The sequence below is a fragment of the Lactuca sativa genome, chromosome 3 (assembly GCF_002870075.4).
Source record: "Lactuca sativa cultivar Salinas chromosome 3, Lsat_Salinas_v11, whole genome shotgun sequence".
In the NCBI taxonomy this organism is placed as follows: domain Eukaryota; kingdom Viridiplantae; phylum Streptophyta; class Magnoliopsida; order Asterales; family Asteraceae; genus Lactuca; species Lactuca sativa.
In genome coordinates this window covers 13,407,348-13,479,436 of record NC_056625.2, presented here as the reverse complement: position 1 = coordinate 13,479,436, position 72,089 = coordinate 13,407,348, and the positions used below count along the sequence as shown (strand labels likewise).

Sequence of the window (72,089 nt, the reverse complement as noted above, 5' to 3'; positions counted from 1 at the left end):
AAATATTGATATTAAATTTTTATTTTTAATAAACTCGTGTATTACACAGGTCTTACACCTAATATACAATATACCTATGTTTTTGTGCCTCATCAATAACAACATAACTCCACCGAATTTGGAAAAGAAAGTCCTCATCAATTAATGTTATATCATATGTTGTGAGGAGAACATCAAAATGTAATGTATGTACCTGCAATATTATCACTCAACACATCAGCATACACATGAGTCTGTTTGAAGTAATTTAGCTCAACTTCTATAAATTATAAAAATCTTCTTGAAAATTTATACAACCATCCTTCATTTGTATAAACAGAAAAAGTATTTAAACTTTGCTAAATGCTAATATCGTCGGTTACAAAATCCAAAAAAAAATGTATGTTTGTTGTTGATCGAATCCTGTTTTATTGGGGGTAAAAATTAAAGTTGGAATCCCTAATTGAATGTCAAAGCGTAGTGTTTTTTTGTAGCGGTGACATGTACAAATAGTGGTGGTGGTGAGGAGTGGATAATGAATGCAAGAAAATTAGAGAACACGAAAAACCATACTCTTTGGATTTATGATGAAATACGATTAAAAAAAGGTTTATAATACAAATACACATATGTGAAAACGGGATCTGGACAAGCAAACACATAAATAAAACTTGAAATTAGACATACAAGCAAGTGATGATGGAATTGTCGGCAACAAACGACGGGGACAAAGCAGGTGTAGAAAACAGAGAGAGAAAAGAAGCCTTGTCATTCTCCTCAAATTGAACATAGATGTGTTGCCATTAGCCTAAATTGAAATTTGAAATATGAGCTGAAATTAGAAATCGGTCAATTAGACATAACTTTATGCATAAATTGAGGAGATATTTAGGAAAACCGTTTAAAGAAATCAATCAATTTATGATCATTTATATCGATTTCAATTATCAAATATCAATGCAAACAGATAAAATGAGCGGGAAAGAAAGAGAAAGAAGCTCCAAAAAAAGACACGTGGCATAACCTCTAGAAAATCGACACATGGCATAAACAACTACTCTTTTATTAGCAACTAGACTAGATGCGCGCTGCGCAGAAACACCTATATAGTTGAAGTATTTATAAATATTTGTTTTTTTTAAAATATAAGAATAATGTTGTTAAATTTGATATAATAATTCGTATACTAAATTGATATAATATATTGATTATTTTGAATTATATGATAATGTATACATCTATTATAATTGCATAATCTCAATCGTTCGAATGACTTCCACTCGTGTGTTACACATGAATAAAATTAAATATAATATATAGTTTAATGTTATTTATAGTTGTTGTTATTGTTAATTAATTTTTTAAAATTTATTTGCTTAATGTTTAATTTCTATCATTATAATTATTTAAAACATCAAACATTGTTTTTTGATTTTAAAGGTAACAATATAATCATTTATATAGAATTATTTTTAACTATTGTTATTGTAAGTTATTTTAAGCTACTTATTTCAAAACTTTTAACGATTATAAAAATATCTTTATGAAATATTTATCACTACAATTTATCACTTTTAACTATTTACAAAATATTCTTTGGTTTTTAAGTGGAACTGAAATTTATATTTAAGTTGACATTATAATGTTATATTTAAATTAACAATTTAAGTATTTTGTCCAGACTGTTCAAAAGTTGTAGCTTTAAACTGATAATGGTTTACATACAAGAACATATTAAATCTAATAAATTAAGTATAATATGTTAAAAGTTTAAAAAAAACATAACTTTATAAGTAGAAGTAAAGATATTATTTTAAAATTGAAATTTAATATATTTATGATTACACTTTAGGTTTGATATTTATTTAACCTTATTAACCAATTTATAATCATTATTATAAAGACACCACATTTAATCACTTTTAACTATTTATAAAATATTCTTTAGGTTTTTAAGTTAAACTAAAATTTATATTTAAGTTGACCCTATAATGTTATTTTCAAATTAATAATTTAAATTTTATACAAATTGTTCCAAAATTGTATCTTTAAAATGATAATGGTTTACATCCAATAATATATTAAAACTAATGAATTAAGTATAATATGTTAAAAGTTAAAAAAACATAACTTTATAAGTAGAAGTAAAGAGATTATTTTAATACTAAAATTTAGTTTATATATGATTACACTTTAAGTTTGATATTTATTTGACCTTATTAACCAACTTATAATTATTATCAGAAAGAAATTGAAAAGTCATGAGAGTTTCAAATGAATGTGGTGAAAGGAAAAATGCATGAAAGTTTAAAATGAATGTGGTTAAAGGAAAAATGATTTCTTTATAATATAGTATGATATGATATGATTTGATTTGATATGCAGGTAGAGGTGTGTGTATATATATATATATATATATATATATATATATATATATATATATATATATATATATATATATATACATACTAGGTTACAACCAACGCGTGGAAACCATGGGTTACAAATTAAACTAACATATATAATATAAAAATAGTAATTATTAATCATAGATTTGCAAATATTATATTTTTTAACAAAGTTTGATCTTGTAACCTTGTATCATTGTTATTTAATTATTTAATTGTTAGTAAATGGAATTCAAATAATTTGGTCTAACTTTTTGGGATAAAATAAATCATAATGGCATTCATATATCTCTAATATATTGAATTATCCCTAAATTAAAGGGATTCTACCGAAAATTCAACTAACAGAAGGGTAATTATGTAAATTTGATGGAATCCGAAATGGACAAATTATGTAATTCACTAATTTTTTAAAAGATAAAACGGTAAAAATGAAATTTTAGTAGCAAATCAATTAGGCTGGAAAATAATCTTCAGATGCTTTTAAAAGTGCACACATGGCTTAGATTTATTATTTTATTAGAAGAGAGAAATGATACTCAAAAAATTATATAATATTGTTTTGCATTGGGTTTTTTATATGTGATTTTTATGAATAGTGTGTTGTAAGGATTTTGTTCGGTTTTTGATCATCTTATTCTAGATAATTTTTGCTACTCGATATTAAACTTACATAAAATTCTTTATATTTTTTCTCGGTAGGACAAATGTAATTTACTACTAAATTACTTATAATTTCACATATGTCCGTTCAATCCCGGGCCTCAAGAAGGAATTGTTTGAGTTTACATAATTTTCTTTATGTAACTTAAAAACCCCACAAATGTACAATGATTTTTCGAATGTAATCATAACCATTATAATAAAAAAAATCGTCATTTAACAAATAAACAAGTGTTAATAAACAATATTAGTAAAATGTATTCTCGAGATGTTTATGTTTATACCTGTGGCTCTAACGACTTCATCTTCTTTGTATGCGCTAACACCAAAATATTAAAAATTACAGGGAACATAAAGTAGAAGTAATTTCACACGCATAAGCCAGGACTAATAAATTTTTGATAGACCTGGAAAAATAATAATTTAGAACACTTAATCACATACATTAATGAGTGAAATTCCATAATTCAGTAAATGACATAAAAATTATAAACAAAGTCGAAAGTTGGCGGCTAACAATACAATTTTCATCCAATAAAAATATTTAAAAAATTAGTTAGGGCGTCCATATTGCAATATAGGGTGTCTTTTTAGCCAACCCCTAACAAAAGTCATAATTTCTTTTTTCATAGTCAAATTAAAACTCAAGCCTAAAATTGTTTTTTTGCATCATCCTTTTCCCATAAACAAATTATAAAACTTCATTTGTGTTTTCGTTTCAGGGACAAAGATTACTAGTACCATTGTTAACCAGTAACATAATACGCCGATCCAAAAAATAACAACATGATGGTTTAAACTAAATAAAAAATTAAGTGCATTGCCTATACAGATAAAAAAAAAGTATTTTGTTATTTATTGGAAAATGGATATACATAATGCAATAAAACATGGGTAAATGTTAAAAAATCAATGAAAAACTGTAAATACAAATACATTTTTATGAATTATCCAGGTTTTAGGATTATTTGATCTTATTTATCCCGATAATCAATTTCTAGTAGCAACATATACTTGCATACATTATAACGATTGCAATATGTAACCCTACATAAGAAAAAAGGCTTAAAAAAATATAATACAGAAGTACAATGGTATAATAAGGACAATATATAAAATACATTGTTATTGCTTCCATTTATCCCTTTTGAAAAAGCAATTAAACTTACTTGTGGATATGCTTATATTTCAAGTACAAAGGGCAAAATTAGGAAGATATGCCTTCTCAACAGAAAGTGTTAGAAGAAAACTTAAAAGAATCTATTATATATTTTTTCCTTTCCCTTTCTCTATTTATGTCCCAAATCGAGGATTAAAATCTGACATGATTAACAAACTTTATTGTAAAGATAAACTTGAATAATAAAGATGGGTTTGAAGTTTCATTTTTTTCTTTCTTTACTGAACCTTCAGGTTTTTTTTTCTCTTTGATTCATATAATAGTCATTTGTCTTAGTCATTTGTCTTTGTAAATTCATGTCCTTTTCCCTTATTAGCTTACTGCAAACAGAAGTTACTTGAATCCTGATGCAATAATATATTTAGTTTAATTAAACAAAAATTCTTTCCCTATGGCTACATAAAGGGAATAAATACAATATTGGATCAGCTACCATACGTATATAAACCAGAGAATGAGTAAGATATATCATTTTTTCCAACAATAACAATAATCATAACTTGTAGGCTTTTAGCACCCACTTCATGAATTGAAAACTGATTGTTATAGGCTGGTAAAAGTTGTTCCAATCAACGGTAACCCATACACTCCAAAAAAAAGAATAAACAACCTAATTCTTAAATAAATAAAAACTGAAAAAATAAATTATAAAGTGATTCACTCGAAGTGATTTTACCGATTTTGTATCCGGTATAATTGAGCGCTCGAGATCATGAAAAAGAAAAGCATCAATTGAAAGAAACAAAAATTTATGGCGGACAATGTGGGTTCTGAAAAAGTATAATTGTGAAATCATATGAGAAATCAAAACCAAACATCGTGAAATCGTGAAATCACAACATAGAATTCAAGTAAAAATTAAAATCTTACCGATAATAACTGATGATGGAGTGAAGGTGAAGGATTAAAGTTTTTTGATGTCTTTAGGGCTTTGTTTCATAGCTTCCTTCACTGTATTTGTGCCAAAATTATTGTTTTTGTATAAAAAATGAAGCCCTAATCTATCAAATTCAAATTTGGATAAGATTTAGTTGTTGATTTAAGTCAATATCCCTGATTTCATGAGATCGTGATATCCCAAATTAAGAGGATTTTAAGAGGATAATGATACCAAATTACCAAGTTAAGTGATCCGATTTAATGCACCATAAGAGTAGTTGCAATTTAAATGAGTAAAAAGGTAAAATTGGTACTTCACTTTATAAGAATGGAGATGGAGAAGATGCCACGTGGCATAAAAAGGTTTCTTTTATTATATATATATATATATATATATATATATATATATATATATATATATATATATATATAGAGAGAGAGAGAGAGAGAGAGAGAGAGAGAGAGTTAGGTTCAAATGTTTTCACTATCTATTGTGTGCTATATGATTGATTATGGACCAATCATTTTAGTTATTTTAATAAACTAATTAATGCATATTAAATGTTGAAGATGTAATTAATACCCATTATATCTTCAACATGTAATATGCATTAATTACTTTCTTAAAATAACTAAAATAATTGGTCCAGAATCAATCATACATGCACACAATAGATAGTGAAAACAAAATAACCTAACCCTATATATATATATATATATATATATATATATATATATATATATATATATATATATATATATAGAGAGAGAGAGAGAGAGAGAGAGCTAGGTTCAAATGTGGATTGACATCTATTGTATGGACGTGTGGACAATGCTATTCTGTGAGAATGACAAAGAAAATATGTTGTTTGGTAATGTGAATACGTTCAATCTTACATAACTATTGTCATTATCACACATTCTCACTAATTAAATCGTCTATAAGGTTATTATAGAAAATCGTCTATAAGGTTATTATAATTTTTTTTATTATTCTCATTCTGTCAGAATTTTGTCAGAATGTATATTGAGTTGTATTCTGTAAGAATGAAAACGAGTAAAAAACGGTGCGTGAGAACAAAAGTGAATAAGAATTATTGAGAATATATGAAAATAACGATAGTTGTGTAAGGTTGAACGTATTCACATTAAAGAACAACTTATTCTCTTACTAATTCTAATAGAATAACATTGTAGACACGTCCAGACAATAGTTCTCCATCCACATTATAACCTAGCTCATATATATATATATATATATATATATATATATATATATATATATATATATATATATATATATATATATATATATATATATATAGGCTTAGGGTATTTTGTTTTTACTAATTATTGTGTGCTAGAATGCACAAATCTGGACCACCGGATGAATAGAATCAACAATCATGATATGAGGGTCTATGATATTACAATAGGGTAGCATGTATCATATAATCAAACAAATTTAAGCAAAATGGTATTTTGGTCAATTAACCTATTTTAAAAAAGGAAATTTTTGGATTTTAAGGGATCATTAATTCCCTTATTTTTAAAATATCCCAATTTTTTAAATTAATTCTAATTAAAATTTAATATTACTTTTAATAATAACCGATTTTACTCTGTCAGAATGACAAAAAGTCAACAATAAACTAGTAAATATATTTGTGGTTTTATTCTTGCAGAATATTGTTTCATTCAAGATACTTTTTATATTAAACATGCTTAAAGAATTATACAACATATTATTACGAATAATATTTTCTAAAGAATACGGATTTTATTGTTTAAGAATTACTATTTACATTCATCCTTAAAGAAAAAGACTATAAACAATTATTACAATCATATCGAAAAAAATTATGACTAACAATGGTTTAAGGATTACATTTATTCTTAAAGATTAAAACTAAAATGGTTAAAAAAACATCAAAATCTACAAAAACACTATTCTATTACGAAAGAATATTATTGTTAATAAACAATTTATAAATTCTGACAGAATACATTCTGTTAGAATACAATATTGTTCTCCATGTTTTCTTCACTTTCCACATTAATGGCAACCTCTTCAAAACCTAAATTTACATAGAAAATATAATCAACTTTCAAATTTTAAAAAATTTAGTGCATTTAATAGAATAAAACAATGAATTCTAATAGAATGTGATATACATTCAAATCGAATATAACTATAATTTCTACAAACCAACATTAACAATCATCCCTAAACTTGCAATGTCTATTATTCTGAAAGAATGTAATGTTTCATTATTTAGAATGTCATTCTATAAGAATCGAGACCAATAACAAGAATAGAAACCAATTTTATTCTAACAGAATTGGTTACGGTAATTCACTGCTTAAGTTGACAAGGAATTCAAGATTCTATTCTGAAAAAATTAGAACTCTATATTCCATTCAAGCAGAATGATTGACATTAAGATGCATTAAAAAAACCTAACACTCTAAATAAAAAAAAGGACGATGAAATTGAAATTGCAGGATACATAGAATGCATAAACATATATACTTATCTATTGGTTAAAAAATTGATGATTGTGTTCCAAAATCAGAATCAAAAAGCAATTAGATGTAAAATCTATTTTCAGGATTGAGGTAAATAATTTCTACAGTTAAGCACAAGTTACTACATCACATAAAAAATCTTTTGTTTTCCAGTTACAAATACCCAGATTTCAACTATGCATTTTATCGAACACGTGGTGTGCTTATTTAGTTTCTTCAAAAAAAAAATTAGTTAGAGTCTTACCAATTCAGTTTCTTGGTGGTCGGCAACTGGAGATACGGAATACGACTTCTACGACTTCGGGTCTTCAACAACAGAAAATGTTTGAGCCTCTAGAATTGATGGCTCCTCTTCAATCATCATGTCGCCATTGATCGCGTCATCCATGGAGTTGATAACTCCTTCTGTACATAATCGCTTGGTTCTGGAAAAAAAAAACAGTTTTCAATTCAATAACGACGAAAATCAAATAGCATTCAGCAAAGGAAGTTCGATGACAGAATGTGAATTAATAAGAGTTAGAATTATTAAATATTTTAACACGAAAGAAAGGAAAAAATAAAGCAGTTTGCGTACATGATAAACATATTCAAAACACCATTCCATACATGATTCATAATATAATAACAAAAACAAACATTGCAGAGGATAATGAAACCGGTTATGGATGATGAATGATGGAAGTAGGCAGCAACAAATATAAAGTGAGGTTGAAGAAACAATTTTTTTTCGTGATTGAGATATTGAAGAAACAATTTTTTTCGTGATTTGTATCATACCTAATATTATATAGGGTTAATAAGGATATATAGAATGGTAAACAATGATTTTATAAGATATCTATATCTATATATCATAACAAAATATGGAAAAGGGTATAATTGGAAAACATGAGTCCTGATATTATATTAAGTTAACATAGTTATAAAAAAATATATGATATACATCCATAATAAATAAGATATAATTAAATAGTCGGATTTGAAATTGATAATGGTACATGAATTTGAAAAGATTTAAAGATAATATTTCATTATTAAACAATTTAATCATAAATTTTTGGATTCTATGTATTGAAACGTGATAAATATACATATAATTATTTTTGAAAGTGTTTGTGATTGACGGTATAATTGGAATGATAATCTGCACAAATAAGAATATAAGATTCATGAAAGAAATTAAAATTTGTAGAGTATGTGCTCGTCTTGACAGTTATACCCCTGGGCATAAGGAAATTACCTTTAAACTTAAAACAAATTGACAATAATAGACTTGATCAACATAGTTTGTTATTTAAGTTTAAAACAAACTGACAATAATGGACTTGGTCAACATAGTTTGTTACGAACAATAAAAAAAATATTGTTATAAAATCTTGTTTGTGGAATAACAAACTCAGTGGCTTAAGCCAAAGATTAAGGAGATTACCTTTAAACTTAAAATAAATTGACAATAATAGACATGATCAACATAGTTTGTTATTTAAACTTAAAACAAATTGAAAATAATAAACGTGGTCAACATAGTTTGTTACAAACAATTAAAAAAAACTATTGTTATAAAATCTTGTTTGTGGAATAACAAACTCAGTGGCTTAAGCCAAAGATTAAGGGATGAAGAAGTAACTTTTTGGCTAAAGTCTAACAAGTAAAGTCAAATATTGGGATCCTATTTCAGATATGCAAAGTAGGATGATATAATGTGTATATACTTTTAAAAAAAGTTGAAATATAATTGTATCATGCTGCAAAACAGAACAAATAAATATGATTCCAAGTAAAAATTTTCTTTTAATTAGGGTAAAGATCCTAAATGTTGACGAATTATAAGAAACTTTGGTAGTAGAAATCAACATTAGTACGTCCAAATCAGTAAGATTGCAATGCTGGATGAATCCAAAAGTATAATCATAATATGCATAGGTGGTAACAATATCATCGATTGTGTTATGACTACTGCTATCTTCAAATTTGAAGACCACATTAGTGTTTTTTTGACTTAATACATATCGGACTTAATTAATTCAGAAAGAATGAGTACCAAATATGCAGCCAACAGACCATATGTCAATAGCTGTTGAATAATGAGTAGCACCCAAAAGGACTTCTGGAGCTCTATACCAAAGGGTCAATATCTGAAATGAAACAAGTTATTTAGCAATCTTCAAATTAATTTTTTTAAAGAATTTTAACCATTTTGTCAATCAAAATGGTACTTTTTTAGGAATTTTCACCCAAGAGGATTGTCTTCCTATCTTTGTTTACACTTTGCTTCACATCCAACAGCCTGTTTGATTTCGTTCATCACAGTCAAATCCAGAACGAATCAATACCATTTCGATTTGATTACTAAAAAACCATAGGTAGAAACATAAATTGGATACGCATAATATAAACCTAAAATCCAAATAAGTGTGATTCAAATCAAAATTCCCGTTAGAATAATCAAAAAAGAAACCAGTTGCAGATTCATAAAAATTCAAATACCTTGCGAAGAAGAAAAGTGCAATGGGAATACTCTTTAGTAGTGAATCTCAATTTCAAGTTGTTGGTGACAAACATGATGCAGGAGATGCATTGATGGAGAAGAACATGGATAAAAATTGGAGAGATCATTGGCTCTTGAGGAGAAAGAACATGTATAGAAATTGGAGAGATCATCGGCTCTTGATATTATCTTAATCGGAGAGAGAAATCCCTAATTTGGAGGAAAAATGGTTATAAACGATAACAAATGCGTATTTGTAGTTCCCTTTTGTTACGATGGCATCAACAAAATTGATCCAGTGGTTTAAAATAATCAATGAAAAACATTGAAGGGGTCAGTTGTTTTAGGTGATGTAATTAGGTTTCTGCTTTAATATATATATATATATATATATATATAGGGTTAGGTTATTTTGTTTTCACTATCTATTGTGTGCCCGTATGATTGATTCTGGACCAATCATTTTAGTTATTTTAAGAAAGTAATTAATGCATATTACATGTTGAAGATATAATAGGTATTAATTACATCTTCAGCATTTAATATGCATTAATTACTTTCTTAAAATAACTAAAATGATTGGTCCAGAATCAATCATACGGGCACACAATAGATTGTGAAAACATTTGAACCTAACTCTCTCTCTCTCTCTCTCTATATATATATATATATATATATATATATATATATATATATATATATATGTATATGGTTGGTTTCATGTGAGACAAGATGATTTTGTGAGACGATGGGACCAATTAATGACCATTGATTAAGAAAAAAAAGAGGGTGGAGATTAAAATAGAAAATTTGATGGAGGCAGTGGCAAAATTGAAATTATCTTGAAATCCATGTTTAATTGAAATACACAGAGGGGTAGAGTTGTACTTTTCACTCAATAGATTGGATCTGATCACTTTACCGTTCACTTCCTTCTTCTCCCCAATTTCTTTGAGTTCGTTAATATCCTTCTACCCTTAAAATTCTTCTCGATCAAAATCATTCATCAATCTTCATTCCATAGATTTTCAACAAAATCCCTTAATAATCACACTCATCATCAAGAAAACGAATGGATCAGTACTCAGAAAACCCCTAGCATCGACAAAACCATAGGATTGAAAAACTCTAGCCTCTTATTCGAGTTTTAGCTGCGAAAAACATTAGAAATCGCAGCTTCATCATAAATTATCGATGGTTCAACTAAATTATATTCAGATTGCGGGTATTTTAAAATATAATTTGATTTAGGTGTTATTTTGATTGATTAATTAGAGGATCTTGTGAAAAACCATAGCCTCTTATTCGAGTTTTAGCAATGAAAAACACTAGAAATCGCACCTTCATCATATATTATCGATGGTTCAACCTAGTCATAGTCAAAATGCATGTAGTTTTAATATAATTTGATTTTAGGTGTTATTTTGTTTGATTAATTTTGATGGTATGGTGAAAGTTAAGTAATTTTATGCTAGATAACTTGATATTATACATATTATGGTTAGATAAGTCAGATCTTGCTTCCCTTTTAGATTTTGGATGTTCATTTGTTAGAAACTACTTTCTTTAAACCTTTCACTATAAGATAATGTGAAATATTATGAAACTATGTGTCACATTACAGCTTTAAACATTAAAATTATGTTGGAAACAACTTTCTTGTATCATCTTTGTTAAAATGATGTGTAATATCTGATCTTATACATTCTTGTTTTATTGGAAACAACTTTGCTTTGAACCTTTTTGTGAAGTATTGTGATAGTACTTGGTTAATGATGAAGCAATTCCATATATTCTGAATTTATGTGTCATATTCTGATTTAAAATATGTAATATTCTAAGTATGTTGATTAGTTTTGAGTTTAAATGAAATTTTGTTGATTAATTAGATAACGCAGTACGCATACATTGAAATAAGATTTAATACATAAATATCTAGACATTCTGATTTAACACAATTTCTTATTCCTTCTCATTTGGATTTTCAACTTTATGATTATGATTCTGAAACCATATCAAATTTCGGGTCATCAACCATTCCTAAATAAAAGAAACTGAAGCTTATTATTCTAGCAAATGGCTTATTCTAAATAATTGGATTCAAAATTTGCATCTAGAGCTATCTCTTCACTATTTTATCTTAGCATGTGATTAATGTGTTATAATCGTCGAATTTATCTCTCTGCATGATTTTGAGTTAATGTATACACCTATGAAATATTCTATAAAACTATATGTTCTAATTATAGTATAGTTTTCAGTCAAAATAATGAAACAATGTCATATATTCTGAAATTATATGTCATATTCTGATTTAAAGTATGTAATATTCTAAGTATTATGATTAGTAAAACTTGAGTTCTAATGTTATTATGTTGATTAAATAGATAATGTAATATACACACATTAAAATAAGGTTTAATAAATAAATATTCTAGGCACTCTGATTTAACATAATTTCTTATTCCTTCTCATTTGGGTTTTCAACCTTGTGATTCTGATTCTGAAATCAGATCAAGTTTCAGATTTAAATTTTGCATCTAGAGTTATTATAGGTAACGTATAATACTATAATCTGTTTATGGTTTTATCTTAGCGTGTGATTTTGAGTTAATGTGTTGTAATCATCAAATTTATCTTTCTTTATGATTTTGCGTTAATGTATTCATGTATGAAATATTTTATAGAACTCTATATTCTAATTATACTATTGGTTTTAGCCAAAATCATTATGTATCTTCCACCATGTATTTTAAGTGAGATATTTTACTATAGAGTTATCTCTAAAAGTCATAATGTAATGGAATATAGTATTACACAACATGTCATTTAAACCTTGATTTATGTAGAATATGTGAAATCATCAACATATTTGCATCTAGATCTTAACTCTATAGGTAACCTAAAACTGTCATGATTATAGATTTTGAGTTATTATGAAAACTCAAAATCAACAAAAGTGTTCTAATATTCACACTTGTTGTTTATGATTTCATTAGACTTTTTAAGTTATTACTTTTATGCTAAAAAATTTAGAATAAAATTCTATTGTTAATTATTTTATAATGTTACAAATTTTTTATGTTTGGTATTAGTTGCATGTAGTTTGTATATTATGGATATTTTGTTCTGATAAATATTTGATTACATTGATTTTACTTTTCATGATGCAGGCAAACTAAATGCTAACCTGCATATGCACTAATTGAACAATCTATGGAGTTTGCAAAATATAATTGAGGAAAACATCTTAACATGGTGCAAGAAGGGATGCAAGGGAATGAGGATTGTTGATCGACTTGATAAAATATTTGCAAGAGTTTAATCGTTATTAGGAGTATTATTCTCTTTGAATGTTGGCTATATTTTCTATATTTTGAAAAATATGTATGGTTGAATGTTTGATAAACAATAGTTATGGTTTGAAGGTTTGAAGAAAAGTGAAAGTTTAATAAAACAAAATTTTGGTTGGACAATAGTTATATGTTAAAGAATAATACATGTAATGTAATGATAGTAATATCCTTCACATATTAGATGAGTTTAAAATTAAACGTTGTACGTAAAATATTCTATTAGAATAATAATTTATGTTTTCTGTTATAGTAAGTATATGTATAATACTCTAATAGAATAATGTTATGTGTTGTTTGTTATCATAAATTGATGTTTCTGTCTTGTTTACAATTTACGTCATAAGTCAATCTAAATTTTATAAGTAGAGAGTATGAAGTTTAAAATTATTAGAATGTTGCAGTTTATGATGTATGATGTTAATAAAATAATAAAATAATATTCTATGTTTTTTTGTTAAATAAATTAATTTATTTACATGAAAAAATTGTGTACATATAGAATATTCTTATATAATAATCTTATATGTTGTATGTTTTCGAATAATGTTGTAGGTTTTCGATTGAAAAATTGATTTGTTACATGAAAACGATATACACGTATAGAATATTCTAATAAAATAATGTTATATGTTGTATGGTTTCATAATCTATATGTAGTATATTTTATTATAATATAATAATGTTATACGTTGTATGTTTTCATAATCTATATGTAGAATATTTCAATAGAATAATGGTCTATTATTTTCTAAGTTATAAGTTGAATATTCTAATGCAATAATGCGTAATTAAATTTAGGTTTTTTTGAATACTCATTGGTATGATATTATTCTAGAAATTCTTATCATTCAATAATTAATATTGTGTTGTTAATATGTAATATTATGAAATTATGTTATAATATGTATAATTAACTTACAATATGTAAGATTCTAATATTATATGTAATATTATGATATCATTATGTAATATTTTGAATTTACAATTTATAATGTTACAAGAATATATACAATAATCTATAGGAAACCAAATAAGTTATATGAAAAATATTCTAATAGAGTATTGTTCTAGTTAAGTACATTGGCATATTTGAATTATATTCATTAGTAGTGATATATAACAATGTTATTTATTCTGAATATAGAATAATAGAATGATATTCTAACTTACAAATCTTGTCATTGATAAACATTAGTGTTACAAGGTATTTTACAAGTAAAAATAGCGTTTATAGAATACTTCTCTTAACATTAAAATTATAATATTACAAAAAACTTAGTGTCATAACAGTTGTTGATTATTTCAACAACAAAAAACAAACTTGAATAAAAATAATACATTTTTACAAAGTGATTAAAACTTAACATGGATTATGATTTATAAAGTATATCCATCACATTTCAGTTATAAAGAACTACCTGTACAAAACATGATTTTAGAATATTAAACATAACATAATAATATTAGACATGTAATATGACAAAGTTAGAAATGTAACAACACAATATATAATATATGTTGAATCAAACTAGTTGATTATTTCAACAACAAAAAATCAAACTAGAATATTCGGAATCCAAACAAAAGAATCATTAGTTGAAATGAATTCAATACTTGAATAAGATTCTTCAAAATTATAGTCAGATAACATAATACCAAAAAACTTAAAAAATCTATCACATGCTTGTAAGATGTATTAAATATTTATTCATCTGAGCACTTGTTAAAAACTTCTAAATTGAAATATTCAAGTAGGGATTCATTAACTAAAATTACCTGCAACAAAAAATGAAAGAATTATTAGAATAAAGTATGGTTTATACAAATATTTCAAATTGAAGTCAACACACTATAGTAATGTAATTAATGATACAACATAATAATGTAGTATGTAATGTAATTGATCATAAAACACATAATGCAAACATTTATAAGAAAAATACTTTGAATCTAATGATCGTTTCTTAAGTACAACCACTTACTACACATCAATAAGAGCAGTCAATATTGTTCAAAGAGACATCTCAAACCTTTTGTGTGCGAAGAAACTTTTTTTACACAATTATAGTAAGGATCATATTCAAGAAACAGATATAAGAGAATCCAATATTTTCTTTAGTATAACCCTTTTTCTGCAAGCTAACAAGAAGATATCCAAACCAAACTATGTTGAATAGACCTCCAACATTATGTGTTTGAATAAGTGAAAAAGTTACTTTTAACAAAACTATGCTGAATTTAATAAAGGTAATCAACATTGCATTATTTTTCACTAATTGTGACTCATATTTTGGAAATATACTCATATTCTTAAAGAAGAATCTAGTCATGAGAAGGGGTGATACATATGACTCTTTTTTCATTGAGGACTTTCATCAAACAGGTAGAATGCTTGTATAATTTAAGTGAATTTGTTGAATAACAATAATTACTTTGTAAATACCTTGTCAATTTTACAAAACACATTGCCTGAAAAGTGTTGAAAATCAAACATTAAAAATGCTCAAAGTCAAACTTTGACAAATTGTACAAAACATAAATCTGATAAATAGAAATCGAATATTGAAAGTGCTCAAAATAGATCTAAAACAGCTAAACAAATGTGATTTGATGAAGAATTGTTGAAATTGACGATCAACGAAGAAAAACTAACCCTTTTGTTGAAAATGGATGATTATGGTGCTAAAAATCGACCCCAATCAATTCGATTATCAATTGCAGATGTAGAAAAATGATTGTTGAAAATAACCTCTATCTGATGATCACCCCCAGATGGCGATAGATGGAAATCAACCCCAACAATTTGATTATCAATTGCAGATGTAGAAGAATGAAGAAGATGAACTCGAAAAATACAAAAATCATGAATTTAGAAGCTATGATTTAGATAGGATACAATCATTCTTCGATCAATCAATCTAAAAAATTAGAGGATGATATGGTTGAAATAAGTGATGATTTAAGGAGAATGAAGATTGATTACATGAGAAGATTAAGGAATATTGATCACATAAGAGCGATAATCTTTGTATAACAATCGGAGTAGATGAAGATGTTATTGAAGATGACGTGAATATGATGCTAATTGTGTATCAGATCTGGTAGTGATGTTATATTTAAATTAGTGACTAATCTGCCCCTAATTAACTAATCAGTTAGACTAATTAGTGTTAATCCCCATTTTTATAAGCCGCAAGATAAAATTTGATGAAAGGCTAAGATTTGGTCCCATATCTCACAAAATATAGGTGGTCTCAAATGAACCTCTTTCTCTCTCTCTCTCTCTCTCTCTCTCTATATATATATATATATATATATATATATATATATATATATATATATATATATATATATATATATATATATATAAAGGTTGAGAAAGCGAGAACAAAATATATTCATTTGTGATTTCATGTATTCATTTGTGGAGAAATGATAAATTTTCACGCCTTTAATTTCATTTTTCCACAAATGAATACATGGAATCACAAATAAATATACTTTGTTCTCGCGTTCTCAACCTTTTTGGTGTTCTTATTTGATCATACTCCTATATATATATATATATATATATATATATATATATATATATATATATATATATATATATATATATATATATAAGGCTAGGTTATTTTGTTTCTTACATTTATTGTGTGCTAAAATGCACCAATAAGAATTTAGTGAATTAAATAATTATTTAATTAAATAAATATAGATATTAAATGATTTCCATAATTATATGTATATTAAATGATATCCATAATTATAATTCTCTTTTTATGAAAAATAATTAAATCCGTCATTAATGTCAGCAATAACATTCTTTCAGAATGAATTCGCATCTAGCTTTTTATATATGAGTTCGTATTTTGTTTCAGGACTCACTCACTTAAAATACAATAAAGTTGCATTGAATATGAAGAACGATAGTGTATTCTACTAATACTGCTGGAATACACTCTCATTCTTCCAGATATGAATTGATTCTGAAAGAATATTATTGTTGACATTAATGACGAATTTAATTAGTTTCCATAAAAATATAAAAATGAGTTATAAGTATGGATAACATTTAATATACACGCAATTATCACTAAATTTCTATTGGTGCATTCTAGCACACAATAGATGTGAGAAACATTTGAACCTATATATATATATATATATATATATATATATATATATATATATATATATTACATGTAATATTAGTTTGTGAATGACCATTGGATTCTCCATTTCTTCCATAACTCCCCATCATTATTTAGCATTAGTAACAACCATTTCATTGTGTTTTATGAATGTAATAATACACCATCATAATGTGCATTCATATTATAGCTCATCTTTCATCTTATTTGGATAGTATAAATAGTGAGCCATATGTATTAGAAACTTGATGATTTCATCACAAATATTGGAATAAAAGTTCTCTATACTCATTTCGTTCTTTACTTTATAATTTATCTTGTTATTTGATCATATTTTATAATACGTTATCAGCATGAGGCTCTACCATAGAGTTCCAAATTCTTGTCGTTCTTGTCGTTGTCAGGTATATATATAATTTTTTTTTCAAAGTTCATATGTATAGTGCTCACAAGTTATATAATGCTCACAAGTAATTTCATGATACTTCTTAACTAACAATCCTCTAATATACAACTCTTTATTTTGATTAGTACTTTCACTATGGAAAACCTTAGCAAACTTGAGTTTGTGGCTCTTAACATTAGTGGAAAAAATTATTTATCATGGATCCTTGATGCTGAAATCCACCTTGATGCTATGGGTCTTGGAAACACCATAAAGGATGTAAATCCTTTAAATGAAGCATCAAGCCAAGATAAGGCTAAGGTGATGATTTTCCTTCGCCACCATCCCGATGAAGGATTAAAAGCTGAGTATCTCACTGTCAAAGATCCAGCTGATCTTTGGAATAATCTGAAAGAGAGGTATGATCATCAAAAAACGGTGATACTTCCTAGAGCTCGTTTTGATTGGTTACACCTTCGGCTACAAGATTTTAAATCTGTGAGTGAGTATAATTCAGCCATGTTCAAAATTACTTCCCAACTAAAACTATGTGGTGAGACTATAACTGATGAAGACATGCTAGAGAAAACCTTCTCTACTTTTCATGCCACTAATATGCTCCTGCAGCAGCAATATCGTGAGAAAGGTTTTAAAAAATATTGTGAATTAATCTCATGTCTTCTTGTGGCTGAACAAAATAATGAGCTCTTAATGAAAAATCACCAATCACGTCCGACCGGTTCTAGTCCATTCCCTGAAGTGAATGCGACATCATCTAATTATAACGGTCGTGGGTCTAACCGTGGTCGTGGCCGTGGTCGTGGTCAAGGTCGTGGACGTAGTGGAGGCCGTCATAATAATGGTCCCAACAATAATAATAGTAATATAAGTAACCACCATAAGTGGGAAAGTAACAAAAACCCACACCCTAATGATAAAAGTGGTCAAGGCTAAAAGAAAGTTGAAAATGTTTGTCACTGATGTGGAATGACCGGTCATTGGTTGCGTACATGTCGCACTCCAAAGCATTTTGTTGATCTTTATCAAGCTTCTCTAAAATATAAAGAAGGAAAAAAATGCGGAAACATATTTTGTTCAAAATTATTTTTCCGAAGATCAACTAGAAATGGGACATTTGGATGTCGCCGATTATCTTGCCTACACGGAAGGGACAAACGGTGTTATGGATGGTGATGAAAGTACCCAATTTTTCCCATAAAAGGAGATGGATATGCGATATCATGAAATTGTTGGTTTTCTAGTATCATTTTATTTTTGCATTATGTTTGTTTAGAGTCATTGTCATGGTCAAGAATAATATGTAGTTTTGTTTAATATCTTTTATGATTTTTATGTCATAGTCGTTTCATGAGAAGAGATCTCGATGATTCCTCTCAAAATAATAATATATGACTTTATTTCTCTAAGTTGAATATTTCTTATTTCTTATTATTTTTATTATATATTTTTATTTTGAAGAGATATATGGATATTCACAAAAGAAACGAGGAAGATATATATGTCTTGCAGACAGTGCAACAACACATAGCATTTTTAATAATGAAAAATATTTTGCTTGCTTATCAATTGGAGAAGCAAATGTTAATACAATAACGTGTAGTGCAAAAGTGATTGAAGGCTCCGGAAGAGCGAATATCATATTACCACAAGGGACAATAATTACAATTGGAGATGCATTATTTTCATCAAAATCACCAAGAAATTTATTAAGTTTTAAGGATATTCGGTCCAACGGATATCATGTTGAAACAACCAATGATGGTGATAAAAAGTATCTCAATATTACAAAAATGATATCGGGTAAGAAATGTCTTTTGGAAAAATTACATGTATTGTCCTCCGGATTGTATTATATAAATATTAGAATGATTGAATCTCATGCTATTGAAAATAAAATGTATGATAACATCTACAAAGTTTGGCATGACCGGTTGGGCCATCCCGGATCAATTATGATGCGCAAAATAATTGAAAGTTCAAGTGGTCATTCCTTGAAAAACCAGAAGATTTTTCAAGCTAATGAATTGTCTTGTGTTGCATGTTCTCAAGGAAAATTAATTTCCCGTCCATCATTGAATAAATGTGGGTATGAAAGTCCTAGTTTTTTTAGAAAGAATTCAAGGGGATATATGTGGACAAATTCATCCACCATGTGGACCATTTAGATATTTTATGGTCTTAATTGACACGTCAACTAGATGGTCACACGTGTGCTTATTATCTAGCCGTAATCTCGCTTTCGCAAGATTACTAGCACAAATAATCCGCCTAAGGGCACATTTTCCGGATTACCCAATTAAGAAAATTCGACTTGATAATGCTGGAGAATTTACATCACAAGCTTTTAATGACTATTGCATGTCGATTGGGATAACTATTGAACATCCTGTTGCGTATGTTCATACACAAAATGGTTTAGCTGAGTCGTCAATTAAATGCCTTCAATTAATTGCAAGACCATTACTAATGCATTCTAAACTTCCTACATCGACGCATGCAATTTTACATGCGGCATCACTTATACGAATCAGGCCAACTAGTTATCATAAGTTCTCCCTTATTCAATTGGTTTGCAGCCATGTACCAAATATTTCCCATCTAAGGACGTTTGAATGTGCAATTTATGTACCCATTTCTCCACCTCACCGCACAAAAGTGGGTCCTCAAAGAAGAATGAGAATTTATGTTGGATACGAATCTCCATCTATAGTAAAATATTTAGAACCATCAACTGGAGATTTATTTACAGCTAGATTTGACGATTGTCATTTTGATGAATCAGTTTTTCCAACATTAGGGGTAGAAATAAAGAAGCTGGAGAACAAAATCTCTTGGAATGAATTATCACTTTCAATTTTAGATCCTCGTTCAAGTCAATGTGAACTTGAAGTGAAAAAGATAATTCATTTACAAAATATAGCAAATCAATTGCCAGATGCATTTACTGACCCTAAGAGAGTAACAAAGTCTCATTTACCAGCTGTAAATGCTCCAGTTAGAATTGATATCCCAGAAGGAAAAAATACAACTACAAATGAATCAAAGTCACGCCTGAAGCGTGGAAGACCAACCGGTTCCAAAGATAAAAATCCTCGAAAACGAAAGGGAGCAAATATAATTGATGGTCCAAATGAGAACGGAATCTTTTGAAAAGATTAATGAAGCTCCAAAAGAGCCCAACGACATAACAAAAGAAACCAGGGTACCTGAAAATTATGAAAATGAAGAGATCTCAATAAATTATGTCATGATAGGAATAAGATGGAACCGAAATAAGATAGACGTAGACGATAATTTTTCATATCATGTTGCGTGCGATATTATGGAAGAAAATGAGGATCTTGAACCTAAATCTATAGATGAATGTTGAAATAGAAAAGATTGGCCAAAATGGAAAGATGCAATCAACAAAGAGCTTAATTCTCTTACTCAACGAAAAGTTTTTGGACCTGTAGTCCGTACACCAAACGGAGTAACATCAGTGGGACATAAATGGGTATTTGTGCGCAAAAGAAACGAGAAGAATGAAGTTATGAGATATAAAGCAAGACTTGTTGCACAAGGTTTTACCCAAAGGACCGAAATTGATTATGAAGAAACATACTCTCCTGTGGTTGATGCAATTACATTCCGTTATCTAATAAGTCTGGCAACGCATGAAAAATTGGAGATGAGTCTGATGGATGTACTTACCGCCTATTTATATGGTTCACTTGAGAATGATACTTATATGAAAATCCCAGAAGGGTTTAAGGTGCCAGAAGCACAAACTCCTAATTCTCGTGAAGTATATTCGGTAAAATTAAATAAATCATTGTACAAATTGAAACAATCTAGCCGTATGTGGTTCAATTGTTTAAGTACATTTCTTTTAAAAGAGGGCTATAAAAATGATCCATTAAGCCCATGTGTATTCATAAAAAGATCCAGATCAGAATTTGTGATAATTGCTGTTTATGTAGATGATTTAAACATAATTGGAACTCTTGGAGAATTGGAAAATGTCACTTCTTGTTTGAAAGAAAAATTTGAAATGAAAGATCTTGGTAAAACGAAATTTTGTTTGGGTCTTCAAATTGAGCACACCAAAAATGGAGTTTTTGTACATCAATCTAGTTATCTAGAAAAGGTGCTTAAAAGGTTTTATATGGATAACTCACATCCATTGAGTACCCCGATGGTAGTAAGGCATTTAAATGCCAAAAAGGACCAATTTCAACCTTGTGAAAAACATGAAAAACTTATTGGTCCTGAAGTACCATATCTTAGTGCTATTGGTGCACTAATGTATCTTGCTAATAATACGAGACTTGATATATCTTTTGTTGTAAACTTATTAGCAGGATATAGTTCTTGCCCAACAAGAAGACATTGGAATTGAGTCAAACACATTCTTCGATATCTTCGAGGTACAATGGACATGGGCTTATATTATTCAAATTCATCAAATATGGAGTTAATTGGTTATGCAGATGCTGGATATTTGTCTGTTCCACACAAAGCTCGATCCCAAATAGGTTATTTATTCACTTGTGGAGGTACCGTAATTTCTTGGCATTCTGTTAAACAAACTTTAGTTGCTTCTTCTTCTAACCATGCAGAGATTATAGCAATTCATGAGGCAAGTCGTGAATGTATTTGGTTAAGAAATTTAACTCATCACATTCGTGAGAGTTGTGGTCTAACTTCTAACAGGAACGTTCCAACCATAGTTTATGAAGATAATGCGGCTTGTATAGCCCAATTCAAGGAAGGGTTTATCAAAGGAGACAGAACCAAATATATATCACCAAAGTTTTTTTTTACTCATGATCTTCAAAAAGAGCGTGGCATCAACATCCAGAAAATTCAATTAAGTAACAACTTGGCAGATTTGTTCACTAAAGCGCTCCCTACATCCAAATTTGAAAACATGGTACGAAATATTGGAATGTGACGCTTTAAGGAAATCAAGTGATGTGATGATCAGGGGGAGTTGGAAACATATTGTACTCTTTTCCTTAGCTATGTTTTTCCCACTGGGTTTTCTTAGCAAGGTTTTTAACGAGGCAATTGTTCCAAATATCTATTATTAATCATGTACTCTTTTTCCTTAATAAATGGTTTTTCCCATGATTTACCTATTAAGGTTTTAACGAGGCATGATATAATCGTCATTCAAGGGGGAGTGTTATGAAATATTAGTTTGTGAATGACCATTGGATTCTCCATTTCTCCCATAACTCTCCATCATTATTTAGCATTAGTAACAACCATTTCAATGTGTTTTATGAATGTAATAATACACCATCATAATGTGCATTCATATTATAGCTCATCTTTCATCTTATTTGGATAGTATAAATAGTGAGCCATATGTATTAGAAACTTGATGATTTCATCACAAGCATTGGAATAAAAGTTCTCTATACTCTCATTTCTTTCTTTACTTTATAATTTATCTTGTTATTTGATCATATTATATATATATATATATATATATATATATATATATATATATATATATATATATCCCTATCTAATAAACAAAACCTAAAGTCCACATGTCCATAGAAAAGAGCTGAATTTTTCCAAAGTTAAATACCTATTATATCCCTTCTTTGTTTCAGCTACATATCAAAACAACACAACGCCCTGTTTTCTTTCAAATTACTCGGTCATAACAGTTGTGCGTATTAACTCCAAAATTCATTACATTCCCGCTTCATAGCATCTTATTATGGTATCTGATCTTTTATATAAGTTATGCTATCAATTGCATTCAATGGAAATCATATTCTGGTCAATATATATTTCAAACATATTATATCAATCGTTTCTTTAGTACATCAGGTTTCCAACGTTTTCAATCATCGCGCTCAAAAATCAACCACTCAATCACAGAAGAAAATCGTCCACTCAATCACAGAAAAGAGTTGTTCAGTAAGTTTATTAAAAGCCTACTTTCAGATTGTTTGTTTATTATTTGAATCTTTTTTTTTAATGTCTGTGTTGTTTTTTACACAGTAGTATCTGCTTCTCAATGTGTATGCGTGTGATAATCATAATCGAAAATTGTTTCTGCTTCTTAATGTGTATACGTGTGTTTTTTTAAGTATGTAATTAAGAATTGTGATTTAAACAACTTTAAGATTGAGATTGAGTTTATTCCATTTGACATCCATGATCATTGATCTGTCGTATAAACAGAAAAAAAAAATATCCTCAATGTTACCCCTGAAGTGAATAAAAAAAGAGTTTAGGAATGGAATTTTTTTTTATTTTTTGTATAATTTTCAAACCTCATAACAACTTTCGTATTTACTGTAACAAAGTAATTTAAGTGGTGGAGGGTAATCTTGGTATAACAAGAACAATAAGAAGAAGAAGAATAAAAAATTTTAATATGTTATTTGGTGAGATTTTGACCTCCAGGTCCACCACTTCTAGCAAGGCTCATTGTATAAATGAACTTGAAAAATGAAAAGTGCAATGCCTTAATTGTTAATTTTTTCGAATTTTATTGCATATATATATATATATATATATATATATATATATATATATATATATATATTGATTGATTGATTGCTAATCAAACTATAATGATGGCAAGGGCATTTTCATCCTTCATCAATCGTTGTTACGTCTGATTTTCAGGAATATCCATTCTATCCACTGGATCAACTGGTGGGGGGCATTTTGGTCCTTTATTTTCTCTTTGTAGTGTATATACATGTACGCTATTTAGTGTGTTTATTTTCGGTTTAATGTAAGATATTTAACTATCGCCATCAGTATGGTTTAAACACAAAAAAAGTGCAAATCCAAACTGAAAACAAAAACACAAAAAAACCACTAAAAAACAAAAAAAATGTCCCAGCAGAGAAAAAAACCACTAAAAAAAGGAACCAAACAGTATCAAACAGAAGGAAAATTGTACTTTTCAATTTGGCATTGGTTTTATTTAGAAACCAAAAAAAACCCAGCCTGATTTTTATTAATTCAATGTTTATTTTGTGTTAACCCATGTCATCTACAATTATACTATAAAATTTTTTAATTCTAAATTCCAAATCTGTTTTTGTGGTTATATATTAGCATTTATGTACAATCAATATCAGCATACTTTCATTTTCTGTGTTTGCTAAGTTTAAAGGCCAAATCTGTCCTGCTGTTGCTACTTATTTTTATATTGGTAAAATACCCTAAGTAAATAGTAGTAGGCCAATGCAAAAATGTAAATTTCGTATTTAGTAATATTAACAACTAAAAATGGTTCTGTTTAAGCGTACATCATATCTTATTTCCCTTTAATTAATATGTTTTTGGTGTAAACCGGTTCAAATCAATGACAATTATGTAATTATGTGAAACATGACAGAAATGCCCCTTAATTCAAAATAGGAACTACCAGTTAAGTAATACAAAATCCAATCAACTAATAATAAAGAAGAAAAAATATAACAAAAAACAGAAAGAAGTTATATTTATTCTCCAAAATCTGAGTTTTTTGAGTCTTTGTCATAATTTCTCAAAAAAATAATTTAGCAACTAAAGCTATGTTTTTTCTGTATTTCATCATGTAATAAAATAAAAAATTGCTTCAATTTTTTGATCGAACGGAATGGACTGTTACGATGGAATGTGATTCCTTCATATTTTTAGTTTTCACTCTTTATCTTAAGTTCTGGGTTTTTCTTCTCATAACGATGGAATAAAATGAAAAGATTGCAATACCCATCTTATTTATGTAATCTTTGATTACATTATTTGAAGTTGTCATAATTTTAGCTAAATGATTTTTTTTGTAGTAAATAACTAAAATACAACATTCGCCTAGATGCACATATGAATTCTCTACTAATGTTCCTGAAATTAAGATTGGTTTATGCTTAAACATTGTACTTTCAATAAATATGGTATCTTATGTATTTGGTGAAAGTAAATAACTTTTATTTTATGTTTTTTTATGGTGTTAGAAAGTGATGGTTTAGTTTGGATTCATTTTTATGGTTCGCGACATTACATATAAGTTATTTTCAATTATTTTATGATATAGCATCTTATGTGTTTGGATTCACTTTTAGGTTCTTTTATGGTCTGTAAAATTATTATATTTTCCTTTTCGTGATCTTCTTATCACCGGTTAATATGGAAGGCAATAGAGTAGTTCTTTAAGGAGTAACTTGGTGTTAGAAAAATGACACCCTTGCGTTGCTATGACATATTTTTTCTAGCAACTTACTTCCCTTTTATTATTAAAAAAAATAGCATCTAACTTTCATTTATTGTTAATTATAGCATCCAACTTTCATTTTAGTGTTAAGTATAGCATCCAAGTTTCATTTATTGTTTATTGAAGCATCTAACTTTTAAGTCCATAACTACAAATTGAAATCAACCTCTTTGGAGCTTCGTAGCAAATTTGAAAGCTTGTCCGTTTAGAAGATTGTTGCAGTTAAAGCAAATCAAACCACATGATTCGAAAAAACGAAAAAAGTTAACATCGATATTGGAATTCTAATATTTTTTTGGTTTGTGATCGGCAATTACTCTGTTATTTTTTGGACTAAATTTGCTTTTGTGAAACCTGGAAAGTCGGTTTTTGGTTCCTCCTTAACAGAACATGTAAGGTTTATTTTTGTGTTCAAACATTATTTATTTTGAAATATATATATATATATATATATATATATATATATATATATATATATATATATATATATATATATATACAAAAGCCAAAATAATACATTATTTTTTAATCAACTATGTTGTATGAGTTAAGATTATGTTGGAACAATCATATGGACCAAGAGTACACATAGTTTCTGAAAAACTATTTTAATCCCAGCCCTTTTAACATTTGCCGAAATTTTCCAATAATACATTTTTAGTAATTTATGAATATTTTCATATTACTTCAATCTATTTCTAAATATACATTATTTAAATTTGTAATTTATAGTGTTGTGTTTATTTATTTTTATTTTATATTTAATTTTTTGTATGTTAATATCATTTAATTGATTGTGTTTTTTTACGGTCTATTTAAATTGACATTTTTGTTCTATAAATCATGTTAAATGTCTGCACATCATGAATGTATTTGGATATTCAAATATATAAAAGTCTAAACAAAAAATTATATCTTATTAATTTAATAAAATTTTACAAATTTTTTACCGTGGTTTCATTGTTGTAATCTACTATATATATATATATATATATATATATATATATATATATATATATATATATATATATATATATATATATATATATATACATACTAGGTGTAAGACTCATGTATTACATGGCTTCATTTTAAAGAAATAAATATGAAATTTTAAACATTTGAGAAAATTAAATTTATAAGAAAAAAATAGAAAAATATTGAATTATTATAATTAAATTGTTTGTTTTTCTTTTAAATTAAACAAATAATTTAGATAAATAAACAAAAGAAACTAATCAAACTTTAATTTAAAAAATTTGAAATTAGAAGGAGTCAATTAATAAAAGTGATATGCATTTATTATTACATTTATTGCAATGATTATATTTAAATATTATGTGGAAATTAATAAAATGAAAAACTCACAAAATGTCATGTGGAAAAAAAGTAATTAAAAATGACAACAAAATGGCATGTGGCCAAATCAATTAGGATATGACATGTGACACAAAGTTCTTTATTTATTAAGGAATATATATATATATATATATATATATATATATATATATATATATATATATATATATATATATATATATAGGGAGAGGATCAAATGAGAACACCTAAAAGGTTGAGAACGCGAGAACAGTTCTGGACCAATCATTTTATAAGGGTATATTAGTAACTTTATATAAATATTAATTAATGATTTCCTAAAATCTAGGGATAAAAATTTTAATTACCTAACAAAATTAATATTTCCTTTTAGTTAATGAAATATATATAAATGTTTTTTTATGATTTTTCCCAAAAAATATTTATGACGGTTTCAAAAAAATTACCTAAAAAAATTAATATTTCCTTTTATTTTAAATCTGAAAAGAAAATCTTAAAAAAATATTATTTTCTACTATTTCACGTTTTTTTTTAAAAAAAATGAATAGAAATCCAATCCCAAATCAATACACTTCCGATCAAAAATGAAAATACATCAAATTACAAATAATTCAATGCATTTTTCATAAATTGAAAATAAAAAATAGTGTAAAAGTTATCATTTTTTCATAAAATGAATACCTCGAATCATAAATAAATACACTCATTCGTATGAGTACACTACTATTCATAAATAAATACAATCATTCACACACGAATACATTGCAATTCACAAATGAATACACTGTTATTTATAAATTAATACACATTCTATCATAAATGAATACACGTGCTATTCATAAATAAATACAACCATTCACACATAACTACAATGTTATTCATAAATGAATACACGTGCTATTCATAAATAAATACAACCATTCATGCACCCCCTTCAGGAAATTATTACCATAAATTCGAAAATTATAATTTTTTTTCTTTCTTTGCCTCTGTTCTTCAAAAAAATTTCCAGTTGGTCCTCCCATTGCAACCATTCTACCTCCTGAACACTCAAGCAAAGATTAATACAAAGAAATCCAATTATATATCATCCAGTAAACCAAATCACTAAATATACACACCAATTGGCTAACACAACCTTTTCATTTTTACTTTTTACAAGTATTTATAATTTATTTTCAAACATGTATCTATAGAAGCTACAAGAAATCAAGGGTAATTCTGTCATTTGTCATTATTTGTATTCTGCAGATTTACAAAGGAATTTCATTCGATTCCATTGTCATTTCTTCCAAAACTTAATGCAAAAGCCAATCAGATCTCAATTCGATTCTCATTTCTTCCAAAACTTAATATTTCAAATTTGGTTATCCACATCTTAAATATTAATGGTAGAGGGGTATAATCGTCATAAAAAATAAATATTAACAATTGTTTGTTACAGACACACGTGATGCTACCTGAGTACTTAATGCAAAAGCCTACAGTCGATGAAGCCATGGACACATTAAAGAAAGTCGGTGTCCCTGAAGACGAAATGGTCGCTTTAGAAAGACAGTTGGCATCTGCCGCCCCCAAAACCACCTCCACCACCATGGATTCCAACAACCGGAAGCTTGGATTTGTGAGTGGCGGTGTACAGTCGTCGGAAACCGCCTCCGGAGAGTGATGATGAAGATGATGAAAATGATGATGATGGGAAGGTTGAGATCTCACAGAAAGATGTTCCGGAAGCTGTTTTTGGAGGACTTGTGAGAAAAAAAGATGATGAAGAAGAAGATCAGGAGGCAGCGATTTGCAATGATGATTGAAGACCAGGTAGTAGCGATTGAAAGTGTCGATTGAAGCGGGCTTACCTTCTTGTTGAAGGCGAGACACAACTATCCTTCCTCGTCATTTTCATTTATCTTCCTTCGACAGAGGATGTCTAACAGCCGATATGCTATGTGGTAGGGATGGAAGCGTATTTCCATCTTCAATTGGTTAAAACCCTAATTTAATTAGAGAGACGGAGAAAGAATGATGCCATGACCGAATCAGTTAAGCTGATTTTATGGAACAATCAAAATGGAAATTCCATTACTACCCTTGAGACCCTTAATTGTAAATATAATAATTACAATTTGGTTCCACATTTCTTGTAATTTACATAAATGACACATTAATATGAACCTTTGATTTTAGGATTTAAATTGCTCAGATCTGTTCTCGCGTTCTCAGCCTTTTTAGTGTTTTCAATTGATCTTTTATATATATGTATATATATATATATATATATATATATATATATATATATATATATATATATATATATATATATATATATATACATAGGAATGAGTTCTATGGAAAACAAATAACTAGGGCAACATCTACCAGAACCAATAATCAAATGACACGTGTCCATTTCTTTCTTCACAAGTAATGTATTGTGGAAGTTATTGTGGAAGTGATGTGTTGTCATGTTTTCATTGGTTCAAATATGTGTTGCCCTAATCATTCATTTTCCAAAATCCAAATAACTGTTCTATATATATATATATATATATATATATATATATATATATATATATATATATATATATATATATATATATATATATATATATATATATATATATATATATATATATATATATATATATATATATATAAAGTTGGAGTTTGGAAAGTAACGGTCCAGTGGCGCTTTGCTTATCCAGAATAAACTGAAACCAATTGAAAGGAGGAAGGTGATCCACACACACCGTCGAGGTGGAACTGTGTGAGAATGCGAAGCATGACGACTCTCTGTTCATCAGAGAGCGTGTTGATGATGAGGAGGATGGCGTCCTTTTCGACTCAATCAACTTCTGCTAAACCTTTGGAATTCTTTAGATGTTTTCTCGATTCTAATGTTTCGTCTCTTCACACTTCTCAACTTCGCCTTTTCTCCTCGAGGTATGTTGATGTTTTTCAAGTGTTTTCGATATGAATTTCTTTTATCTAAGTTCATGAACCTGTATGTGATGATATTTTCATAATTATATTTTAAATTGATAATCGAGGTGACGCAATGCATAAATCAATTTCTGGATGGTGTCTGAATCCCACATTTCACCCTTACGGGTGTGTTTCACAAAAAATTAAAGTTAATACTGTCCAACAAATGATGGTTATATATTAGGCAATAGGTGAATTGGGAATTTCATCAGTTTTTGGTCCAAATTTAGAACTGTGGTTCTTTCCTCTCAATTCTCAGAGGAAACGTTGAATATTGATATAATTTTTTGATGAATCAAACGTGTGGCTGCAAAATAGACTAATCTTATGCAAGAGTGACTATATCTAGCTACCAATGAGTAACCAATTGCTGTTTTCATGGATTCCAAAATGAAACTCGTTTGCAACTTTAATGATGGGGTAACGTACAACTCAGAAGAATCTCATTTCTTGCAGGCAACATTGCATCAAACTACATGACAGGCGATTGAGGCAATGTCAGCACTCAAAATCCCAAATGAATGTTAGTAACTTCTTAAGCATGTGTTTGTATTCTAAATTTCTCTCAAACGTGTATTCTCTTATTTGTGTTTATTTAGCATGCTGACATGTAATTTTTGGGAATTTAAGGTACTTCATTCTGATGATGAAGATGCAACAAAACTAACCCACAATGTAGAGGATTGGGAATGCAGTACTTCAAACAAATCATATTCAAGATATAAGTTAACACCAAAAACATCACTTCCTTTCAAGGATTTCTCACTTGATAATACATCATGGAACAGCTGCCTAAAGTTCATGCTGTTTTGCGGGATTTTAAGTCTTCAAGATTCTCAAAACGCATTTGCTGTTGGTTCAGATGTTGCTAATCTAATGCAGTCTAATTCGTTTTTTGGAGACCTCAGTGATTTAAGCACAGGTTTTGCTTCAGTTAGTATAATCAATCTCCCTATTTCTGTTTTTTTTTCCCTTTAATTTGGTGCCTCCTTTATTTATGTCAATCCTGTTTACAAACAAATCTTGACATAATTCCTTTTTTTTTTTTCCAGGCATTCTTGCTGATATTCTTCTCTGAGTTGGGGGACAAAACCTTCTTCATTGCTGTAAACGAAATCTTACTAATTTTTCTCATATTTATATTATCAAAAAAAGCTTTAATTACAAATTTCCCCACATTACTCTTTTTAGGCACTTTTAGCAGCTCGGAACTCTGCTGCAGTTGTCTTCTTGGGGACATTTGGTGCACTTGGGTAAGTGATAGACATATATAGTAATCTGTATTTCAAATTATTCACGTGACAATATAATATATATTATGAATTATTATCAGGATAATGACTATCATATCCGTTGTTCTTGGGCGAACTTTTCACTATGTAGATGAAATCCTTCCCTTCAGGTTTCTTTTCTCTTTAATCGATGCTAATTAAATCCATTTGATTCTTTCATCTTAATTAATATATATTATCTTGAATGCCAGATTCGGTGACATGGACCTTCCTCTTGATGATATTGCTGCAGCATTGCTTCTGGTAATATATGTGAAATCAAAAATATAAATATATGTTCATGAGATTAATTTAATCGATTATATAGGTTTATTTTGGTGTTTCAACTTTGGTTGATGCTTCTTCTGGTGATGGGCTTAAAGCTGAAGAAGAACAGAAGGAGGTAAATTTTTAGTCTCATTCAAATAGTTTATTCAGCCTTGAAATTCAGTCACTTTACGCATTATTATTAAAATAATAATAATAATTTATAAAGTTATTAACATTATTACAGGCTGAGATAGCTGTATCTGAAGTTTTGGGAAATGGTGCTGGGATTCTGGCTGCAGCTAGCACAATCATTAGCACTTTTCTTTTAGTGTTTGTAGCTGAATGGGGTGATAAATCATTTTTCTCTACAATTGGTAAGTAATTGACCTTAAAGATTTTCTCTGAATTTACTACTTAAAAACATTTAAGAAAAAAAAAAAAGACATTTTTTGTTATCCTTGAATTATATTAAAAGTTAAAACATTGTGTTTGTTCAGCTCTTGCTGCTGCCTCCTCACCTCTTGGAGTCATTGGTGGGGCCCTAGCTGGTCATGGACTTGCAACTCTGGTAATTTATTAAGTTATATGAATCATTATTTTATTTTATTTTTTTATTGTTTATTAAACTGAAGAATATGAATTATTTGTGGTATATAATGAAACCAATTCTTGTAGCTGGCTGTTCTTGGAGGGTCATTACTGGGAAGTTTCTTATCTGAAAAGGTTACATCGATTATTGAAAATAATTCATCATATACTACATAATTATTAAAAACAGAATATTAATAATAATAATAATAAAAGTTGATATTATTTTTGTATAGGTGATTGCATACGTTGGAGGTGTTCTTTTCCTTGTGTTTGCAGCAGTGACAGTGGTTGAAATTGTGAGTTAGAATCAATCTGTTTGTTTGTTTTCTTCGATTCAATTATTGAACTTTTTCATAATATTTTAATTTTGTAAGGTGATTGCTTCATATGATTATTAGCAGATTTTTGGGGATTTAGATTCTACTCTTTTTTTTTGGGTAGTTGCTATTTAGAGGTTTAGAGGTTGATGTTTCTTCTAACTTTCCTATTTGGGCCGAAAGGTCGCTCCCTTTATAAGTAATACTTTTCTTTATTATGATATTTTATTATCAAATTACAAAGAAAAATTAAATATATATATATTATGTTAGATTGGTTGAATAACTAGTTAAATATAGTATATTTGTAGGTAGTTTATCAAAATATGTCGACATATAACTAAAAAAAAGTTTGAACACTGTAGAATGTGGTCAAGTGTTTGTTTTTAGGATTTAAATACATTAAAAATCATGATTTAGAGCTTTTTTAATTGTTATATATCATCAAAATTTAGTACTCGATTATGTCCCTCTCCCATGTCTATTCAACTTCCCTAACAGTCATGATCATTGACCAAGTTAGTTCAAAATATTAAACAAGTAATAAGATCACAACTAGTGTTTATAATTATAACACATATTTCAAACAAGATTATAGTTATATCCTCTAATTATTTTCTCTTCAATTTCTTTTGAAATCGAAAATATTGATAGATGATGTTGAATCCTTATAGCTTACAAGTATATGGATTTTTGCTAAGTGTCAATCATGAAGAATTCTAGAGAATTGTTTGGTCGGGTATAATATGTTTATTATTGCTAAATTACATGGTTATGGTTATGTTAAAAAAATCATTTTTTTTTGGGATGATTAGAAGGTTATGTCAAAAAAAACTCAATATTTTAATTTTGGGTTGTTTTAAAAACGTAACTCTTATTTATTTATTTTTATTTTTTCTTGAATGACAAGATGTTAGTAAAAGAAAGAACAGATACAGGAATTAATGGCCAACATTGGGCCTTCTAACAAAAAAAAATCCAATTGACTTTAAGCTTTTAATTTCTATGTACAAACCAAAAATACGATGAGAAACAATTTCATTAAACATCATGTCCTTATCCGACACTCAAAGAGCACACACTTCATGTAATATCACAACACATGTAAACCAATCAACATGATAAACATGATCTTTGCATATCTGATATCTTCACTTAATCCACCCAAGAGAGCCACACCACACTACAACAAAACAGGTCCATATGATATATGTAGTAATGTGCAATGGGGTACATAATTTATCTTACTTTCCAACTCTTTAATAACATTATAAAGGACTCTAAAAATAGACATTAAAATACCAAGACTACCAGAAAAGAGTCGATCTATCACCAATAGATATAGTATGACCTTCCAAGTTGATACAATAATAAGATTTCAACCTTCTATCTGCAACATATTTTTCCAACCGGTAACCCAAGATACCTAAATGGAAGGGACATGGCAAAAGACCTCGTAATTACATCCAAATAGTCAACTTCAACCGTAGAAACTCCCACCCTATAGATATTCAAGTTCTGCAAATTGATCTTAAAATTGGAAGCTAAATAAATTCAACAAAGTACGTATCAATGTCTCAAACCTTTTCTTGCGAATAATCACCAAGAAACTATATTTATAAAAAATGAGAAATCAATAAGTTATTATCGACAACCTTAAGTCTTAACACATGAATAAAGGTCATTCACAACAATATCTTCACTTCCTACATGCAAATCCTTCATAGCTAAAATGAAAAGAAAAAAAAAATTCACTTTGTCATAAATCCTTTCCAAATTGAAACTCATTTGTAGAACTTACGTTTATCAAAAATGAAGCTTGAGAAGACGATAAACAACCTTTTTTAAATAAATTTTTGAAACCAATTTGACTATGACCGAGATAATAAATATCTACATGTTGTATTCATGAAAATCTGCATAGGCACCCGCAAACATATATTTTCATCTTGGTCATCATCTACAATGATCACTCAAATAGCACTAAAAATAATCATTTAGCCTATAAATAATTTGATAACCATAAATTAAAGTACGATATTCAAACACCATAAACGAAATATTACGATTAAAGTCGTAATAATCAAGTAATCATTTAAAAAACATATCCACTTGCCCCTTGAAAACATTTTATATGTTTAATAATAATCATTAAAGATATCAAAATGACTTGGATACCATCAATAATCATAAATAAGACTATGTCATATTAAATATTATGTTTTCCCTTACAATTTTCCACATATAAACGGGTAGCTTTACCTTTACATAAGTGCCAAGAGAGGGACAAGTGACAACATAATATCATCATACATATACTAAACCGAATTATTCCTCGCATATGCTCTAATAACTAAATATATTTGGAACTCACCTTGTCCCCTACAAACTTTTTTTTATATTTTATAGATGCGTGAAAATAGATGGTCAGATAATACTCAATAGGTCTTCTTGGTACGAGTGACATTTTTTTGTCTTAATTTTTGTTTTTTATAAGCAATTAATGACTTAAAAACGATTAGTAAAATTATATCATTGCAATAAAAATTTAATCTTTAATAAAACATTTTAAAATAAGTACCCTTGTAATTTGTATTAACAAATGAATGAATTTAATGACAATAAATTATGCGAATTTATCTTTGAAAACAAAAAGATGTTTCAGGTTCTGACTTTCCTGTATTAGCATGGTTAAGTCAAAACTCAAAACCTTTAGTTAAGGGTATATCTCTTGACTCTTATATAGAAAAGGGATAGACGGTGAATAGACGGTATTTATCCATTGATGCTAGCCGAGGTGACTGTATTAACCAGAAAAATCGAATCAAAATAAAATTAATAAATATAACCGAACCATATATTAATAAAAACACGTGGTATGGTTTCTAATTTTGATTAACCAAATACATATTGTTCGGTTATGGTTTTCTTCTAAAATCGAACCACTATAAATCGAAACGAACCAATAATATTAATGAATGTTTTTTTAATATAATATAATATTAAATATAATTTTTTGAAACGACAAATTTAGGAGTGTGTATAGGGCGGTTTGGTACGATTATTGGTCAAAACCGAACCATAACCATTATGATTGATTAATGCATTTTGGCAACCATTGGGTATGGTTAATAATTTTTGTTGGTTAACGATTTTGGTTAATGGTTAATATTGGTTAACCATAATGTTCAACATAATATAAATGATGAAAGTATATTGGCATAAGAAATGATAAGAGAATACAAAAAGTCATCGGCATCAATGTTTGTAACCTAGCTTATAGTAATAGAATAAAATATGTATCTTTGATACTGAGATAACACATAGTCACATTCAGAATAAAAAACATTCAATAAAAATATAAGACATTAAACAAAATTGACATTAATAATTTCATATATTGATAATTGATATTAACATTAAAATAAATCCAAACATTCATACATGTTCAATATGATTAAATCAAAAACTATAAAATAAAATAGTCAAACTTTCATATTATGTGTTATCTGGATAAAAAAAAAATGTCATTCACTCATATACATTCAATGTGATTAAATCAAAAACAATAAATAAAAAATCCAAAAAAATTAAAAAAAAAATACATTCTTAATATAGCACAAAATCAAGAAGAATCAAAAACTTAACTTACCTAGAAGTCTTGATTATAAAGTGAAAAAATCTTTCGAACATGACTATAAAGTCAAAATAATCTTCAATTAGGATTAACGGTGTAAGAAGCCTCCGATTATGATTATGGGTGTGAAGATTAATGAAACATCTCAAAAATCATGACCAAAAATTTCATTTTTATTTATTAAAATAACCTAATCATTAAAATCCATCCATCCAAAAACATAAGTCATGGTATCAAATCAGAGTATCACATCAAAACTCATCTCAATATATCAGAGTAAAAACATCACAGGCTAAACAAAATGGTGTGTGCACTGTAGTCATCCCGAGCTCTTCCCCTTGCTACCGGAAGTACCCGAAACCAAAACTGAAAACTGTAAGCACGAAGCTTAGTGAGTGTCCCCAAACTACCACATACCAACACATAATCACATAATCACATAATATAATATCATGGGCCTTGCCCGCTTCATCGGGCCCCACCCAGCATCGAGCAAAGCTCGGTATACATATAAACATATCAGAAAATACACATAAATAATCACATAACATAAACATATAAACATTCATCGGGCCCCGCCCGGCATCGGACTGTGGTCCGGAAACAACACTAAACATACACATGCAAGAATCACAAAGACATCAAGCATACAAACATTCTGCGGGCCCCACCCGACATCGGATAGGTATCCGAGAACATATAAACCTACACTGGGCACTGCCCGGCATCGGACCTTGGTCCGGAACATACTAGCATACATATACGGGCCGACTTTGGTGTCTTCTACCTGTTCATCCAGGAGGAAACTCACTTCACTGTCGGATGATAGCTGAAACGTCTCTGCTCGGAATTAGCTCTACTCGATCCCTGAATCAAAACAACCCTTTAGATACCTTTCCATACTCATAACCCATAAGGGTCAACTCTGGTCAAGTCAAAGTCAACGCTCCGAGTTGACTCAACTCGTCGAGTTTGCCCTTCAACTCGTCAAGTTCTCATGAATCACAAAATCGTGAAATCATGAACTGACTTGTCGAGTTTTCCTCCAAATCACCGAGCTCCTTCTTCTCAACAGAAATGAGACTTTCCTAGTACAACTCGTCGAGTTCCTTCAACATAATCGGGAATGTTTGACCCAACTCATCGAGTTCCTCTATGAACTCGCCGAGTTTCTCACATTTCTAGTCTATTCAGCCCTTTCCTCAGATCCGATGCTCCAGAATATATATCTACATTATTTCCATGGTCTATTTCTGTAAAGTCGACAACTTGATGGCTCTGCATGCCTCAAATGGACCCAATCTCGAGATATAGCAACCTACTTCTATAGACATGGTCTTTTCTTAGACGAGAACGAGTTTAGGACCCTTTTTATGAATCTATGGACCAAATAACACTGAGAATGGGAGTTTGTAGCATCAGGACTATGAAGATTATCATGCTTCCAACAATGGGGTCAAAAAGACCCATAAAACAAGACTAAGAGAGATCTAAGCTATGAATCATCAAGTTAGGGACTTTTTACCTCGGAAAGTTGCCAAAGATGGACGAGATCCCAGATCTAGTGCTTCTCCTCAAGCTCAATGACCTTCTAGTTCTTCTAAGTCCTTCACCAAGCACAAAACACACAAAAATCCACTAAAAACCTCAAGTTTCTCACCAAGGAGCTCAAAATACGATTTAGGGTTTCAGGGAGGCTGATAAGGGCAGGTGGGAAGGGATTAAGTCCTTTAAATATGGTGCAAAACCCTAGAAATTAGGGTTTCATCCCAGCCAATCTACTCATCGAGTTGAGACCTCTCAACTCGTCGAGTAGGTTACTTAAATCACGCGGTTTTGACAATCTTTACTCGACAAGTTTAGGGCTTCCAACTTGTCGAGTTGCTCTGTAAATATGAGCAAATTATAAATTAAATGCATACCATGAACTAGGCGTTGCAATTAAACTAATTGTGAATAATGTTTACAAATTGTAGAATTAGCCAATTAGGAATTATAACATTAATCAATAATCTAACTCAATGCATCATGCATGATTGGAAGATTGTGTGTGTCTGCGTGATCAACCTTTGATGGTTTTTTGATTGCTCATTCGTCTTCTGATAAGTGAGGATAAATGCATTATATTTTGAAATTTTAATGCGTCTTAAATAAGGTTGACTATATTTATTTATATATAATCTATAGCTTTTGTATATTAAAATATAAAGTTAGCGGTTCGGTTAATAATGGTTTGGTTAACCTATATAACCATAATCGAACCGTTAGTTATCGATTAACAAAAATTGAAAACCGAACAAACAGTTTTTAAAATGGTTCGATTATTATGGTTCGGTTATATCGGTTAATTTGGTTTTGGTTCGTTTTTTCGGTTATTATGCTCACCCATAAGACAAATCTACAATACTCATAAGTCCACCTACTCCTAAACTAATCTATAATCTTCTTGTAACTTTTAGGTGTTATCCATGGAAGCATGCATGAAGCTCTTTGTTTAATCATTTAATAGATTTGAAAAAAAAGGGTTTCTTTAGTAACTGTTTTTATCTGAGAAAAAGGAAGTTGATGGAAAATTATGATGTGTGGGAGGAGGTTACTGATTTGTAAAACTGGATGAATGAATGGTAAAATTGGTGTGTATTATTGACTAGTTGCATTATAAACGAGACTTAGTAGATGGGGATTAGAATGGGAAAGAGTCGTTGGTGGGAGACAACGGTGGTGCTTGGTATAACAAAGGAAATGGAGAGAGAGATGTATGATGTATTCATTCACGTCTTTAAGATGAAGATAAAAAATTGGTAGGGTGAGATTATGGCCAAATTTTTATTAATAATAAAGCATTAAAACAAAAAGATAAAAATTCATGAAGGTTATATTAGTTATTTCAAAAAAAAACTTAACCCTTATTTTAAAGGTGTTAATTATAAGGAACCTTCATGCAATATTTTAAACTCTCAAGGACTATCCATGTTAAAAATTCCTCAAAAGGACTTGCGGTGGTATTTTATGCCAACTATAATGATCATGTATGTAATTTTGTCTTATTTATACACATTTATTAATGCTCCTAAGAATATATAAAAATCTCCCATTCAATTGCGGTGGTATTTTATGCCAACTATAATGATCATGTATGTAATTTTTGTCTTATTTATACACATTTATTAATGCTCCTAAGAATATATAAAAATCTCCCATTCAACCACGAATTCTAAATGTATATATAACCGTATAAGGGTTTTAATATATGTTCCCATAATATTGATACCTTTATACAATCTTGTCCACGAATAATAATAATAACAATATAAAATCAAAACGATCTTTGTTACGGTTTACATAATTACACTGATCAATGGTCACATACAATTGTATAAATAAACCACATAGATTAAATATGATATGTGATTTTAAAATTTAAATATATTTCCTACAAGTTGCTCTTTATCATGAAATATGATCAAACTTCAAAGTGCAACTAATAATGTAATAAATGGAATCTTTAATTATGTTTGAAAACATAATTATCTTTTAAACAAAACATAAAACACCAATTAAAACTCTCACTAAAAATATATCACACTCATGTGTGTAATATGTTCACGAAAAACATTAGGATGTAATCTATTCGTTGCAATAACCTTTTATGACACCTTTTTGTTATATTAACTTTAACTTATTAAAAAATATTTAATTTTTAAATATACCTAAAATAATATTTACATTTAAAATATAATTATGTGAATAAATTAATTAATATATATATATATATATATATATATATATATATATATATATATATATATATATATATATATATATTGACAACTTCTTCTTTTTTGTACATAATAAAACAACTAACTTGTTTTAACTGTTTAAATTACACCAATATTACCGGCTAATACTTGTTTTAACCGGTAACTCAAAGAGAAAATGACTTAGGAGGGTAACTACCTCTTATCCGTGTTCACATATTGGCAACTTCTTATTTTTTGTACATAAGAAAGCAACTAACTTGTTTTAACTGTGTAACATCTCAAAAATCATGACCCAAACTTTCATTTTTAATTTAATACTAAAACCATAATTGTCAAACCATTAATTTAATACTCCGGCATCAGGCCTCGCCTGGCATCGAGCCCCTCTCGGTATACAGATCTGTCTCTCTTAGGCCACGCCTGTCTCCGTGTCACAACTGTAAATTTTGAGCCATGTAATCTATACATTCAAGTTAATGTGAATCAAAAACTTCAATCAAATACAACATGCTAGAACTACAAATAGTCATCAAACAATTGGAGACCCTAGAAGTTCTTATTAAGTCTAATTTAGGCTAGAACTTCCTTATTGGATCCAAATGGGCCAATAAGCTTCCAATTAGACTATCATGGGCTTAGAACCCTAATTGGACTCTAATTGGACCCACACTTATTTATTTTAACATTTTAGGTCATATTGGGCCTAGAATTAAATAAATTAAAAGCCTTGATACATGAATAACCTAAAACTAGTTCAAGAAAAACATAAAAATCCTACTACATTCTCTTAAGCTTAAAACACACCCTAATTAACACTAATATTGGGCTTAGGAGCAAAAAGCCCAAAAATCTTTTTTTTTCCTTCCCATTCTCGGCCCAAGGCCCAAACCCAAGAAGGAGTTGACTTTCAAGTGACACCTCATCTTTACCCATAGGATATCCATGCATTATTCTCATTTCTCCATGCATTTCACTTCAAAGATCACTTCCATTCTTCCCTCTCCCTCCCCATTCTTGTTTTGGCCGAGAACATCACCACACACACACAAAACACTCACAAACTCTCTCTAAAATTCACTCAAGACTTCTTCCTCTTCCCTCTCCAAAATCTCGAGTTCTAGGAAGCTTTCAAGAGGAAATCTCTACAATATTCTTCATCTAAGGTAAGATTATGCATAGATCTATGGTTTAAATTCTTTTGTTATCAAAATCCTTCCCTAATCTATACAAAAATCGTGATCTTACACCCTAGAATCATCTCAAAACTCAAGATCTTCATCAAAGGGAGCCAAGGCCAAAAACACTTCATTTTTCTTCCATCTTTTCTTCCAAAAACCGAGTCAACACCCCAAGGTGAGATTCATACCCCTATTTTCTGTTTTTATGAGTTTTGTGGGGGGGGAATACAAGTGAAAGTGTAGATCTATATGTGTTTGTATGCCTTGTATGATTTCCATGCTTATATGTATGCTTATATGTGTTTTAATGTTGGATCTAGCCATTAAACCCCTCAAAACCGAGATATAACTTATGTTTTATGATTTTAGCTTCAAATATGTTTCTACATATAAAGTGATACAAGAAAAATAGTTAAGTGGTTAGCAACAATTTTCTTTAAGCTAAAAACACACATTTTGGGCCAAAAATGTGAAAAATACAAAATTAAGGGCCCAAATTGACATTTCACAGATTCTGATGGATGAAATGTGCCAAAACAGTTTCCATAAAACTATTTCTGGAATTATATTCAATTAGAGGATTAAAAACATAAATTTCAAGCTTATTGGGCTAAAAATGAAAATTTCGGCCCAAGGAGGCCCATTATGCGAATTTTTCTGTTTTGGAGGGCCAAAACTGTGAATTTCTGTAAAACAGTGGACTATAAGTGTCCCAAATCCTTTTCAAAGGTTTAAAATGCTTTTTAAATTTAAAAAGGACCAAAGTTGCAAAAATTTTCCAATTTGGGCCAAAATTGTCAAAATTGCGAAAAGAAGGGCTAAAACCGAGAAAAACTGCATTTTCAGGGACTTAAACTGTTTTCTATGAAAAATATGCTGGAAAATATTAATTTCAATACTTTTTGGTGTTAAAATGTCAAGAAAAACAATTTAAGGACCAAACCGGGAAATATTACATAAAAAGGGTTGAAAATGTAAATTTTACAAATAATGAGGGGCTGAAAACAGAAATATTTCAAGGCTGATTCATTATGTACAATTTGATCAAATAATGACACCGCGACTATCGACGAAATACAACTCATTACAATACCAAAAGTCGTTGCTAAACGAATTGGCTCGGTCTCGAGCCAATGGAAACCTACAACTACTAACTCTTCGATACTACGATCATACAAATAACGTTTGGTAATACATATACATACGAGTGTGCACAGACGTCTACGCACCATCTTCGGGCCCCAAAAGTGTAAAATCTTGCTTGTTGGGCCTAGCTAGCCCAATGACCTGATCTTAAGGCCCGAAGACACATATTTTCTACGGAGTGTCGAGTTTTACCGACTCGGCACAACGTAGAGTGACTTTCAATGGCTTGTACCACTGGTCCCCAAGGGTCCATGGTATTGCTAGAAGAGTCTGCATATTTTACGAGGTGGGTCGGGGACCCCTCGCACGCATATTTTTCCCCAACCGGTTAATGGAGTCATCGGGGTCTTCGTGACCTCTTTCTCTTCGGATGTGGGACTACACTTAGTCAGGGCGATTGGATAACGTGATTAGTACGGACGACGCCTTCGGGTTCGTTAGTATAACTATAAACTGGGCGTTTGTGTAATGCGGGTTTGTAGTAAATAATCATTGCTCGAGAACCTTCCAACGTCGCCTGGGACTGACACTGCTATTTTCGTAATGTTTTCAACGCAACTTAATGGATTCCAAAAGAACTAGGGGAACATCGGGTTTCCCTAGGGTTTTTATTACATACAGATTTGAAACGCATACATCTTCAATGAACATTTTTTTAAAAGTATAGAAACAAACAAGCATACCTATGGATCTTCACAAACGTTTTCGAAAGCTTTTCTTTTCAGAAAATATCGGATTTTCTGGTGGTTTTTCAAGCAATATAAACATTCGATTTCAAACACTACTTATGAACTCACCAACATTTCGTATGTTGACGTTTTTCAAAATACTTGTATTCTCAGGGAACCAGTGAATCAAGGAAAATCATACTCAGTGACGGTTGCAGTTTATTTTTGTATGAATTGAACAAATTAATTTTTGGGGAATGTAATGTTAAAACAATGTATGATATGTAAACACTACTGGTTGTAATATGAAATGAATGGTGACGAATGTTGTTATGTTTCGTATATATTCAATGTTATGGTATGCAATTGAGTCACGACAGCCCCCGGACGTTTCCGCCGTCTGGTTCGGGGGTGTGACAGGTTGGTATCAGAGCTTTGTTTATAGTGAACTAGCATGTCGAGCCATACATTGATATGCAACTATAAACCAAAAAGAAGGACTAACATAACTCTGAACAAAACAAATAAATAAAATACACTTGCCTGCATTAGGAGTAAGGACCTAACGCTGAATCAAACACAATAAAGCTGGTATCTCGGTTCATTCGAGACTGTTCTTAGTGATACCAAGGAGCGAATGTAGCCTAATCAACTACATTCTCTCCAAGGTAAAACTAACACACGTCTTGATGAGATCGGAATAGCCAGGGAACCTAAAACTATACCCTTATCACCCAAAAAGAGAATGTTTGCTTAGTCTGTACAATAGTCATAGTACCCTAGGAATAATGTAGCATAATTACGTACTCGCGCAGACAGCATGGCTGGTTTTCATCACCCTGGAGACCCCTACTTCCCTAATCAGGGAAACAACGGGTGGCTAGAGGAGGAGGAGCCTGAGGAAGAGCCTGAAGAAGAACCTGAGGAGGACCCCGAAGAGGAATCAGACGGGGAACCGGAGGCAGAAGTCAAGGGCGAGCCTGCCGAACCCGAGGAAGACGAAGAACCTTTCGGAGAAGAGCTTGATGACAGCGAAGGGGGTGATTCGGACGCAGAGTCCGAGGTCATCGATCCCCCTTACCCGATCAGGGTACCTGCTTATCGTGTGGGACCCACTGGACCTACCCCTCCTTGGGGCATGGATCTTTGGAGATGGAGCAGACATCAGGGACAGCGACCCCCGTTTGGCATGTCACGTGAGTTCTTTGACTTGAGGGACGGAGGACCGGCCGACCGAGCTCTACCGGTCATGGTGAGACGGTTACGGGACACCGGCGACCTTGCTCAGGACACTGCTGATCAAGTACGCCAGCTGTGGACTAGGGTCGAGCGTGCGGAACAGGAGACGCGTGACGTCCTCCGGGAGTTTCACATGAGGCAGGTAAGGTGGGAATCTCGACTCCAGGATGCAGAACGCTTGGTGGCTCGTCTTCAGGGAGCGTCCACATCTTCGGCACCACCTCCTGACGCAGCTCATCGCGGTTAGGGATAGACCTATCGTAGTAGGATATTAGTAACTATGGTATGTACTCCGGCTCTATGTTTAAGTGACTACACTACTCATGGAGCCGTTATGCTGTCGGATTAGTGTTACTTATGTATGCTCCTACGAGCAAATTTTCTTGTACTAAATGCGGATAATATTAATAAACCTTTGTGTGTTTTGCTATGATATTCTCAGTTGTTATGTGTTGAAGCGTTATGATTGTATGCTTGATGATAGTAATGTTTAGGTTCGTACCCTACACCTAGTTAGTAGGATCATAACCTTACCCAAAACCACGTACACTCAACATCTTTCCGTTTCATGACAGAAAGATGCCTCGCCCAGCTACTCGCGGAAATCCCGAACCAACCCCGCCGGAAGTTGACTCTACTGCTTTCCAGGCAGCCGTGTCTGCTGCGGTCACGGCAGCTATGGCACAACTTCACCGAGGAAACAATGGAGGAGGCAATGGTCAAGGCTCCGGAAGTTCGAACAACGGGACGAACCAAGGGCTCACTAAAACGTGCACCTACAAGGATTTTGCGAACGCTAAACCCCGAACTTTCAATGGCACTGGGGTAGTGATCGCTCTAAAGCGATGGATCGAGAAGGTAGAGTCGGTGTTCGAGATATGCGAGTGCCCCGAGCAGATGAAGGTGAAGTTCGCGGCCTGCACTTTCGTGGACCAAGCACTCACTTGGTGGAATGGTCACATAGAAGCTATGACACTCCCTGTTGCCAACTCTATACCCTGGACGGAAATGAAAGAGATGTTGACGGCTGAGTACTGCCCCCGAGGTGAAATACAGAAGATGGAGCAGGAGCTTTGGAATCTCACGGTGCAGAATGGGAACATCGATGCTTACATATCGAGATTCAGCGAACTATCCCTGCTGTGCCCGGGTATGATCACATCAGAGGGAAAGAAGATTGAACGATTCATTTGGGGACTGACATCCCCCATTCAAGGGAACGTGATAGCTGCTAACCCTGAAACGTTTGACAGCGCGAAGAGATTGGCAAAGAGGCTATATGATCATAACCACAAAAAGGGCGAAAAACCAGTGGAGACCGAGAAGAAGAAGGAGGGGGATGGTAAGAAGGGATGGAACCACAAAAGAAAGGGGCGTCAGGGCCCCGAGACCTCAAAAAGGCAACAAACAGTGGCAGTTAACGCTGTTACTGCACCGGTTCCAGTCACCTCACATGCTCCAGCCTCAGCTGCTTCAAATGCTTCAAGGCCCTATTCTGGTAGCGCTCCCAAGTGCAATAGGTGCAGTTTCCATCATCATGGAGAATGTAAAGAGTTCCATTGCACCAGTTGCAACCGAAGGGGACACACTGCAAAGTTCTGCAGGACTTATCCTTCTCAGAACCAGAGTCAGGGAAACAACCCGAACAACAACAACAACCACCGCAACATCAACAACACCAATGCCGGCGGCAACAACGCAGGGCCTAGCCACACCTGTTTCGGGTGTGGAAGGACGGGACATTTCCGTCGAGATTGCCCTAACAACAACAACAACTCAGGAAACAGAGGAACAGGAAGAATGCTGACTATGGGTCAGAGTGATGCAGTTCAAGATCCCGCAGTTGTGACCGGTACGTTTCTCCTAAACCACACTTATGCATGCATCTTATTTGATACCGGAGCGGAGCGAAGTTTCGTAAGCGAGAAGTTTAAACATTTACTAAAACAACAACCCCAGAAGCTAAATGAAACCTATACGGTGGAAATGGCCAATGGGAAAACCGAATCCACTAGGGAGATCTACATCGGATGTACCCTAACCCTTAACCAGCACGTCTTTCGAATAGACCTAATGCCAGTATCAATTAGGAGTTTCGATGTGATTATCGGCATGGATTGGTTAAGCCCCCACCATGCTGAGATTATGTGCCACGAGAAGGCCGTTCGCCTTCGTATCCCAAATCACGAAACCCTAGTAATTTACGGAGACAAACCCAGTACGAATCTCCGCCTCATCTCGTGCATCAAAGCGCAAAAACACTTGCGAAAGAACAATTTGGCGTTCTTGGCTCACATAGTGGACAAGACCAAAGAAGAAACTAACATCCAAGACATTCCGGTAGCGTGTGAATTTCCGGACGTGTTTCCCAAAGATCTTCCAGGAGTACCCCCAGAGAGACAGGTTGAATTCCGAATCGACCTCGTTCCAGGAGCAACTCCCCTCGCTAAATCACCATATCGGTTGGCACCTGCTGAAATGCAGGAATTATCCAGCCAACTCAGTGAGCTTCTGGACAAGGGATTTATCCGACCTAGCTACTCGCCATGGGGAGCTCCGGTGCTCTTTGTCAAAAAGAAGGATGGATCTTTCAGAATGTGCATCGATTACAGAGAGTTAAACAAACTCACAGTCAAAAACCGCTACCCACTCCCACAAATCGATGATCTATTCGACCAGCTCCAAGGAGCTAGCTATTTCTCTAAAATAGACTTACGGTCCGGATACCACCAACTCAAAGTCCGAGAAGAGGATATTCCAAAAACCGCTTTTCGAACCCGCTATGGACATTATGAATTCGTTGTAATGCCCTTCGGTCTAACCAATGCACCTGCCGCATTTATGGACCTAATGAATCGAATCTGTCGATCGTTCCTGGACAACTTCGTCATTGTGTTTATTGATGACATCCTCGTCTATTCTCGAAGCAAAGAGGAGCATGGCCGACATCTCCGACAAATTTTAGAGACTCTACGCACGGAAAAGCTTTACGCCAAACTCTCCAAGTGCGAGTTCTGGCTTCGGAGTGTGAATTTCTTAGGCCACGTAGTTAGCCAAGAAGGAATTCATGTGGATCCTTCTAAGGTCAAAGCTGTAGAAGGATGGGCAACTCCGACTACGCCCACAGAAATTCGTCAGTTCTTAGGCCTAGCAGGTTACTATAGGAGATTCATCCAAAACTTCTCTAAGATCGCCAAGCCGCTTACCTTGCTTACGCAAAAGGGCGTGCCATTCAAGTGGACAGACCGACAAGAGATTGCGTTTCGAACCTTGAAGCAAGCTCTTTGCAGCGCTCCTGTACTATCTCTACCTGAAGGAACGGAAGATTTTGTAGTTTACTGTGACGCGTCAAATCAAGGCTTAGGTTGCGTTCTCATGCAACGTGGAAGAGTAATAGCATATGCGTCCCGCCAACTAAAGACGCACGAAGTAAATTACACAACCCATGACCTAGAACTGGGAGCCGTGGTCTTCGCCCTAAAAATTTGGAGGCACTACCTGTACGGTACTAAGTGCACCATCTTCACAGACCACAAGAGCCTCCAGCACATCTTGAATCAGAAGGAGCTGAACATGAGACAACGAAGATGGGTGGAGTTGTTAAACGACTACGAATGCGAGATCAAGTACCATCCAGGCAAGGCCAACGTGGTGGCTGACGCATTAAGTCGGAAGGAATACACAAATCGCCGTACGAAAACACACTCGATAACCATTCAGTCTCATCTGACCACTCAAATTGCATCAGTCCAGGCAGAGGCTATGAAAGCGGAAAATAGAACTAGCGAGGCATTGCGCGGAATGGAGAAGAACCTGGAAGTCAAAGAGAATGGGGTATACTACTTCATGAACCGCATTTGGGTTCCAAAAATCGGAGGATGCAGAGAGACCGTTATGAAGGAAGCCCACAAGACACGATACTCCATTCATCCTGGTTCGGACAAGATGTATTTGGACATTAAGCAGCACTATTGGTGGCCTAACATGAAGGCGGAAATCGCAACTTATGTTAGTAAGTGCCTTACGTGTGCCAAAGTAAAAGTGGAATACCAGAAATCTTCCGGATTGTTACAGCAACCGGCAATCCCTGAGTGGAAATGGGAGGGGATTTCTATGGACTTCGTGACCAAGCTGCCCAAGACGTCGGAAGGATTGGACACCATATGGGTAATAATCGACCGACTGACGAAATCTGCCCATTTCCTGCCAATCAAAGAGTCCTACAAGATGGAGAGGCTGACGCGTTTGTACCTACGCGAGATTGTAAGACTTCATGGAGTGCCAAAATCTATCATCTCGGATAGGGATAGTAGGTTCATGTCACGCTTTTGGCAGTCGCTCCACAAGGCCATGGGAACTCATCTTGATATGAGCACCACATATCACCCACAAACGGACGGTCAAAGCGAACGAACCATTCAGACGCTTGAAGACATGCTTCGTGCATGCGTGATAGACTTCGGAAAGTCTTGGGATACCCACCTACCGTTGATCGAGTTTTCATATAACAATAGTTATCATTCGAGCATTAAGGTGGCCCCTTTCGAAGCACTGTACGGGCGTAAACGTAGATCACCGTTATGTTGGGCTGAAGTAGGTGACACCCAGCTAGCAAGAACACATACGTCGGATAGGGCAATGACAGGACCGGAAATCATTCGCGAGACCACAGAAAAGATTGTCCAGATCAAAGCTCGATTACAGGCATCGCGTGACCGGCAAAAGAGCTACGCTGATAAACGGCGAAAGCCCTTAGAATTCCAGGTCGGTGATCGAGTATTGTTGAAGGTCTCACCCTGGAAAGGAGTTATACGTTTCGGAAAACGAGGAAAGCTAAACCCACGGTACATTGGACCTTTCGAAATCGTCGCCCGAATAGGTCCGGTAGCCTACAGACTACAACTACCCACGGAGCTAAACGGTGTACACCCCGTGTTTCATGTTTCTAATCTGAAAAAGTGCCTATCAGATGAAACTCTCGTCATTCCTCTTGACGAAATCGAAATCAATGAGAATCTCCTGTTCGTCGAAGAACCAATCGAAATCATGGACAGGGAGGTGAAGCGTACTAAACAAAGTCGCATCCCGATCGTGAAGGTACGGTGGAACGCAAAGCGTGGGCCAGAATTCACGTGGGAACGCGAAGATCAAATGAAGCAGAAGTACCCTCACCTATTCTAGCAATTCTCAAATCTAGCTTTCAAACAGAATTTCGGGACGAAATTCCCTCTAACGGGGGGATGATGTCACAACTGTAAATTTTGAGCCATGTAATCTATACATTCAAGTTAATGTGAATCAAAAACTTCAATCAAATACAACATGCTAGAACTACAAATAGTCATCAAACAATTGGAGACCCTAGAAGTTCTTATTAAGTCTAATTTAGGCTAGAACTTCCTTATTGGATCCAAATGGGCCAATAAGCTTCCAATTAGACTATCATGGGCTTAGAACCCTAATTGGACTCTAATTGGACCCACACTTATTTATTTTAACATTTTAGGTCATATTGGGCCTAGAATTAAATAAATTAAAAGCCTTGATACATGAATAACCTAAAACTAGTTCAAGAAAAACATAAAAATCCTACTACATTCTCTTAAGCTTAAAACACACCCTAATTAACACTAATATTGGGCTTAGGAGCAAAAAGCCCAAAAATCTTTTTTTTTCCTTCCCATTCTCGGCCCAAGGCCCAAACCCAAGAAGGAGTTGACTTTCAAGTGACACCTCATCTTTACCCATAGGATATCCATGCATTATTCTCATTTCTCCATGCATTTCACTTCAAAGATCACTTCCATTCTTCCCTCTCCCTCCCCATTCTTGTTTTGGCCGAGAACATCACCACACACACACAAAACACTCACAAACTCTCTCTAAAATTCACTCAAGACTTCTTCCTCTTCCCTCTCCAAAATCTCGAGTTCTAGGAAGCTTTCAAGAGGAAATCTCTACAATATTCTTCATCTAAGGTAAGATTATGCATAGATCTATGGTTTAAATTCTTTTGTTATCAAAATCCTTCCCTAATCTATACAAAAATCGTGATCTTACACCCTAGAATCATCTCAAAACTCAAGATCTTCATCAAAGGGAGCCAAGGCCAAAAACACTTCATTTTTCTTCCATCTTTTCTTCCAAAAACCGAGTCAACACCCCAAGGTGAGATTCATACCCCTATTTTCTGTTTTTATGAGTTTTGTGGGGGGGGGAATACAAGTGAAAGTGTAGATCTATATGTGTTTGTATGCCTTGTATGATTTCCATGCTTATATGTATGCTTATATGTGTTTTAATGTTGGATCTAGCCATTAAACCCCTCAAAACCGAGATATAACTTATGTTTTATGATTTTAGCTTCAAATATGTTTCTACATATAAAGTGATACAAGAAAAATAGTTAAGTGGTTAGCAACAATTTTCTTTAAGCTAAAAACACACATTTTGGGCCAAAAATGTGAAAAATACAAAATTAAGGGCCCAAATTGACATTTCACAGATTCTGATGGATGAAATGTGCCAAAACAGTTTCCATAAAACTATTTCTGGAATTATATTCAATTAGAGGATTAAAAACATAAATTTCAAGCTTATTGGGCTAAAAATGAAAATTTCGGCCCAAGGAGGCCCATTATGCGAATTTTTCTGTTTTGGAGGGCCAAAACTGTGAATTTCTGTAAAACAGTGGACTATAAGTGTCCCAAATCCTTTTCAAAGGTTTAAAATGCTTTTTAAATTTAAAAAGGACCAAAGTTGCAAAAATTTTCCAATTTGGGCCAAAATTGTCAAAATTGCGAAAAGAAGGGCTAAAACCGAGAAAAACTGCATTTTCAGGGACTTAAACTGTTTTCTATGAAAAATATGCTGGAAAATATTAATTTCAATACTTTTTGGTGTTAAAATGTCAAGAAAAACAATTTAAGGACCAAACCGGGAAATATTACATAAAAAGGGTTGAAAATGTAAATTTTACAAATAATGAGGGGCTGAAAACAGAAATATTTCAAGGCTGATTCATTATGTACAATTTGATCAAATAATGACACCGCGACTATCGACGAAATACAACTCATTACAATACCAAAAGTCGTTGCTAAACGAATTGGCTCGGTCTCGAGCCAATGGAAACCTACAACTACTAACTCTTCGATACTACGATCATACAAATAACGTTTGGTAATACATATACATACGAGTGTGCACAGACGTCTACGCACCATCTTCGGGCCCCAAAAGTGTAAAATCTTGCTTGTTGGGCCTAGCTAGCCCAATGACCTGATCTTAAGGCCCGAAGACACATATTTTCTACGGAGTGTCGAGTTTTACCGACTCGGCACAACGTAGAGTGACTTTCAATGGCTTGTACCACTGGTCCCCAAGGGTCCATGGTATTGCTAGAAGAGTCTGCATATTTTACGAGGTGGGTCGGGGACCCCTCGCACGCATATTTTTCCCCAACCGGTTAATGGAGTCATCGGGGTCTTCGTGACCTCTTTCTCTTCGGATGTGGGACTACACTTAGTCAGGGCGATTGGATAACGTGATTAGTACGGACGACGCCTTCGGGTTCGTTAGTATAACTATAAACTGGGCGTTTGTGTAATGCGGGTTTGTAGTAAATAATCATTGCTCGAGAACCTTCCAACGTCGCCTGGGACTGACACTGCTATTTTCGTAATGTTTTCAACGCAACTTAATGGATTCCAAAAGAACTAGGGGAACATCGGGTTTCCCTAGGGTTTTTATTACATACAGATTTGAAACGCATACATCTTCAATGAACATTTTTTTAAAAGTATAGAAACAAACAAGCATACCTATGGATCTTCACAAACGTTTTCGAAAGCTTTTCTTTTCAGAAAATATCGGATTTTCTGGTGGTTTTTCAAGCAATATAAACATTCGATTTCAAACACTACTTATGAACTCACCAACATTTCGTATGTTGACGTTTTTCAAAATACTTGTATTCTCAGGGAACCAGTGAATCAAGGAAAATCATACTCAGTGACGGTTGCAGTTTATTTTTGTATGAATTGAACAAATTAATTTTTGGGGAATGTAATGTTAAAACAATGTATGATATGTAAACACTACTGGTTGTAATATGAAATGAATGGTGACGAATGTTGTTATGTTTCGTATATATTCAATGTTATGGTATGCAATTGAGTCACGACAGCCCCCGGACGTTTCCGCCGTCTGGTTCGGGGGTGTGACACTCCGGGCCCCGCCTGCTAAAAACATACAATCATATAGCATGCTAACACATAAAGAAACGTACTTTACTGTATCCCTGTTCTAAGAAACATATTCTGCTAATAATGAGATACAGAACATCGTCCGTACTCAACTAGTGATGAGATACGGGACCTCGCCCACACTCACCTCCCTACCAGGCACATATAAGTATCCCACACACAACAAGTATAATCTAACATGCAAACATTCCTCGGGCACCCGCCCGACATCGGACCTTGGTCTGGAATAACATACTAGCATACAATGCCTAAGGCTAACCCCCAGGTCTTCCTACTCATAGACTATATGGGCTGGCATTGTGGCCTTAGACTCATTCACACAGTGAGGAGACTCACCTTGCACTACTGAAGCCCTTGTTGGAACTAGCTGAGTACGGACGAAGTTCTGTATCTAGGGATGCAAACGGGGGCAGATATTGGCGGGGACTACAATCATCGTCCCCGAACCCGAACTCTGATACCCACAACCATCCCCGTCCCCGACCCGCATAATCCCCGATGGGTTCAGGTGAAAAAATCCCCGCCGGGTATGGGGAACCCATCGGGCACCCGTTTTTATGGCTCAATGCTTATTTAATTGGCTTTCGCTTTAGATTTTTCCTTAAGAAAGCATAAAAAGCCACGGCTCAGCTTAAGATTAGCTCACAAAATGAAAGAAAGCTTAAATACTCGACACTAAAATCCCATTTATTGAGTTTGTTTTATATAAACTAAGAAACACTCTTAACAAGCACCTTCAAAATACAAAATTAACTTAAGGTGCTTTTAATTTATAATGAGTTCCCCCTCATTTGTTTATATCACCAAAACGATATGGGAAGTCAAATACAACGATAATTACACAAGTCATCTTCCCCCTTATATATTTGTTTCCCTTCAAATCACGTATCTACTGGGACAATGTGGGATTAGCCTTTTTAGCCTACAATATTTATTTAGAAAACAAAAGATTTATAAAAAAAATTAAGCGTACATAAATTAATCTATTCAAGAACTGAAATGTTACTCTTGACTATTACGAGTAAATTAGTATCATTAATTGCAGTCTATGAATTACACTATAAAGGAATATTAAACTATATAAAAAATGTGTTAGCATGGAATGGGGATGAGGTTGACAAGGGTTATTGGAATATGTCACCAAGGTTTTGGCTTTTGTTATTTTAGTGTTGATGGACACTTTTCCTCCAATATCCCTCTTAATAATTTATAATATAACATGTGAATATCTCTCAAAACTTGCATCGATAGTATACCTATTATTAGCAGTTCGATAACGTAACTTAAATTGGTTTAACGTTAGTTAGAACAAAAAGAAGTAAAAATGATGTATGATGTATAAACTTATAAAGACAGAGGGGTTAAAGACATCCCACATCGGCTATATACGAGAAAACAACAAAATGAGACATCTTTATAAAAAGGAATCTCACAGGATTGTGTTTCCGTTTATATATATCCGGGTATTAAACGGATGGATAATGTCATACCCGCCCCCACCCGTACCCGCTTCGGGTTTGAAAATAAAGCCCCATCCCCGCCCCATTACCCGTTAAGTCGGGGAATACCCGCCCCGTTAGGGTCGGGTCCCCACGGATACCCAAATCCGCGGATCAAACTTGCATCTCTATCTCATTATTAGCAGAGTAAGTTTCTTAGGACAGAGATATAATAGAGTATGTTTCTTTATGTGTTAGCATGTTATATGATTGTATGTGTTTAGCGGACGGGGCCCGGAGACAGGCGGGGCCTAAGAGAGACAAATTTGTATACCGAGCGGGGCTCAATGTCAGGCGGGGCCCGATGTCGGATTATTAAATTAATGGTTTGACAATTATAGTTTTAGTATTAAATTAAAAACGAAATTTTTGGTCATGATTTTTGGGATGTTACACAGTTAAAACAAGTTAGTTGCTTTCTTATGAACAAAAAATAAGAAGTTGCCAATATGTGAACACGGATAAGAGGTAGTTACCCTCCTAAGTCATTTTCCCTTTGAGTTACCGGTTAAAACATGTATTAGCCGGTAATATTTGTGTAATTTAAACAGTTAAAACAAGTTAGTTGCTTTATTATGTACAAAAAAAAAGTAGTTGCCAATATGTGAACACGGATAAAAGGTAGTTACCCTCCTAAGTCATATATATATATATATATATATATATATATATATATATATATATATATATATATATATATATATATATATATATATATATACTCAAACTTGAAACTATTTAAGTAAACTATTATTATATAAACTCAAATTTCTTGGACCAAAATTGCATACATAAAACTTTAGCATGATGTTAATGAATAATGAATAATGTAACGATTATATTTTATGTTATATTATTTGGAAAAATAAATGATGTTAAAATATAATAGCTTTAAAAAATGAGCTCAACGTAGAATTTGGTTTTAGGAAGTAGGCATCACATGTATCTTATGTATTAAAAATATTTCATTTTGAATATTTGCTACATAAAAATTTTATTTAATGTCTTGTTTGTGTTACTTAGAATAGAAATGTTTTGGTCAATAATTATATAAGGGCATATATGCTAAGGAATCATATAGAAGGGTTGGCAAAGCAAAGGAAATAAGCACCATTGCAATGGAATATTTGGTATCTTAGACTTCCATTTCAATCATCCATTCCATGGTCATGGTCGTAAAAGAAAGTAGAAAATATAAAGTTTAAAGAGCTCAATAATCTGATAATCTTTTTATTTTATACAAATTATAACATGTAAGAAGACATGAAAGGAACGAGACATTAAATAAAATTTAATCAATTATTTGTTTAGTTTTTAAATAGCCAAAATATGATTCACGTGTTTGATATAACAATTAAATATTGTCTCTACTAAAACATATCATCATATACTGTATCGACTATATGTTTCTTGAAAATGAAAATAATTTTTATGAGTAATTATCTAAAAAACACAAAGCTTATAAAAATTAAATAACATAAAATTTAATTAAAACAATAAATATACAAAGAATCTGCACCTTATGCTACATTACTTTATCGACAAAAAAAAGTCTTGAAAATGATATGCTTTTAAACAAGGGGATGTATGCAAATACTACAAAATTGGTTTTTATATGTTATTTATTTTTAAAGTTGTAACGGTTTAATTTATACACAAGTTAACAACTTTCCTATCTATTCATACTTCATAGATATAAATATATTAAATTAAAAATATATATGATAAAATCAAAATTACTAATTAGAAGTATATAATAGGAAAAGAATAACAAAAACAAGATTCTAAGTATTTCTTCTAACATCTAAAATACCGCGAGAGAAGGAAAGAAGAAAGTAACAGACATTGACTTGGGAAGTCAAAATAGGTTTCCTTTTTAAACCGAAGAGGTATTCAGGTACTGTAAGGACTTGGTGCAGTGATTGTAGAGTGAGGATCGAACGGCTAGGATTCAACCACATATGAAGCAGTTAACGTGGGGCCCACTAAGATTTTATAAAATAAAGATAAGAGAAAGAGGGGCACAACGAGCGGTGACGAGCCGCTGCCGATCACCGACTCGGACTATTATTGATTCTTTAAGTCGTTTTACGGAATCAAATCTCGTACATTGCTTTACGTGAGTGCGTTGAGAATTTCCCCTTCGCCGAAACATGTGCTACTATGAAAGAAAGAAGTACAAGTGCTTGTTGCGCGTTTGTTGTGGTTTTGGTAATTACTGATCTGGAAAAATGGATTTTTTTGTATTCAATCTCGTGTCTCCACGTATGTCCATTCACCCCATTCAAGTAGTAGTCATGGTCTAATCAGTTATCACCCAAGTTGTTGTAGAAAGATATTTTATTTTTGTTCCATCATTTTATATAAGAAGAGAATACATGGTAATATTTTTTTGTTTTGTTTATATTTATACAAACTTTTTTTTTATATATTTGATAATTTAATTTATTAAATGTTTTATATATTACAATTGTTACCGGTTATTTCAGGTGACAATATTAACAATTAATTTAAATGGTTAAATATGTGAAAAAGAATATATAAATTATCTAAATATAAACAAAATAAAAAGTTGATTATCATGATAAGTTATTTTTCTCATTTTTAATAGAAATTTTATTTTTTATATTTATTTATTTATTTATTTATTTATTTAAGTGTTGCTTTTAAAGTATCCATAGTGATTGATTATTTATCTCATTTACAAACTTATTTTTCACAAAAACTTACTATCATAAATATTAATTAATCATTAATCAATTCTAAACTTTTCTTTTTAGTATTTTTACAGATATATTTTCTATTTTTATGAAATATTTTAAACAGCCTCTTATTTATATATATATATATATATATATATATATATATATATATATATATATATATATATATATATATATATTTCTTTTGTTTTGAAGCATGTGCAATATTTTTAAAATAAATAGTATCTAACAATAAAATTAAATAAATTAAATATGTAACTGTTTAAAAATTATTATAAGTTTTTTATACTTTTTAATTAGAAGTTTATAAATTTTTTAACTTTTTAATACAATGTATTTAACAAAATATTTTAAAATGTTATAAAAAAGTATTAAATTGTCATACAATATATATGAAACATTTTGAAAATGATGTAAAAGAAAGTTTATATATGAAAGTTATAAAAAAAATTGTATGAAAATATTAAAAAATAATAATTTAAAACTTGTAAAAAAAATTTAAAACATTTAGAAAATACTTGGTTTAAAGGCAGTTGTGTGAAAACTATATGAAAATATAAAAAAAGTTTAAAAAAATCTATAAGAGAAATTTAAAACATTATATTAGAAAAAATCTATAAGAAAAAATATCTTGAAAATATTGTGAAAATTATATGAAAATATAAAAAAAAAAAAAGTTAAAAAACCTATAAGAGAAATTTAAAACATTGTATTAGAAAAAATCTATAAGAAAAAAATATCTTAAAAATATTGTGAAAATTATATGAAAATATAAAAAAAAAAGTTTAAAAACCTATAAGAGAAATTTAAAACATTGTATTATAAAAAATCTATAAGAAAAAAATATCTTAAAAATACTGTAAACAAATGTTCACATTTCGACAACTTTTTTTTTTATATATATATTTGATTATTTAACTTGTTAAATGTTTTCACTTGTTACAATTGTCACCTGAAATAGTATGTGATAATGATAAAATGTAAACAAATATAATGGGTTAAATGGTAGATGAAGGAACAACTAATCAAAATAGGTGTTTTACCTCATTTTCGTTATCATGAGAATTACCTTAACACCCTCTTAACGAGCAGGGGGGGGGGGGGGGTGTTTTTGTGTCTTAACGACGTTGTGAGCAATCCACTTCAACAACAACGAGATAAAAACTGTCTGATACCGAGTGCTCTTAACAAAAGACTAACTTAATTCATATTTGCAAAATGAATTTGTGAGGAGAATAAACTATTTTTTTCTTCTAAATTTAGAGTATAAGTTACTAAATACAGATCAAGTCATTATTTTAATATATAATTATATAATAAGTTTATCTATAAAATATAAATAAAGATTTTGTCTTTTTATAATAACAGATTTTCGTATTTCTATTTTTCCTCTTAGATAATTTTTATTTAAAATTTTAATTATTGATACTTTATAAGTTACGATTGAGGCTTTTACTATATTTTAAAGTTATGTTTTTGATCCATTATATAGTTTCTTTTTATATTTTTTATTAATTTGTTAAAGATACATTTTCAAATTGTATTTTCGTCCATCTCGTCCATATATAATTTTTTTAATCGAAATTTTATTTTGATATTTTGTGGTCCATTTGAAAGCGTATAATCGTCACCATGATATATATAGACTTTGACATTTGTAAATTATAATCTATATACAAATTACAAAGGAGTTAACTCGAGCATTAAAGTTACGTTTTGTCCTTACATAATTCTTTTTTATAGTTTTCGTTTTTATTAATTTCCTTAAGATATATATACTTTCAAAATAATATTTATATGTCTCTTTCATATATAATTGTTTGGATCGAAACTTTATTTTTATCATTTTATGGTCCACTTTATATGGTCTTATCGTCTATACGTTATATGTGGATTGTTGACATTCGTAAATTGCAAATACAAATTTGTTACCATGCACATCAAAGTTACTTTTGGTCTTTTACATATTTTTTATAGTTTTTTTTTATTAAAGTATTTTAACTTTCTAATAATTGTTATTTGTGTATTGTTTGAATCAAAATATTCTTTCAAACCTTATTTGTTTTTTCTCCTTCATACATAACTATTTCGATCCAAACTTTATTTTTATGCTTTTATGATTTATTTTATAAGTGGGTTATTAGTTAAATATAACCGCCAAAAATGTTTGTCTCCTTATAATTAGTTCATTAATTGGCTTTGCTTTTTATGGAAATAAATAAACAAAATCCTGTGTTCTTTTGGTGTGGCCAAGAAACTGCCAACTACCTTCTTTAGTTGTATTATGCATATAGACATGTTTTTAGGCTAGATGCCTTTCGAGAATTGCAACCAAATATTTTTTTTAGTCTACCGAATAGTAATATAAAAAAAAAATTCATACCTTTTATACAAAAATTTGGTTTATCTCTTTTAATTTTAATTTTTTTTACTAATAACGACATTTCAACAGCACAAGAGGTTATTATTTAACGATAAATTCTTTTATGCAAAAATTTAAGGAATCGTATTTCAGGTAATTATGCGATTTGAACATTAACCATATACAAAATAACTTATTATAAATAATTAAACATAATAAACTCTTTTATTATGTTTAATAATTAATATTTAAACAAAAAAAATCTTTTACTTCATGAGTAAAAAATATTCACGTATTTTTATCTTATTTTTTCTGAAAAAATCTACATAAATCACCAATAAACATCAACTTATTCACAAGGTCTCATTCAAGATATGATTTATACATTGACTCATTTGAAAATATTACTTATTATAAATAATTAAATAAAAACAAATGAAGATATTATGATCAATTAAAGTTATGAAATTATGATTAGCAAATATTGTTAATGCATAAGTAATGTTAAATTATGATTAACAAATATTGTTAACAACCCCACAATTTGGATTCACTTTGTCCCTTCCAAAGTTACATGCTTTGTTTCGAGGGCATGTCTTAATCATATACCTACCACCATGCCTTGAATAAAAGAGGATTCATAATGTAATTTTTGCTTGTCAATGGTGTACCTCTCGGGTGGACGAGAGTGACCATGTTTTGTTGGGTTGTCCTTTAGTTCATGATGCCTTGTTTTGGATTTGTAATTTGTGTAATATCCTTTTGGCTAGAGTCGGATCCAGGATCATAGTAAAGGGTATCTCCGAAGTGTAAAGGGGTATTCCGACATAAAAAAAATCACGTAATACACAATAAGAAAAAAATTCGTAAAAAAGTTACACTAAGGAATTATTTTTTAGGGGTATCCCGGGTTACCCCGGGATATATAGTAAATCCGCCACTGCCTTCGGCTTCCGCTAACTCGGTGGGTGAGTTAGTTCTCTTTGTTACTCAATGGGGTCTATGTCCTAAAAAAAGAGACTTTTATTGCCATCATGTATGGTTTCTTATGGAATCGATGTAAAGCTAGGAATAACAAAGTCTTCAACAAGGTGGGATCTCTTTCATGGTTCTAGCGGACAACATTGTTACAAAGGTTTTCGGTTGGCTTAAATATAGGGGTATTTTAGGGAATTGCAATTGGAGTGATCGGAGTTGTAATCTTTTTACAAATGTTGTAATTTCTTCTTTTGTACATTTGTCGTTCCAAAAAAAAAAAAGACAACTCATGTTTCATTTACCAATAAATATTTCATTTATAATTATGAGAAAAAAATTGTCTAAAATTTATTAAATGTTATCAATTATTATTTAATGAATGACTATTGGATTCCACATATTCTCCTATCACTATCCATAGTTAGTGTGTATTATAACATACATTATTATGGGTTTTATGAGTGTAGTTATGTACCACCATAATGAGCATTCATAACATACATCACATTTCATCTTCTTTGTGTAGTATAAATAATGAGTATTATGTATTGTAAAGTTTGATTGTTTTTACCACAAGTGATGAAATAAAGTTCTTTACAATCCATTTCCTACTTTGTTCTTTAATTTAGCTTTCATATTTTATAACACGTTATCAACACGACTTTACCATAGAGCTCTAACTTCTTATCGCTCTTGTCATTGTTAGGTATGTATTTTTTGTCACACATCCAAACCAGCGGAAACGTTCGATGGCGGAGGACGTCATGTGTCGTATCATAACAATTGAATATAAATGAAACATAGCAACACAAACACTCATACATTAATGTCAAGTTTACATTGCTTACAACACTTGTTTTGTTCAAAAGTTAAACATGAATAACAAAAGTAGAATAACATAATGCAGCCACGTCGGGCCTCGAACGTGGTGAATACATGTCTACTAGATCTCTAAGAATACAATTCGTTTTGAAAAGCGTTAACTAAAAAGTTGGTGAGTTCATAAACATTTTTTTTGTAAGAAAACTTTGTAATATCTTTTTTCATAGTAAGTTGTGAAACTCTAGAAAATCCAATATTTTCTTATAAAAGGTAGTTTTTGAGTCTTGTTCCAAAATCGTGTATAATTGCATGCATGTTCTTTAGTTTTCCATTGTTGTTTCTGAAAAGGGGATGTTTCCAGAAAATCTTATATTTTCTGTATATAAAAGATGTTGTGGTCTTAAAACCCTAAGACCGAAGTTGTGAAATCAGTTGACAAAATATACGAAACATAGTTTTGTATTTTATAAAACAAATTGAGTGTACATTCTTTGTAAATTCCAATGTTAATAGGACTGTACTCTATGTGAGTTGTTACAACCATACTAATATGACGAGAACGTCTGTCCTGACGTTCTTCAGGCGTCAGCTACTATGAAAGATAATTGTCACCTTAGACTGGTCGGTCTAGCTGTAGCGAACAACACAAGTGTGGGGTGTCAACCTTGTATATATTTATACACAATTATTCCGCTCCCCTTCCAGGAGACTCTGGTTATAACTACAAAACTTACAATGTAAACTAGGTAGGTACGGTGAAGAAAAAAAAAACAAATCTCACAAGAGGCTTAACGGAATGTACGCGAGTTTTGACTCTCATTATTAAATAATGCAAATAATGTTTTCCTTGTGTAAAGTTATGACTGCAGCTTTTTGACACGCGTTTTACTGCTTTATGACATATAGCTTATTACTTGTATTTCTGAAAGTTTTATGATGGACAGTTTATGACACGCAGATATTATTGTCATAAAACTCTGTTTTGTATACCGACTTGATAAAATTATTTATATTGATAATTATAAATAATCACCAATAGTTTGTCAAATTGTAATATGTTATGAATATGACATAATATACTAAGTTTAAAACCCTTGACATGGTATCCACATAACATGATTGTTTTACTAGAACATTTATTTTTAGAAAAATAACCAAGTTTTTAGGGTGTTTTGACATACCCCAAATTTTATGGAGATATTTGCAAACAAAATATTATATTTTTGTTGTGACTAAAATCTTGTCATTAGTTCCACCAAAATCTCATATTAATCCATAAAATCAATTAAGTTTCAATGTTTGCACAAGTTTTAGTGGTAAAAATATTTTTAACCACCAAATTACCATTTTGAGTATAACTCGTCATATTTTACCTAGTAACTTTATTTTATGTTTAATATAACACAAAAATATGTAGATCTATACAAAGATAACTTAGTTCTAGCTACATGAGACTTGTAAAATCTTAAGTATATGGAGTATTAACATGAAATAAAAAAAACATTTCAACACACATAAACATGTAAGCAATTGGGTGCATGCAATTATCCAAGGATTTAAACAATATTTTACTTGTATCCCCCCCCTAAAAAAAAAGAATGAAAACTCGAAAAGAGTGGAGTATGAAGCTCACATTGATTTGGTTTGGTGGATGATTTGGAGAGATGTTGAGAAGTTTTCAAGTCCTAACACTTGAAGAGTTTGATAAACTCTTTGAACCTTAGAATATCCTAAGAATATTAACACATAATTTTATGTGTAAATATGATCAAATAAATAAAATAATATGTGAAACTACTTAGCTAAACATGAAATACTTACAAGATCTAGGGAATGCTTTGAAGGATTAAGACTTTGAAACTTGAATACGTTTGAGAGTAATTTAGGAGTTCACAGAAAGTGAATATGATAAATAGGATATGATGAGGATGGGTTTACGTTCATAAAGGAAGTATAGGAATGATAAAGGAGGGTTTACGTTCCTTGATAAGAGGATGGAGGTTGATGTGAAGCTGATTTGAAGTTTACTTGGAGAATTGTTGGATAATTCATAAGGATCCGTGATTGCATGGGAAAATGGAAAAATACAACTCATAAATCCATAAACACTTAAAATATCTAAGTGTTTACGCCCAAGATGCTCCTTAGGAAGGTTTTCACGCCCAAGTACTTGCTTCTTATGGTGTTTACACCCTAAGATACTTCCTAGGGTGGTGTTTACGCTCAAGTATGGGTCCACCATGGAGTTTACGCCCAAATCTTGCTTCCTTAGGGAGTTTACGGCCAAGGGTGGTCCCCTAAAGGTGTTCACGGCCAAACCATGGCCCATTAGAGGTGTTTACGACCAAGAATACCTCTTTAAAGGCGTTCACGGTCTTGGATGGATCCTAGGAACGTGTTTATAGTTTTAGTTAATAGCAACTCAAATATGTTATCGTTATAATTCAAGTGTTCAAGATTGGGACACAATTACAAGTTCTTGTGCTAACCTCATTTGATCCTTGTTTGATTGCATTGCAGATTGAACCCTAGTTTATTTGTCTCGCTTTGTCTTGCTTAAGTTGTTTACTTTCCAAGAGGTTACCTTATATGTGACTTTCAAAGTGTATACTTTCATATGCATTCACTTATGATCTAATGGTTTTCAAGGTTTTCATTGTAATAGGGTTACAATTTAGAGCTTGCTTGATCCAAAATATTCTAAGTTGTCACATCATCCCCCCGTTAGAGTGAATTTCATCCCGAAATTAGCTTCTTGGACTATTCTTGCAACTTGGAGAAAGTTGTGGGTATCTCTGTTTCATCCGACTTCTTCATTCCTAGGTGGGAATTTGGGTCTTTGCTTGGTGTTCCGACGGACTTTATCTATTGGTATTTGACCTTGTTCCTTTGATTTCCCAGCCTATGATCTCCACATGCTCTTCTTCGAGGTGTGGGTTCTTGTTTACCTTAATCTTGTCGAGTGGGATTGCTAGAGCTTCGGCGGTCATACACTTATTAAGGTTGAATACGTGGAATGTGGGATGTATGATGTTGAGTTTTATGGTAACTGAAGGTTATAGGTTACCAGAACTATCTTGGCGGGGATCCTGAATGATCTTCTGAAGATTGTGTTCCTGGTGTTCTAGAAGTAGTGTTCCTAGGCCTTAAGGATTGGCACTATTGTTACCAAGGTTGAGGTTGCGCGTGCTGCAGCTAGCCTTATGAATCCTAGGTTGTCTCAGGAGTTCTCTCCCTACGGAATCCTGAACTAGGGGAGTGTCGGCCATTGCTTGATTCCTAGAGTTGGGTTAGTGGGCTGTCGATTCGGAATACAGAATATCAATCCTTTACGATGGGTTTTTGCTTGACTCTTAGTGTTCAGTTGTCCTATTGGCAATCCGATTTTCCTCCTCAAGAGTTGGACGGGCGTTTTCCTAAGGTTAGAGGCTTGGTCTGATAATTTCCTGACTTATTAGGTCGTTCTATTGATCAGACAATATATGTTCATGTGTTGGTGCTAAGTGGTATCGAGGGTTTGGTTACTGGAATGGTTCAAAGAGTCGAGTCGATTCCAAACTCAACTTAGCACATGGGTGATGTTTCTGAAAGAACTTCGGGAATATCTGGGGGAGGTTGTAAACCTTTAGGATTCCCTTGATGTCTTTTGTTTATTGTTTCTCATATTTATTTTGGGGCTAGGAAGTAGCGTGTTATCTCTCACCTAAGTACTCGCGATCCTAGATGCTAGAGATGATCTGGGGATTTGTAGTTATGGGTTGAAGGAGTTTTGTTAATCGCTCGGGTAAGGCGAAAGGTCTCTTTGTAGTGATTGGAATTGATACTGTGAGGGTCGATCCAGTCTATGTTGAATGACTATGATGGACTTTTCATGACAAAAAACATTGAGTTGGTTTGGAAGGAATGATTGTTTAAAGCTATAAGGTGTTCTATGTGCATGCTTTTAACACTACTGGTTTCATCCATGTTATTACTACTGCAATTACTTCGCCCTGGATTTTTGGGTGTTCTAGAAATACGAGTACTTTGATATAAGTTGATGAAATTTTATAATATAATCCCTACTAGGTCCCTCTATAATCGCTTGGTGTATACAAGTCATGTATAATTCAGATTGAGAAGACAGCCGACTGAGTGACTCTGCCCTAAATCCACAACCAGGCAAGGAACAGAAAATAAGGCAGAATCACGCACTTTAAGCCTTTAGAATCTTAATTATATATGACCCTAATGTATACACTAATCCATCATAACTCGCAAGAATCCTTAGTTTTTATACAAATGATGTTTTTTTGTTCAAACGAGGGAATAATTTATGATTATGATTTTTAATTGGCAATTTTTTTTGAATTTAGATGTTTAATATTGTGTATTGGGGACATAGAAAAAATCTTGATAGGGTTTCTTGTTACTTCTTCATGTCCAGTTGTTAAACTCCTCCTGCTCCTCCGTCATTTCTCTCTGTTGGACAATCCCTATTGAAATGTCCCATCTCACCGCATTTGTTGCATATCAGTCTTATTCCAGCCACAGGGGGTGGAGTGGTGAGTCGGGCCAGAGCCCTACAGAGACGGGTGGTGTGCCCCTTCTTGTTGCACCTTTTGCAATGCAACTCTCGACAGGATCCACTATGATGGAAACTGCACTTGTTGCATTTTGAGTGAATCCCAGCATAGTGTCTCACTGGTGTTGGCGTGGCAGGTGTTGTGGTAGCATGGACAACAACAATATGTTGTTTCTTCGAGGGCTCTTGAGTTGGTTGTCCCTTTTTCTTACTCCCAGACGTTCTCCTCATGTTCTTAGGTTTGGGGTTCGGAGTGTCTTGGTAGATCGTCACTTGTTGGTTTCCTTGGTTGCTACCACGGTTGGAATTGTTGGCATTGTTTCCATTTCCATTTGGGTTGTTAGCATTGTTGTGCCATGACGACTGTCACGACAGCTGTTATAGCGGCTTGGAAGGTTGTGTTGTCGATCCGTAGAATTGGTGTTTTGCCGTTGCTCTGGTTATTTTCACGGGAAGACATGATTCTGTTGCATGATGAGAAACTGGTTCGTAAGTAACCTGGGTCATTTCTAGATGTATCTCATTTATGATTATAGATATGCACTTATGCATGCACGCATATAAGTCACATGTTTTGGTTGCACGATTCTCATTGTTTCGACCTACATCCCTATGATGTATTAATGGTAGTATGTAGTAGTAGATAGTGGACGATCGTTAAGTTTAGCAAAAGAGGATATAGATATCAGTTCAATTAGTTGATTTGGATTACACGGGATCTTGGAGGGTGTACCTCTCTTGATTCAAGACTACTAGTTATAACGAAGTACATAATAAACCTAAGACATAGTGCGAGTAGTTTAATGACGCTCATATGGCGAAATAACGCACAATGAGCTCGACCATTTCACTCATTTCACGAGTGGTCTCATCTACCCTCTGCTCTGCTTGAACTGCCCTAGCTTCGGCTGCAAAGAGCTGCTGCTTTAGGGTGGCCACTTCCTCCTCTAAAGAGCATAGACGGTCGGTAGGATCCTCTTGTGTTGTGTGTTGGTTCGGTGTTGCTCCCGAAGAGTGAGGGTCGCTAAGGATCCCTCTGGTGCCTTCATCATCGTTTAACTCTTCATTGTAATTCTCCCCCTCGTAGTCCGTTACCTGGTGTTCTTCGGGACCTGCTTCCGGGTTTTCCTCTTGAACCTCTCCCGGCTCCTCTTCAACCCATACGTTGGCCACTAGGGCATTGCAGTAGTGGTCTCCGTGAAGATGAAAGTCAGCCATGTTGCCTGCGCGAGAATGGAGGTATGAAAAGTATGTAGAAGATTTCGGCGCGAGGGTCCTATGGTATCCTAAAATACTCCTATAGTATTTTAAACTTTATGTTCGATTCTAATGTTCTCTTGCATGTATAGTTGGAAAGTTTTAGGCTTGTTGCAATACCCCATCACTCCTAAGCACATGTTGGTCATATCTCAAATAAATATAGTTGATCAGGCTATATTTATCCCAAATATGATTACATAAGTGCCTCGGTTTGAATGTAGTGTCCAACCTCTAATTACTTTTGTTTTCTTCTCATTATGATATTGTTCTAGTAAGTACGTATACTTTTATAAAATACTTGTATTTTTAAAGTATACTTTTAGTCAGAGTGTTTTAGTCCCATTGTATTTGTAGTTGTATATCTTGTATGGTTTGATATACTAGTTCACTATAAACAATGCTTTGATACCAATTTGTCACACCCCCGAACCGGAACGACGGAAATGTTCGGGGGCGGAGGACGTCATGTGTCGTATCATAACAATTGAAAAAAAATGAAACATAACAACACAAACATTCATACATTAATGTCAGATTTACATTGCTTACAACACTTGTTTTGTTAAAAAGTTAACCACGAATAACAAAAGTAGAAAAACATAATGCAGCGACGCCGGGCCTCGAACGTGGTGAATACCTCTCTACTAGATCCCTGAGAATACAAGTCGTTTTAAAAAGCGTCAACTAAAAAGTTTGTGAGTTCATAAGCATTTTTTTGTAAGAAAACTTTGTAATAGCTTTGTTTATAGTAAGTTGTAAAACCCAGAAAATTCAATATTTTCTTATAAAAAGTAGTTTGTGAGTCTCATTCCAAAATCGTATATAATTGCATGCATGTTCTTTAGTTTTTTATTGTTGTTTCTGAAAAGAGGGTGTTCCCAGAAAATCCTATATTTTCTGTATATAAAAGATGTTGTGGTATTAAAACCCTAAGACGAAGTTGTGAAATCAGTTGACAAAATATACGAAACATAGTTTTGTATTTTATAAAACAAATGGAGTGTATATTATTTGTAAACTCCAGTGTTAATAGGACCGTACTCTATGTGATTCGTTACAACCATACTAATATGACGAGAATGTCTGTCCTGACGTTCTTCAGGCGTCAACTACTATGAAAGATATTTGTCACCTTAGACTGGTCGGTCTAGATGTAGCGAACAACACATGTGTGGGGTGTCAACCTTGTATATATTTATACACAATTATTCCGCTCCCCCTCCAGGAGACTCTGGTTATAACTACAAAACTTACAATATAAACTAGGTAGGTACGGTGAAGAAAAAAAACAAATCTCACAAGAGCCTTAACGGAATGTACATGAGTTTTGACTCTCATTATTAAATAATGCAAATAATGTTTTCCTTGTGTAAAGTTATGACTGTAGTTTTATGACATGCGCTTTACTGCTTTATGACATATAGCTTATTACTTGTATTTCTGAAAGTTTTATGATGGACAGTTATGACACACAGATATTACTGTCATAAAACTCTGTTTTGTATACCGACTTGATAAAATTATTTATATTGATAATTATAATAATCACTAATAGTTTGTCAACTTGTAATATGTTATGAATATGACATAATATACTAAATTTAAAACCCTTGACATGGTATCCACATAACATGATTGTTTTACTAGCAACATTTATTTTTAGAAAAATAACCAAGTTTTGTAGGGTGTTTTGACATACCTAAAATTTTATGGAGATCTTTGCAAACAAAATATTCTATTTTTGTTGTAACTAAAATATTGTCACTAGTTCCACCAAAATCTCATATTAATCCATAAAATCAATTAAGTTTCAATGTTTACAGAAGTTTTAGTGATAAAAGTATTTTTAACCACCAAGTTGCCATTTTGAGTATAACTCATCATATTTTACCTAGTAACTTTATTTTATGTTTAATATAATACAAAAATATGTAGATATATACAAAGTTAACTTAGCTCTAATTACATGAGACTTGTAAAATCTCAAGTTTATGGAGTATTAACATGATATTAAAAAAACATTTCAACACACATAAACATGTAAGCTCACATTGATTTGGTTTGGTGGATGATTTGGAGAGATGTTGAGAATTTTCAAGTCCTAACACTTGAAGAGTTTGATAAACTCTTTGAACTTTAGAATATCCTAAGAATATTATGATGAAATAAACAAAATAATATGTGAAACTACTTAGCTAAACATGAAATACTTACAAGATCTAGGGAATGCTTTGAAGGATTAAGACTTGAAGCTTGAATACGTTTGAGAGTAATTTAGGAGTTCACAGAAAGTGGATACGATAAATGGGATATGATGAGGAGTGGTTTACATTCATAAAGGAAGGATAGGATTGATAAGTGATTGTGTACGTTCCTTGATAAGAGGGTGGAGGTTGATGTGAAGCTGATTTGAAGTTTACTTGGAGAATTGTTGGATAATTCATAAGGGTCCGTGATTGCATGGGAAAATGGCAAAATACAACTCATAAATCCATAAACACTTAAAATATCTAAGTGTTTACGTGCAAGATGCTCCCTATGAAGGTGTTTACCCCCAAGTACTTGCTTCTTATGGTGTTTACGCCCTAAGATACTTCCTAGGGTGGTGTTTACGCTCAAGTATGGGTCCACCATGTAGTTTACGCCCAAAGATTGCTTCCTTAGGGAGTTTACAGCCAAGGGTGGTCCCCTAAAGGTGTTCACGACCAAACTAATGCTTCTTAGGGGGTTCACGGCCAAACCATGGCCCATTAGAGGTGTTTACGGCCAAGCATACCTCATTAAAGGTGTTGACGGTCTTAGATGGATCCTAGGAAGGTGTTTATGGTCTTAGTTAATAGCAACTCAAATATGTTGTCCTTATAATTGAAGTGTTCAAGATTGGGACACAATTACAAGTTCCTGTGCTAACCTCATTTGATCCTTGTTTGATTGCATTGCAGATTGAACCCCAATTTATTTGTCTCATTTTGTCTTGATTAACTTGTTTACTTTCCAAGAGGTTACCTTATATGTGACTTTCAAAGTGTATACTTCCATATACATGCACTTATGCTCTAATGGTTTTCAAGGTTTTCATTGTAATAGGGTTACAATTTAGACCTTGCTTGATCCAAAATATTTCGAGTTGTCACATTTTTTATAAGTTCACATATACAATGCTTACAAGTTATTTTTTGGACTTTATTAACTAATAATTCCTTACCATACATGTCTTTATTTTGATTAGTATTTTCACTATGGAAAACTATGCTAGAGAAAACTTCCTCTACTTTTCATGCCACTAACTTACTCATGCAGTAACAAATATTGAGAAATGTTTAAAATAAAATAAAAATTGAATTAATCTCATGTCTTCTTGTAGCTGAAAAAAAAAACAATGATCTATTGATGGAAAATCATCTATCACGCCCGATCGGTTCTAGTCATTCTCGGAAGTAAATGCAACATCATATAATCATAATAGACATGGGTCTAACCGATGTCGTGGAGGTCATCATAATTATCGTAACAACAAGAACAAGATTGCAAGTAACCACCAGAAGTTGGAAAATAATAAAAGCCCACATCCTAATGATAAAAGTGGTCAAGGCAAAAAAAAAGTTGAATATATTTGTCACCAAAGTGGAATGACCGGTCATTGGTCTTGTACATGTCGCTCTCAAAAGCATTTTGTTGATCTTTATCAAGCTTCGCTAAAATGTAAAGAAAATAAAATATTGAAACAAACTTTATTCAAAATGATTTTCACAAAGATCAACCAAAAATAGCACATTTGGATGTTGCTGATTATCTTATCTACCCATAAGGGACAAGTGGTGTTATGGATGATCATGGAAGAATAATATGTAATAGTTTTGTTTTATGTCATTTCTTATCGTTTTATGTCAAAGTCGTGTCATGAGAAATGATGTCATTACAATCTTCTCAAAGAAATAATATATGGCTTTATTTCTCTAAGTTGAATGTTTATTATTTATTTATTTATTTATTTATTTATTCAAGATAAATATGGATGATTTCATCACAAGTATTGGAATAAAGTATCTCTTCACCCTCATGTCCTTCTTTACTTTATAATTTATATTGTTATTTGATCATATTTTATAACACATTCTATAGAGGAATGTAGAAATAGAAAAGATTGGCCAAAATGGAAAGATGCAACCAATAAAGAGCTTAATTCTCTTACCCGACGAAAAGTTTTTTGACCTGTAGTCCGTACACCAAACGGAGTAAGATCACTGGGACACAAATGTTTATTTATGTGAAAAAGAAATGATAAAAATGAAGTTGTGAGGTATAAAGCAAGACTCGGCATACAAGGTTTTAACCAAAGGCTCATAGTTGATTATGAAGAAATGTACTTTCCTGTGGTTAATGCAATTACATTTCGTTATCTAATAAGTCTGGCAACACATGCAAAACTGGAGATGTGTCTAATGGATATAGTTACCGTCTATTTATATGGTTCACTTGAGAATGATATTTATATGAAATTTCCAGAAGGGTTTAAGGTGTTAGAAGCACAAACTCCTAATTCTCGAGAAGTATTTTCGGTAAATTTAATAAGTCTTTGTATGGCTTGAAACAATCTGGCCGTATGTGGTTCAATTGTTTAAGTACGTTTCTATTGAAAGAGGGCTATAAAAATGAACCATTAAGCCCATGTATATTCATAAAAAGATCCAATTCAAAATTTATGATAATTGCTGTTTACGTAGATGATTTGAACATAATTGGAACTTCTGGAGAATTGGAAAATGCCACTTCTTGTTTGAAAGAAAAAATTGAAATGAAAGATCTTGGTAAAACGAAAATTTGTTTTGGTATTCAAACTTAGCACACCAAAAATAGAGTTTTTATACATTAATCCAGTTATCTATAAAATGTGCTTAAAATGTTTTATATGGATAACTCACATCCATTGAGTAACCCGATAGTAGTAAGGCG

General features: G+C 31.8%; 2 protein-coding genes across 2 annotated transcripts; both read left to right on the top strand.

Moving 5' to 3' along the window:
* Positions 1–18,180: 18,180 nt before the first annotated feature.
* LOC111886504 (uncharacterized) lies at positions 18,181–18,978 on the top strand. Its single transcript, XM_023882758.1, has one exon. It carries the CDS (start codon positions 18,181–18,183, stop codon positions 18,976–18,978), a length of 798 nt encoding a protein of 265 aa, XP_023738526.1.
* Positions 18,979–30,269: 11,291 nt separating this feature from the next.
* LOC111886477 (GDT1-like protein 1, chloroplastic) lies at positions 30,270–33,131 on the top strand. Its single transcript, XM_023882723.2, has 12 exons — positions 30,270–30,541; positions 31,040–31,106; positions 31,214–31,516; positions 31,636–31,689; positions 31,775–31,836; positions 31,917–31,985; positions 32,067–32,118; positions 32,183–32,257; positions 32,369–32,498; positions 32,622–32,692; positions 32,800–32,847; positions 32,949–33,131. The coding sequence occupies exons 1-12, from the start codon at positions 30,372–30,374 to the stop codon at positions 33,018–33,020; spliced, it is 1,173 nt and encodes a 390-aa protein (XP_023738491.1). The 5' UTR covers positions 30,270–30,371; the 3' UTR covers positions 33,021–33,131.
* The last annotated feature ends 38,958 nt before the right edge of the window (positions 33,132–72,089 follow it).

Excerpts from the sequence above, each read along its gene's own strand:
- LOC111886504 (XM_023882758.1), top strand. The coding sequence starts at position 18,181 with ATGGAAAACCTTAGCAAACTTGAGTTTGTGGCTCTTAACATTAGTGGA.
- LOC111886477 (XM_023882723.2), top strand. The coding sequence starts at position 30,372 with ATGCGAAGCATGACGACTCTCTGTTCATCAGAGAGCGTGTTGATGATG. Across the intron at positions 31,690-31,774 it reads ACAAAACCTTCTTCATTGCT|GCACTTTTAGCAGCTCGGAA; the intron begins GTAAACGAAATC and ends TACTCTTTTTAG. Across the intron at positions 32,258-32,368 it reads CTGAAGAAGAACAGAAGGAG|GCTGAGATAGCTGTATCTGA; the intron begins GTAAATTTTTAG and ends ACATTATTACAG.